The sequence below is a fragment of the Brienomyrus brachyistius genome, chromosome 17 (genome assembly GCF_023856365.1).
Source record: "Brienomyrus brachyistius isolate T26 chromosome 17, BBRACH_0.4, whole genome shotgun sequence".
Lineage (NCBI taxonomy): Eukaryota > Metazoa > Chordata > Actinopteri > Osteoglossiformes > Mormyridae > Brienomyrus > Brienomyrus brachyistius.
This window is the reverse complement of record NC_064549.1, coordinates 8,202,846-8,274,010: the sequence shown is the minus strand read 5'-3', so window position 1 is coordinate 8,274,010 and position 71,165 is coordinate 8,202,846. Positions and strand designations below refer to the sequence as shown.

Below are 71,165 nucleotides of genomic sequence, written 5' to 3'. Positions count from 1 at the left end.
GCCAATAATTAAGAAATAAGCTTGAAGACATTAACCCCAATTCCGTGTTTGACATTACATGCATTTCAGTTTTGGAACATCTAACAGAATGCTAGGATAGTCTATCATGGTCAGGACCCGACTTGAAGCAGAATACATTCACTTTCATACAAGAGATGAAAACTGCAACAGTACTTCTATGACCGCAAATGGACTCAAATTACAGTGATAATTGTGACAAATGGAGTCCCATCTGCAATAGTCATAGACGCAAAAAGGATATCAGCATTAATTATTAAATCACATTCTCCATGTTGCAGCAGAACCCAATCGATCATTACATCAGCACCATAATTTGTCAGAGCAGCTGAAATTTCCTCTTGAAAGCTTTCCCACATTAAGCCCTTGGATAATTCAAGAGCCTTTCTTCCAACATGCACACAAAATACACAAGCCTAATTTACAGCAGTAAATATTTGTTAAATGAGACTCATACTTACTGCCCAGGCCACCTGCAATATGTGGCAGCCATCCACACATGGGAAACAGATAAAACCCACAGGACTGGTCAGTTCTATATACTGATCAAGTTGATAATTGCCAAGACTGAATGAAACGGTTGAGCATAATTTTGCTTATAAATTTTATTTGAAATGGACCCATGTGTAAACATGCTTGACTGGACAAAACTGAACTACCTAGATTTTTAGCAAGCATTCCTTCTTATACCATTGCTCTTCTTCAATAACCGTGGTTCTCAAACTCGGTCATCAGCCCCCACTGCCCTGCTCGTTTTCCAGTTATCCCTGCCCTACACACTGCTGATTGATTACCTAGATCAGGTGTGTTCAGTCAGCAGTGTGTAGGGCAGGGATAGCTGGAAAACGAGCAGGGCAGTGGGGGCTGAGGACCAACTTTGAGAACCACTGCTCTATAGGTAAAAAAAAAAAAAAAAAAAAACCAGAGCAGGTGAGATTATTGCGAACAATTGAACAAAAGACAAACAAAGTGATTTTTACGCAGATAGCACCAGATCCTATTCCATTGTAGTCATCATAATATTGCTGACACAAAACTATAGATACTGAATACGCAGTGGTCAAATTCCACCATTTATTATTGCTTGTTAGTTAATATCATACAGCAACAGCTTAAGAGTACAAGACAGTATTACTAATGGTATACAAGAGCCTTGAATTCCGCTTGGTCACAAACTAATTTTATAAAAAACTACCCCAAATTTCACTTCATTCCATACAAGTCAAAAAAAGACAATTTTTAAAAAGCTAGCAATGTTAAATTCTAACTTAAGGTAATTATCCCTGCCTCTTCTTACAAGCAGCAAATTGGCATTGTTGCACCATATTTGCAACATGGTTTACTATGTTGATACCTATTTAGAAAACATTTTATCATTTTGGCTAAATAATACTATTTAGCAAAAGCAGCAGTGCAAGTCTATAAAATCCTATAAAATAGGAATTTATTCTTCTCCAGGTAACAGTTATGTTTTGTCTCCTTGATTTTAATTTCACAATCCTGGTTTGTAACCCACTGTACATTTGGTTGTTCTTGCTTAAAAGTCAATATAGCAATCTCCAAGGCAAGTGAATTGATGATCTATGCTAATAGAATATGATCCTAAACACTGCTTAACAGGTAAGGAGAAGATACTTGAACTAAGCATATTTCATAACTTTTACGCGATTGTAAAATGAAGGCGTGTCTGCAAAGCATTCAGTTCAGCTTGATTTAAGAATATAAAACGACGGAACAGCCCAATGAATGAAGACTAATAGAGTCTTGCTATCCCGGAAACTACCACACACACAACAGTTAGGGATAAACTGTGCGGAGGAAGAACCAGCATGATTTTCCACATTTATCTGTTTGATATTCAGTAAAGCAATTCAGGAAAATCATTTACTCAGGGGTATAGCTGTTTGCGTGATTAATCAAAATGCCACCATCATAAATATGCTGCTACCAAACAAAGAATTCCTAAATTCCTGATGCCTTTATGGCAAACAGCTAAACGGGGAAATAAAATCTGATTTTTGTAAAAGAAAAAAAAATACAAGTAATCCCATTTTTAAAAATTACTCACCATAGAAACTCTCTAAATAGCACCAATCAGTGGTCTAAACTGCACGGTATTCCTTCAAAGGTGATACAACCATAGCAAAAGCAATTTCACAAGCTGCTCATTTAAGGGTGTGACCTAATTGAGTTATGGTGTGACTGAGAAATCCGGTAGCACCAGTGTGACCACTGGAAAAGTTAGTCTGGAGAACTGATAAAAACAAAAAAAGTAGATGAAGTTACTGGACAAACAACCTATCTACCTACAGTGCTGGACACAAAGCAATGTCGACAAATGCAACCCGATAATTGCACATGTGTACAACCCTGACATGATATATTGTGTAGCCCTAAGTTTAACTGATTAATATATGCTTGAGTGAAAAAAAAGACGACTAGTAAACATTACTGAATTTGAATGTTTCTGGAAAAATATCATTTAAAACCTGGAAAAAAGAGCATTTTTAAAATCCAGTCAAGAAAGGCGTACATCAACGCACCATTAATTTAAGCAAGGCTGTTTTTGTTAACCATTGGTGAAGCATGATTAGTTCACAGCCATGACAGTACTTGGTGCAGACACAGATGCGATTTCCTGTTGCTCTGACAAATCCTTTTGATACCTACATCCCAATCATGCTGTCATATACAAAAATAAAGATACAGGGTTGGGAATGGGGGGGGGGGACGAAAGACATGCACCAAAACCCATCAAAAATATAAAGGAATAAATAAAACATTAAAAAACAAAAAACAAAAAAATTCAGGAGATGAAAAAAAGGTCCCAAAGAACTTGGATGAAAAGGAGGGGAAAATGCAGGCAAAGTTTGGTCATTTTCAGTCCGGGGTGGGGAAGGCGGAGACGTTCAGTCATGAAAAGCGCAAATGAAGGTCCCATTGGTTAGGAAAGCAGCGCGAGAGCAAGGCTTCAGAGGAGTCTGCGGAGTGCACGTTAACACAGCGTGAGGCAAATGAAAAACGGGGCATCCAGCAGACAGCGTGAGCCGGCGCAGAGCACCCTGCTAGCAGTTAGAGCTCAGCCAAAGTTATGGATATTTTACGGAAAGCCACCCTTTCAAAGCCAGAGATGAGGATCGCACCTGAAGATGGTTCGGAGGGTTCGCTCACAGTTACCGGGTCAGGGTCTGAATCATGGGCCTCAGCTAGAGAGGAAGAAAAAAAAAAACTAAGTGTAAGGTACCAGGAAAAACTGATCAAATACATCCAAAAACATTGTTTCATAGTCATCCAGGATTAAAACCTTACCCAATCCAGCTCATATACACAGCCTGGACTAGCAAAGCAGGAACCACCAAGTTTATTACTCTAACAAATGTGTTCTGCTGATCAGTTTTTAAATTTTTTTTACAAAACATCCACCCCACAATTAACAGCTTGGCAATATTGCTTTTCTGGAGATCTATAAAAACCTTTTGAGCTCTGAAGGGATTCTGCGAGTGGAGGGGCGGCGGCTCTCTCCTCTTCCTCTGAGGGGCAGCTGGGCAAAGTGTCAGGATCTCCATCAGGAGCAGCTTCTTGGGTCTGAGAGTCCAAATCAGCTCCCTCCTCCTCAAGCTTGGTTTCTGTGGCCACTGGGCAAGGAGAGGGAGTCACTGCGAAACACATAACATAATAGCGAATTATTCCAAGTTGCCTTTCCCAACCCAGTCCTCAGGGACCTGCAGACAGTCCATGTTCTTCTCTCCCAGAAGCAAAAATGCGGACTGTCCGGCAGGAAGCTGGGAGGGAGCAAAAACATCAGCTCAGCGGCCTATATGGCCAATTATGAAACAATCAAATTAGTTACTGCGACCCTAAAAACCTGCATCCATACTGGCTCTTCGTGGATAAGACTGTCCACCCCTGGTCTAGACCCAAGGATTCATTCTGCAGCAAAGCAGAGGTTAAAGTAAGGGCTAGATTAAATGGTCCGGAAAACCTAAACCCTGATATTCACCATCAAAACCTCTGTGCAACAGAAATCACGCAACCCTACGATGTCTGAAGTCCTCTTGGTCTAAAGCAGGGGTCTCCAACTCCGGTCCAGGTGAGCTACCGTCCAGTTGGTTTTCTATCCTACCTGGCTTCTGATGAGTCACACCTGCTCTCAGGTAAATACCAGGAACAGGTGTGGCTCATCAGAAGCCAAGAGGGACAGAAAACCTACTGGACAGTAGCTCTCCATGGCCGGAGCTGGAGACCCCTGCTCTAAAGGGATGCGGACAGACACGATGGTTCCGGGTACCTGTATCAGCTTCCTCTGCTTCGTCCTCCTTCTCTGGTGAGCTGGGGGTCTGACTCTCTTCAGGTACAGCAGTGCCATTTGCGGTCTGTTGTTCTGGGCTACTCTCTATCCCAGTGCTATCGGGCTTAAGAGGGCTCTCCCCTAGACTGCTACGGGGCGACTGCATCTCCATCGCCTCACCCCAGTCAGTCACTGGCTGGTACCCCTCCAGAGGTGAGAAGGGGCTCAGGGGCTTCGTGGGATCGGGGGTGTCCTGTTGGGTCGGAAGCTGCACTTTGGGGCGGGGTGTACGTTGCTCTTTGGGGCTGACTGGGGAGGCAGCAGGGGGTGGAGAAGACGGCTTCTCCTTCGCCTCCTCTGGAGACGCGGCCACCTTCTCGACACCTTCTTCTGCGTCTTCCTCCGCCGTCTCTTCCTCTCCATCACTGGCGTCTTCCCACTCGTCCTCGTCATCACCGGTTGCTGTGTCGGTGCTGCTGTTCATGACTACATCCACCTGAAGAAACACCGTAGGTTCATTATCAGTGAAATGCTGCAAAAATGCAGACGCCGCAACACTAGCAAACCAAAACATGAATGAGGATAAATACCTTTTCCTTGGCAGGGAGCTTCTTATCCTCTTCATCTGTGGGCACCTTCTCGGTTTCTCCCTCCCAGCGATTATCATGCATACTGCCTCAGGGCAACCCATACAAGGCATGACAAAAATAAGCAGAAATAATTCAGATCAGATGAATATCCAGCCAAACTAATAAATGATGATCATGGTCAAAGAAGCTGATTGCGGAACCCCCACAGCACAGAACCGCATGAGGACCTTCAGTGCGTACCTGTAATTTTTGCTTTTTGCATGACCTCTCCCTCTTCCTCTGCTCCCAAGAACCCCCTCTTTTGGTTTACCGTGCCCCAAGAAATCACCAAATGTGGGTGCCTTGGGCGGCCTCTTATTCTCCTCTGTAGAGCACCACCACCCCGCCCAAAAAAAAATACAATAAATCAGGAGGCAGCCCTTAGACCCGGAATGACGATCATGCAGCTGTAGTGATGAATGGAGTCTAAGGGAAGCGGTGGGTCAATGTGACAAATTGATCTTCAGACGGAATCGTCTGAAGCGAACAGCAAGACGAATGACAGAATCTCAAACGAAACAAAAGGTCATGTACCACAGAGGGGGGGGGGGGGGGGTTTCATAAAAACTATGCAAAAAAAAAAGCAGGACAAGGCTCAGCTCATGCTGGTTAGTAAATACACAAGTGCATTCACCAGAGCAGACCAACAACATCCTCAGCGTCGTTAAACAGACAAGTCTCCTTTGCTGCTAGAAAAACTTTACCCTTAAGTTTTTAGCCTTAAAATTACCTTTACATATGCATTCCAAACAATTTTAGGCAAATGAATCAAACTCCTTGTGCGACTGTTATTTACAAGCAATGTAAAATTACTTTGCCATTTAAAAAGGCAAAAAGATATCCTTTTTAATCTGTTGGCCAGCACTGGTCCGGCACTGGGTCCGGGACTCGTTCTAAACATTCACACCAAAATTCCGAGCTGACCTGAGGCCTTCTGCGGTTTGGCATTACGCCCTGTAGCTGTAAAGGACACAGAAACCGTCACGGAGGCAGAGCAAGAAACAGACGGCTGGGAATTCCCCAGACATCCATACTATCAGGCGTCTGAATGCTGTAATATTTTTACTCTAAATTTCAGACAGGCCTTGGTGTGGACTGACGTCAAAGGGAATTGTATATGTAACTAGTGGCTTCATTGCTGATAAACTTGCAGCTGTGTGATATCATTTAGGTGGAAAAACCCCTTTCGATTAAGTGGCCATGCCAGAGAGCAGAAAGAACCTGTAATGCTACTTACCCCTCTTAATACCTTGATCCTGAACGTCCTCTGCAACAGGTTCCTCCTTGAACCTGTAATCACACCGTAGGTTAAATCTCTGACCCAAGACATCCTGTCTGATTGGATCAGGCAAGCCACTGTGGATGCTATGGGGCTGTGAAGTGAATTTCAGCTCGGAGAACAGGACAGTTTGACCTTCACCGAAGTTCTTCACGGTATTTATGGATGCGATGACAGGTTCCCAGAAAGATTTTGTTATAACCATGTCACAGATCTCATACTGGCATTATTAAAAGTCAACTTGGACTGAGTAAATACCGTTACATGAGGCCTGATTAACAATAACCTCCCGTTCAACAAAAAGTAGATTCCAACTAAGTATTCAGTCCCCGTATCAGTTTGTGTGCGAAAGCATTATTCGGAATTCCATATTTTTTCCTCTGCTAATACAGGAACAGATATCAACACTGGCTCTCGATTAAGGCAATTTGCAATTAAATAATTTCTGAAGTACATTACCGAGTAAACTAACCATTTAGTTAAGTGCAATGTTTCCCAATCTGGTCATTGGGTACCTACAAATAGTCCATGTTTTTGCTCCCAGTAAGGGAGTAAAAATGTGGACTGTCTAGCAGGGAGCTGGGAAGGAGCAGAGAGATGGGCCGACTGTGGATCCGCAAGGACTGGATTGGGAAACACTGATCTGGTGCATGAGGTCAGAGCTCACATGGAATCGGTTTTCTGAGCATCCCACTCGCGTCGCCACTGGCCAGTGGCATTGCGGTGCCGAGCCAGGCGCTCCTCGTCGATCTGCTCGCGCTCCTTCTTCCAGCGAAGATATTCCGCCCGCTCGCGGCCCGTCATGGACATAGTCATGTCCATGGAGCCCTTTGTGCCTGGCCTCCGACTCTACCGGGACAAACACACGCGTTCAGAAATGCAGAGAGATGAAATGTCAAGCCAGCAGATAGTGGAAAGAAAAAAAGCCCAAATTTTCTTCAACAAAACACGGGCACACGCTCCTCGGGAATATCCCCACAGAAGGATAGATCAGCAGACTTTTGGCGCTTCTCAATGTGTACTTCACTGTGCATGTGTTCTCACATACCCATTTTACATCATCTTCCATTGCCGAAGGCCAGTTCCAATAGTCAAAAACAGAAGTACTCAAGGACAGTAAAGATCCCCGGACGTCGTTCTTGCTCTGCCCCAAATATCAAGGATACATCGGTCGTATCCTCGCCAAACGAGACCAATCCCATGATTCACTGTGCCCCAAGTTCATTCTTGGTAAGTTAGTAAGACTGATCCTGCCAAGACCGCATGCATGATATTTGCGTCCTTGGTAGCGAGAAACGCCCCGTGTCTCCATGACGAGGCGCGCAGTGTCCTGTTCGTCACCCTCACCCTCCACTCCTGTTCCAGCTCGGGTCCGGTCTTCACGTTGTCGAAGTCCAGGCCGCCCCAGTTGCGGACATGCCTGCGACTGCCCTCCTTGCGGTCGCCCTCAGGAACGGGGCCACACCGCCTGGGGTCGTCCAGGAAGTTGCGGACCGGGTTCTTCTCGCCTTCTCCCTGTGAGAACAGCCTCATGCTGAGCTTCATGTACTGAACCCCAGATTCTTGCCCTTCCAATACAGAAACCCGACTTACTCTCTGACCCCTTTCATACTCCGCGATCTTCTCCATCTCCTCGTTCACCTTCTCAATGTTCTGCCGCCTCTTCTCCTCCCATTCCTAAACAAAGTTGAAGCAGTTCCTATTTAAAAGCCCTGAAAGATGAAAAGGTACTGACTGTAGCCCCAATCACAACAGAACTGTAACACTCTAACCTTCGACTTCCGGTCCGATCCGGCTCCTCCCGGAGGCCCTCCTCCCGGAGGCCCTCCTCCCGGAGGCCCTCCTCCCCTCCCTCTTCTTCCTCCCCGGGGAGTGCGTTCCGGCCAGCCCTGGCCATCCCTGGGCTCGCCCTCCCGCGGTGAGCGATCAGGCCGTGACTCTGCTTTATCCTGCTTGACTTCCTGTTTGTTCTGCCGGGCCTCCTTCCGGTCTTGCCACACTCCTCCCCGTGGCCCTCCCCGGCTCAGCCTCCCCGAGCCTGGCTTCTTGGGAGAGCTCTCACCCTGGATTGCTGCTGGGTCGGCCTCCTCAGGGGTCACCCCACCACGAGGAGCTCCTGGTTTCCTCTCATTGATGATGCGCTTCTCCTATCCAAAAAGAAACACACACACGATCAAGATCTTCCCTTTTCAATTACTTAGCATCACTGTGTTCTAGAAAGTGTGGCATGATTCTACCTATGGACCTTAAACTAGATTCAAATGAAGACTGACACAAATTAAATACAGGCCCTGTAATAAACTGCAATAAAAACAGACTCTGGAAGTTAGCAAAGCGACTGCTCCTGCAGGGTTTCCTTAAAGTTCCGGGGGCGTATGACCTCTGGAGACCCCCCCGAGGGACCTCCTCTCGCAGCAGGATATACCATCTGGCCCAGAAGAATCACAACGGGCTTTGATTAAATGGCTACAGGCTGCCCTGCCAGGCCACGGGAGAGTGATTAAAAACCTGCTGCCTACAAGAGATCCTGCAGGTATTTCCGGGAACTAGGCAATGCTCTGCGTAGGTTCTGTCCAGGGTGAGACTTTGCACACCATAAGATGATCCCCAGAACATAAAATCCAAGTCTTTTTGAAAGCTTAAAAGCTCAGTGCCTTGGCTGGACAATAAATATGAGCTAAACTTATTTCGTTCTCCATGCGACGTCTTAATTGTGCAAAACTGATATTAAAAGGAAATATGAAAGGTCATGCTGAAAGGAAATTGCAAGTAAATGGCCAGCTTCTGATAGTACGGCTTTCGGCAAGAGTCCATAGGGGTCATTAGCGAGGACTGTACGCTGCAGAGATGATCAAATTAGGCCCCAGCCAGGCCTATCGTTTGTCGCCATTGCTGGCGGGGGGGAGGGAATTAATCACCGGCTGAGGCTTCGACACATTGACCTGGACTCACCCCGGCAGGTTTAGAGACGTCCACGGTGATGGTGAGATTCTCTTTTTCAGTCCTCCTGCGGTCAGACTCTGCTTCGTGGGATCGCGGTTTGCGGGGCGTGGTCACGGCAATTCCCTCTTGCTCCGCCTTCTTTTTGTCTTCTTCGATTTCCTACCGCGAAGAGGCGCAAATCAGCAGGACACCAACCCATCGCGCAGTAGATGATCGACTTTTTTTGTTTTTATTGCTTTTCGTATGACGTGGTCAAAATAATTACACATTATTAGATTTGAGCAGGGTGTTGTTGAGAAACGCAAGGGAATGTGCCTGCATTGTAACAAACCAGGACACATACAGCTGCAAGGTAACAGAGAGCATTATGCGCCAAGACACTGATCCCTGACCCATAGTACTTACAAATCCAGAAAGACTGGGACAAATAGTAAAATGCAAACAGCAGTGATTTGGAACTCCTCTTTGACATATATAAAATTGAAAAGTAATACACTACTTTATCAACTTTTTTTTTTTGTAAATATGCACTCATTCTGAATTTGGTGCCTACAATACATTTCAGAAAAGGTTGGACAGAAGGGGTAAAGATCACATTCGCATTTGATTTTTGACCTTGTCCTTGTTCTTAATTTGCTGGACTACTTAATCACAATTTGGTCAGAGTTTTGTCAAACCTTGACCCATGCCTGCTTGTAACTGACAGCAATTTTATACCTAAGCATGACAGTATCACCTACACAACATTTTCTGCTCTTAGCCTTATGTTGCCCAGTGCCAACTTTTTTTTTTAAACATGTTGCAGGCAACAAATTTGGAATAAATGCATATTTATAAAATAAGTGCCCCCTCCCCCAAAAAAAGTGAAGTGATAAGGTGAACTCTCAAACATTACAGTTTTTACTCTGCAGATTTTAATGCAGCTCGATGACAACTTAATAATCATGAATCACAATATTTCTCTCTACATTTCGCAATCTATCCAAACTTTTTTGATCTGGGGTTCGTAAATGACAGACGGTTGTGTAAAGATAGGATCTATTCATATTGATTTATTACTGCTTACCTGATATCGACGAACAAGTGCCTCATTCTTCTTTCGAAGAGCCTCAATCCGTCGGTCAAGCTCTGCATCTTTCTCTTCTTTCGTCTTCAGATCAACTGCTGTCGACTAGACGGCAAAGAAAATCATGAACAGAACATGAGCAACACAAGAACTCAAAGCATTAAAAAGCACTCTTTTAGCCCGCCATATCTATGCATGTTATGATACAGTACAACACTGCAGTTAGTAACAATTTAACTGAGTAACACCAATCAGCTGCAGAGGCTACAGTCCAATCATGTGATCATACACAAGATCTAAGTCACCAATTCAGAAACACGGATCCAATCGTAACACTTAAACAACAACCTACATGAACAAAACGTTGTGGACTCACCATGGCTGCATGCACCGCGTTGTTTTACAGGTGGCAGACAGGAATACTGCCACTTGAATTTGCGGTTACCACCCCTACGCAAGAAAAACAAACACATTTGAAGATACCCAACACCACGTTTTGTTTTACAGCTGACTATTATCCAGTCACTGGTGACGAACAGATTATTTTAATATGGCGCATTTACTCTATCAGACGGTTTATGTGGTAGCCATAACATACACACACATGAACAGAATTTCAGAACAAATCAGCATGTAAAGGAGATAATTACTGAATAGACCCTATACAGAGGCAAATAAAGAGAATTTCATATGCAACGACTAGTTTTTTTCCCCCCAAAATCGCTTGTTTCCTGCATAACTAGGAGTGTTCAGACACATAAATCGATAATGTATAATAGCGTATGCCATAGCACCCCCCCCCTCACCTCTCTAAAGTCCTTCCTAATTCAAATAACCAGGTCAGCTTAATTTTATCACTACAATACTTGACACTAAGCAACAACAACCTAGAACTTATTCTCAGCCAAATATAAATGCTGTGCTAGATAGCTATAGTACATCAACCTGTTTCGTACCGCTTGACACAAACGACTGCACCCTTAAAAACGGTGTCGAGTAAGATATACCTCAGCTTGTGGCCGAAGACAACAAGAGTTCAATATTGGAATTTCAGGTTTATTTAATATTCTTACCTACCTTTATTTTATGCGGATTATTTTATTTACAGGCCCCCGGTATGTGCAGTTTCTGTCCTGGCAAAATCATGTCCTCGCATCTATTTCCGGTACAATGAACTACAACTTCCGGCCAAATAATGAGCCGGGACGCGTGGATCGAAGGCAGCATGGGACGATATGCGCGCGCCGACAAAAAAATGCGGTAGTGACGCTTCATTTATACCTGTCAGCTCAACCTCAGTCGTACCAATTGGCAACTTTAGAGCGACTATAATAGGGACTGTGTGCAAACGGGTGGGGTGTGTTGTAAATCAGCCATTAACTGATGGGGTGGAGGGAGGGAAACCAAATAGGAATTTAAAATTATACTCAAATATTCACTTTGCCCCTAAGAGCTTTTCCAACAGCCAAACTATTTTATCGGTTTAAAGCATACAGCGTGCATCTATCTAATGCAGTTTAGACTACAAATGAAGTGTATATGTCAAGCTTTGGAATTTCCATTTTTCCGGAAGGTATAACTGTTTGTCAACCCAGATTGTATGCGAAACTTTTCGGTCACGTAATTGGTCCGAGATGGGTTTTACTGTTACGAGACTCTAAAAACTGAACAAAATTGTTTTGTTGCTTCAAGGACAATAATAGTAATAATAAAAAAAACGACACTGGTATACATACTTGTTCGTATTCACTAAGTTCGTATTTCAACAATCAAAAACTAATTTTTAACATATTTTGTTTACTTTCACAAATTTTCACTTCACATAGACTTTGTTTATATTTATCTTTTAAATATATATATTTCCCTATCCAATTAAAATGGGATAGGAAAGTTTAGCGAATCATGCTGCAAGAAATGTGACGAGGTTTTTACTGTAAACGCTTGTTATTTACTTTAAAGATATACTATTAAATACATTGGTCTGTATTCTATTAATATATTACTACGTAATTAAAGAATTGCAAAAAATGTTAGGGGAAATGTATGACGATTCTTTTATTGCCCACAAGAGGGCGCTTTAATACAGTGAATTAAGTTAATAATTTGAGTGTACTTCTCAAAATTTGGAATTCTGTTTATAATGTACCAACACCGTTTAAACGTATGATTATGTATTTAAGCACTCACCCTTACTATCATACTATAGGCCACTACATACAGTTCCGTAAAATGTAAGTCTGCCGCTTCCGTAAGAGCGGCAAACTTACATATATATAAATTTCTATCATGGGTAATTTATCCACGTTTTAATTTTAAACTACGAAAGTTCGTGGAATGAATGTAAAAGAAGTGTTAGACTGGAGAATGGTGCTCTCACGAAACGTCGTTCACGAATTTGATAACCTCAGTGTTCAAAGAGGAACTGACCGAGCTCCCTTTTATATGACGATGCGGTCTAAAAATAGAAACGGTGTTGTAATCACGAGCGATATATTTTTAGAGAAATGACGTGTTCGATAAAACAAAAAACTTTCCGAAAGTACGTGAGCGGTCGCGCTCTTATTGGGTTCATGCAAATATTTAGAGGACACCGCAATGCCAACGCATAATCGCCCATAAAGACGGATTAAATTTCATAAGAGCGGTGCAATGTGCACATATATAGCGGAAGTTTTTCCTCTAACCTGCGACATCACACACTACACACACGTGATAAGATTGTGTCAATCCCGTGTTAACCTAATTAGTACGTACGTCAAAGCACTAATCCTTAAAGTCAGCTACTTTGGTAAATTGTTAGTGGCTTGTGTAAACTGGCAGGGTTGTTAATATACACCAGTGGCCAAAATTGTGGAAACACTTGTAATTTTTATAGATTGCAGAACTTCATTCCAGTTACTTATTTAATCGTCTAATGTATGATATTTGTAAACATTATTTGATTGTTTATAGACATTACCATTTGTAAAGCGTAATGACAAAAATGTTAGGTGTTTCTACAATTCTGTCCACTAATGCCGAAACCATAAAATAATAAGTGGTCAGATATCATTGCTATACTGGAAAAATGGGCCATCAAACAAACTCATTCAGTGAAAATAAAGTCAAGTAAAAGAAATCATAATAATTATAATGGATTTACTATTTGGTACTTTAATGTTCGTCGTAATGCAAAAACATAATCGACACATTCATCAACATAAATTAATACATAAGCGGGAGCGAATCGAATCAAGGGCTTGACATTGCTGGTGGCCGACATTTAAATGAGAGAAGGACCCTCCTGTGCTGACGAGCGGCCTCTCGGAGATTCTACTTGCTTTGCAGTGTCATCATAGGGAGCGCGAAGGAGCGCGCCGCCGTGTCAGAGCAGCCAATGGCGGCGCCCCTGCCGCGCCGGCTCGAGCGCTGTTTCCGGGCAGAAGAAACTGGCGAAAGAAAAACAATCTACTCCGTCTGCGACTCTATATCTACGTCCGCGCTCCCTTTTCCTGCGCGTCGGGTTCGCGCTTTAGTGACAGTACTGCACCTATCAGTCAAATATAGAACTAGTGCTTGTTTTAAAGTAGCCTATGACATTTTGAGGCCCTAAATGCCAATGAAAAACCATTCTCCTAAAAAGAAACTACGTTGAATTAAGTAAAAAAAAAAAGTCAGTGTTTTTGTAAACGTTAAATTACTCAAGTTCTGTATGTGTGTGAGCATAGAAATACATGGAGCATGAAAAAAAGTCTTGTGGTATTATGTTCTTATGAGGGTGCTCTGGTAGCCAGTTAACACCACCTGTAGCTAAGTGAAACACTGGTAGCCTGATAGATCTGTTCCCCGTCTCATAAGAGGCCATGCAACCCAACGCCAGGCAAAACCTAGTTCATGGAATCAATTACAGACCTTTTGATACGAGGTGATTACATTTTGCTGAATACCATTACAGGATGACATATGTCTATCACCTCACCGTTCGATAATCATCTATGATCTAGTCTGACACTAAACTGGGCAGTGTAAGGTTTCACTTTTGTCACAGTTACCTCTCTAGTTGTGTAAACACAGGCTTGGTGATGACCTAATTGTTGTGATAGCCCAAGCAACCAAGTCAGGCTCACTTACATGGCAGTGGGTGCTCTGCTCCGATCCAGATGACCCTCACTGACCCTAACTGATCCTGTCTTACTTCCTCCCTTGGTTCCTTCATTCTTTCCTTTATTTCTTCCTAACTGCCAGACCGCGTTGTTTTAACTGAACTAAAAAAACTTCCTTGAAGCTAACGCCGTCTTTTGCTCTTTACATCTAACACAATCTAACATTTTAACGAGCACGTCGCTTTTCTAGTTATGTTTGTAAAGTAAGATGCTATGTTGACTTAGGGGCCCTGTTTTCCAGCACCAGGATATTGAAATAAGATGTAGCTGAGGAGCCAGTCCGTAGAGGGAAACCAGGAAGAGAGGAATTTGAACAGTGGGAGGAGACAAGCGATATGTCACCTTATGGATGATCTGAAGTGGCTTAATAGCAAAGAAAGGAAATTATAATATGGGATAGTTGTTGGGTAGGATTGGGTGTCGTTAGGTCCGATTATTTGGGGCTGTACCATACCTCTGAGTATTCGAAGATTAGCCTCGAGTATTTTAGCCCCGATGCCAATCTTCCTTCGTAAACAAAGTGAAACCCCAAATAAACTTGACTTATCCTCTGATTTTTTTCAGTAGCTAGAGACTCCCCTGATGGAGAGTGTTGTTGTGCAGTGAAATCCGCAGGATTGATTCACAGACATTGTGGCTTTGCACTTATGTCAGATAAAAACTATGTACAGTTACAAACTATGGCACTGTCAGGAACGAGGAGGTAGAGAATGCGTGTTGTTCACCAAAGCAGGTTATTTTGAAAGGAAACTTAAAATGTTTCCTTCTAGTAAGTCATGCAACGATCCGCACAAACAAAAGAACATCTACCAGTTTATAAACTTTATCTGTGTTCAAATCACAAGTCATTAAAGTGACTTTTAATAATCGAGTCGCTACAAATCAAACAAAAATCTCGTGATGGCATCTACACCTGCAGTTTAATGTTACCTAGATGTGTTTATAATGAGGGGAAGTAATCTGTGAATGACTTCACTTTTTAAGAAGTGAGTTGTATGTGAGACTTGTGATTTTAAGGGTTGTGTTAGCTGTGGAGGAAGCAGAAGTGAGTGGAACAGTGGCTTATACATCCTAAGTGTCAATCTTACCTCTAAACGTTTCTCTCTGTGTACACAAGTTACCTCCCGGTGTCCACACACATGTTGCTAGTCTAACTGCCACCTCTGTATGGTTTATATATGTTAAATCATAGTGGTACACTTTTCCAGTCCCCATAAGGGAAATTTTAATAAACTAAATTTTATAAAAATCATTGCTGCAATCAAAAATCTAAAATAGCCAAAAGTCTTTTATTTTGTTTGGTTACTTGTGGTTTTGGTTAGGGCTGGGTAGAGGTTAAGGTTTTCATAGCTGGAATTAGAGTTTTGACCATGGAAATGAATGGATGGGGTTCACAAAGATATGAATGCAGACATGCGTGCATCTGTGTTTGTGTATGTGTGTGTTTGTGTATGTGTGTGTTTGTGTGAGTTTGTGTATTACGGCTGGGTGATAGAGCAAAATATTTTTATTGTGATATATTTTTCATTTCAATCCATATCGATAATTATTATATGCTCTGCTAGTTAGGACTCCAAAATTTGCTTAAAATTAGTCATTTACTCAGATTTACTTAAAATGCCATGGCTGGCAGAGGGATCATACTGTAGGGCCCTTGAGCAAAGCCCTTAGCCACAGTTGCTCTAGGGAATCTCGGTGTAATGTAATGATTTTTTTTCCTTCTTCACGGATTACAGAACACTAAAATCTTAGCTGAAGTGAAGGAAACACTGAATATTTCAATGATTTTCCAGAACCAGCACCAGGACTCTTCAAATCTGGGCCTCGATTCCAAATCCAGGCCTTGTTTTCAGTTCAACCAGGTAGTTAGTTTAATAATTGGCCACAGACGCTTCACACCTGACTGGGATGTAAAGGAAAGCTGGAAAATCAGAAAGGCTCAGCATTTTGAGGGTCGTGATTTGAATATGCCTTTAACCCATACAGTCAGGCTGGCAAAAAAACATCAACTTCCTGGGTGGCATGTGTTTTGTAGTTGAGTAAAGTGTGTCGCTCATTAGCTTGAATCTATTACACAGTCTGGGTCTATTCAGAGATGAATCATGGCTTGATGGAAACTGTTTTTGTAGTGTTACTTCCAGACCTTAAGTGAATTTTTTTGTGATGATGTGGCTTGTTTTTTCCACATTCTCTAACAGTGAATCAATCAAAGCACAGTTATGATGAAGATTAAATTATTTGGTTGTTATTTCTAGTAGGGATAATTTGTAGAAGACAAAGCAGATTTTATTACTACAGGGATTGATTTTGATATTAATAGATGCAGTCAGTGCACAAAGAATAAAAGTATCTTTAATTAGGCAACTCGGGCTGTCTGTTTTGATAAAGATAAAGAATAATAATTCTGACCTAAATCAAAACATTCAAATAAAGAAACTATCTGAGTCTAAGGGTGTTTCTCAGTATACATACTTACTTATTTTATACATACTTGACTGTATTTGTGTTCTTCTGTTCCCGTTTTACATCGTCTTCCATTGTCCTTATAGTAAGATGCAAAGCTGCGATATAAAGATCACACATTCAGGAAAAATATTCCTGTCACGGTTGTTGCAATATGTCGGTCAAATGTAAAATGCATGTTGAGATTATTTTATCTGAAACCTCATCATTAAAGAAGAATCTCAAATGACAATGTTCAGGTGAAACTGACGTATGCGTATTTAAATATTTATTAAATTACTGAGTACTGCTGCTGACTGGCGGACCATGGCAGCTCCGGAGTTTCTTTTTTGTGGTGTCATTGTATCGTTCTGATTGTGCTTCTAATCTGGTTACTGCAGAATTATTAGGCCCAATCCCAGTAATATCCTCGCGCACTTAAATTTCATTTCAGTAGAAATACCCATCTGTATATAGGTGTAAAACTGTCATGTAAAAATACCAACATTTAAAAATACCTACAACTGCGTTTGCTTCCCTCAACCTGAAACGGGAAAACATATTACGCTACTTTGGTAGAAATACTAGCTTCTTTAAAAATATTGTTTTATACACAAGATTAATCAAGTTACTGTCAAATTCTGGATATCTATTCAGTCGGCCGGCCTTCTTTAAACTACTTGTAAAATAGATTTTGGGGATTTCCTGTTAGCTCTCGTTAAAATACAAAGACTCACATTTTAGGTTGCATAGCTTGAGGGGTGATGTCAGAGGACATTTTTGCTTTTACATATTACGAAATTTTGATATGGTACAGTGCACAGACAATGCAATATAATACAAAAACAATACAATATACAGACAATACAGCTCAATAACCAGAAAAGTAGATCATCTATTCACATTTTCTAGATCAAATATATTGTCTATCGTGAAATAGAAAATATAGAATTTTAAATTCTAATTGGGCAGTGGTGGCTTAATGGTTAGGGAAGTGCACTTGTAATTGAAAGATTGTTCAAATCCCTGACCAGCAAGACACCACTGAGGTACCCTGAGCAAGGTACCACCCCCCAGTACTGCTCCCCAGGTGCTGAATTAGCTGCCCCCTGCTATGTCATGATGTCACATGTGGGTTAAATGCAGAGGATGCATTTTGTTGCTGTGTGATGTCACAATTAATCACTAAATTCTAAATGTAAATTAATTCCATATCAATAATTAAAATGCATTTACAGAAGGAAGATTATTATAACAATTTCATTGGACCAAGATATGCTGATTAAGCAAACGACTTGGTAATGAATAAAAATGTTTGGTGAATAATTATAAATGTGTTACGATACACCAGTGACATTAATGAAGGGTGATGCCTGGGTTATTTTTAACGTGAGCCTCAGCGATTAAGACACGTCAGCTTACAGATGTGGTGAATCATTATACAGTTAATGAATCATTTCACCTTGTTCTCAAAAGACTATGGAACCTATCCAAACAATTATGCCTCCAGTGTGGTAGTGAATTGATTTGATGGCCATGACACTGATGTTATTTACACCATGACATTCTCAGCTGGTATATTTGAACCCTACAGAAATATTATGGGATGTTACAAGTGTGTTGTTCAGTGCCACCAGTCAGGCGTGAGCTGGTTTTAGTTTCTCATGGGAGAGTACCGCATACCTTGTGCAGAATTTGACAGTTATAGCAACATAAAACACAAAATGCATTTTTCTAAATTTTGATTATAAGACAAGAATTCTCCATGTTAGTGAAAGGTCACAGTGCTTATCCAGTAGAGGTTTCGAATAAGTGGCCGCAAGGCATGCATGTCCTCGGTAGATTTCCTGGGCAAGGCAGCCTGGTGTTCTGGCTGTTAGCAATGTTGCCTCGCACCTCTGGGATCACACTGTGTGTGGCGTTTGCATGTTCTTCCTATGTTGTCGTGGGGTTTCCTCTGGGTACTCTGGTTCCCCCCACAGGTGTGAGTGACTGGTCTGTGAGCATATCCTGCAATGGGCTGATGTACTATCCTGGGTCATACCTTCCCTTGTGTCCATAGCTTCTGGGACAGGCTCCAGATCCACATGTCCCTGAATAGAACAAGTGGGTATAGAAAATGGATGGATGGGTGGTATAGAAATGGATGGATGGGTGGTATAGAAATGGATGGATGGGTGGTATAGAAATGGGTGGATGGGTGGAATAGAAATGGATGGATGGGTGGTACAGAAATGGACGGATGGGTGGTATAGAAATGGATGGATGGGTGGTATAGAAATGGATGGATGGGTGGTATAGAAATGGATACATGGGTTTTCAGGACATACATAGAAAGCCCTGGGCCAACATGGCGCAGCGCTGTACACTCAAACCGACTGAATATACAGTATTTAGTTTGTATTAAATCATAATGACAATGATCCCCAAAGATTTAAAAAAATGCTTAGGATACTACAACTTGTAGGCAGGGGAAGAGCAGAAAAAAATAACTCTCATTTTGCTTGGAGAATGCATCATTTTGTTGTTTAACTTAAATGACGTTAAAGAGGTATTTTTAAATAATCATTTAAATGCTTTGCCTTTTCCTGCTGTGCTGCACTTTAGGGCAAAAAGCCAGTGGAGATGCATTTTTTTGTGAAGTGGACAACATCCCGATGAAAACACGGCATTGTTAGTTGGTTAGTTGAGAAGAATCACGTGTGAGTACCATGGGAACAGCCAGCCCCATCGCCATGGCTCATTCCCCAACACCCGTCTTTTGGCTGGCGGCCACGCGGCCAGGCCTACCGAGCACAGTAATGAGGTAATTGACTGCTCATACACGTCCCTCTTCAGCAGCTACTTAGTAAATAAACCTGCAAGTAGTGCCTGTCACATTCTATAAGATCATCCTCTCACTTTCTCATCAAGTGACCTCATGTTATCCTTACGCATTTTATCTTCCAGGCTTTATCTTACAACAAAAATAAACCGCAATCTTCCTCTATCAAAACTGGGGAGGGAAAAAAAAGAAGGAACCGGAAAAGGAAGTTTGCGGTTAATGAGTGGCGGCAGAAATGTCGGTTTCAAATTTGATGCTGTTCTTAAAGACTAGCTAATGTTTTCAATAAAGGAAGTTTTATATATATATATATATATATATATATATATATATATATATATATCTGCGATGGGCTGGCCCCCCATCCTGGGCTGTTCCCTGCCTCGTGCCCATTGCTTCCAGGATAGGCTCCGGACCCCCTGCGACCCAGTAGGATAAGCGGTTTGGAAAATGGATGGATGGATAATTGTTTTGAAGTTCATGTTAAGGAAAGAAGAATATGGCAAGATATTAATAAATCTTATACAATACATATTTATCTCACTGAATAAACAGATTCCAGTTTAATGTTCCTTCTCTTAGTGTAAAACTACCGGTACGCATCGGTTGTAATCATGTGATTTGATGTCAATAAAACATGAGTTTTTTTTTTGTTTTTTTTTAATGAAAGTGGCCCAGTGGGAAAGCCCTGTATCTTTCTGTCAAAGTCACAATCATTAGCAGGCTTTCAATACTGCGCTGTAAGACGGCATGTGCTTGTTTTTTCTGTGGTGCTATTCAGCCAAAAACGAGGGTTCGACCAGCAGCGCGCCTTTCTGCGGAGCGTCACCCTGCTGGCTGTTTGCTGTGGCCTGCCTTTCACCACTCTCCCATTATTTAACCAGAAAAGGCAGCTGTGCACTCTACACAACGTCCTTTATGATAGTGGCTGTTGAGCAGAAAATTAGTTAGTAGCAAAGAAACCCCATTTTGGAGCAGTAGGAGAAAATAACATAGGCAGTGGTTTCTTTCAGGAGTGGAAGACTGTAGGTGGAGGGCTGGCCATGGATGATGTCATTGCGACAATTTAAGTGGGGGTCAAAGCTAAGCATTTGTAGGAGCCCTGCTGTCTGCACATTGGCTACACATATCCAGTCTACAAACCTGGTCTTCTGCTGCTATCGCTCACTCGTGGCTCCTCACCTGACCTCAAGATTAACTGTTCTACAATTTCCCAGAAGACTGGTACCCAACCCTGGTCTGTTGTGTATCTTGGCATTTGTATACAGCAATTATTTAATGGTTTAGGGCTCACTTAACCCTTTTGATTTATGTGGGTACCAACAACAATTGATGGATAATTCTAGCCAAGAAAAAAAAAATAAACAAACAACGATGGAAAGTCTTGCCAAAAAAAAAACAACAGGAAGAAGGTCTTCTTGGATCAGTCAGATTTCATGGGTAATTTACAAATGCTAATTAGCTTAACTGCATGCCTTTGTAATGGACAAGAGGAGTGAAGTCTTCAGAGGAAATCCGCGCAACATGTGGAGGAGATGCAAAGCAGAGATGCAAGTCGAACCACCAACCTTGCAGCTATGGTGCAACAGTGCTGCCCACTGAGCCATGGCACCACCCATATAGGAAAATACATGTGATATAAAAATATATTTTCCATTTACGAGGAAACCCATAGCACTGTGTGAAATATGCTTTTTGACATAATGGATATATGCCAATTGATGATGCACATTCTGTATAATATTAAAATGCACTGTCTTTCTAACCAGAAACTGTTTTTGCTGTAAACTTAATGCATATATGTTTGGGAACTTTCATGGTATAGTGCTGTAGTGGATAGAATGGTTATCTACCACCTCTGGAAATCAGGGTTCAAGTGTATGCAAAGTGCATGTTTTTCCCCAGCCTGTCGTGGGGTTCCCTCTAAGGTCTTCCAGTTTCCCCTCAGTCCGAAGCCCAGTGGAGATGAATCGGAGATGCAGTTTTGTGACGGGTGTACGTGTGCCCTGCCAAGAGGCGGTGCCCCCCAGTCCACCTACATTGCATATCTTTGGACTGTAATCATGAATGAGAAAACCTAGAGCAGTATTTCCCAGTCTGGTTCTCAGATACCCCAGAGAGTCCAACTGCTGGGAGCTGGGAGGGAGCAAAAATGTGGGCAGGCTGGGGGTCTGGTAGGACCGGGTTGGGAAACACCGATCCTAGAGGAATCCTGTACAGATAGGACACTACATACACAAAGTGCTAGACATGGGATTTCAGTACAAAACATTGGAAGGACCCTTTATGGCCAAAAGAATGTGGACTCCAGCTTATCCAACATCTCATTCCAATACCAAGGGTATTAATATGAAGTTGGTCGACCAATTGCTGCTTTAATAGTCTCTGCTCTTCTGGGATGGTTCTCCTTTAGACGTTAAAACATTACTGGTGGGATTTGCTGCCATTCAGGTTGAGTATTGATGTTGGGTCATCAGCCGGCCTGCCACCACACAACTGAACCTGCTCCCAGACGTTTTGAGCTTTACAATCGCTTCACTCGCAGATGACAGCCCTAGCAGAGCAGAAACGGAGCAAACTGAGTGCAAGGTCCATAACCTCTTCTGTATAACTTCCCAATCCGTTGCTGAAGTTTACTGCAAGAGATTGTGTGACTGTATGATTAATAATACACCGGTGGTAGGAATGGGTGTGAGTTCATTAGGAAATTCCTCTAAGTGGTGTCCACATACGTTTAGCCATATAGGTATGAAACCAAAGCACAACCCAACTGCACCACCAAATAATGCATACATACTGGTTTGGTATAATAAGGTAAATACCATCATTATATGCAGAAATACACAAAACATACTTTTCAACTGTACAGACACTTCCAAACAATCCAGAAATGCCATGATGTATCACATAAGGACTGCTCAGATGCAACTGATTAGGCCTTCAGGCCAAAATAAAAATACCTTCTGCTAGAAGACCCTCGGCCTAGAGATGGGTACCACTGAAAGTGTTAGAAGATTAGGAGAGGGAAAGGATAATAGGTGTAGATGGCCTGTTTGTATCACTGAGCAGTGCCTTGTTAAGAAAGCGGGCGTTATGTTATATGGCCCTTTGTGTTTTCACTTGTTGAGTGCGCAAACAATGCAGGGCACGCTTCATGTCACGTGACCAACGGGTGACATCACCACTGGCTGGTCCCACGGAGCTGGATTTGGTGACTGCGCTGACTGAAAGCGGTACCACCCGCACATCACTGAGCAGTTCTCAGGTGTGCTCAGGTGAAATTACAGTGCTGAATCCGGGAGTTTTCTATTATTTTATTTTATTTTATTTTATTTTTTTAATAATCGAGCTCAAACATTTAAAAAACACATTTACCATTTTTAACTAAACAAGTATAATTAATGCGTCAAACATATACATAATTAAAAAGGGAAATCTCTTTAATTTAATTTATTGGTTTGCGTTGTCATATATTACAGAATAACTACACCATGGGATACTACTTAGAGTGTGTATGCTATTTTATACGTAGGCCAACACGATCAGATACTCGCCCAGACATGTACACGAGCGGGGATTTCCCACTTAAATGGAAGACATCGCCAATTGTCCAGGGTTTCCTCGATAAGCTGTCACTTCCATCTGATTAGGCAGGGAAACAAAAGCCGCAAAACGAGAGACATCTGTGACCACAACAGAGAGAGCCACATGCTGCAATGCAAAGGTCAATCAGACACCAAACAGTTCGCAGTGGCAAAATTAATAACTAGCACTTGCAACTGAATTGCATTATACTAAACCTAGATGCATTATAATTCCATGTATGAGTACAGAAAGTTTACTATGATAACCGATCACGTATGTTCTTGCAGACTTGGTAACTCCTAAATCTTGTCAGATGTAATAAGTGTTCTGTCACGAGATAAATGTCAAATAAAAGATTCATCATAGTGTGTGTGTGTGTGTGTGCGTGTCGATATTCAAAATATGCAAAAGTATATCCGTTTAAGTAATAAAAATGATCATTAATTATATAAAGTCACATACACAAGGAAATTAAACACATAGGCTAACTTACAACTGGCGTATATAAAGCATGCCTTTCTTATGGGTTTTTGTGGGTGGAATCTGGTGATAGATTTACGAAAAATAGAAAATCAATGACTTTTTAAACAATCTACACGTCTTTACCGTCTTAAACGGTACAAACACCAAAACGTATAACACGAGTAACTTTTTACAAGCACAACACCGAAGGGCAGCAGGCAATTTGATTCACGCGCTGCACTGACGAATAATCATGCAACATCTTATTATTGTCAGTGCAAACGTGCCTTTTCACGCTTAGTTACCAATGCATTAACCGCTAATCCTAATACGTATTTCACGCATTGTCGTTTAAGTGTAGGGTAATGCGGAGCGATCGCTGACATGTTAGGATCAGTATTAGACAAAACACTGGCAGTAGCGTAAGAGCTGATGTTTACGCGCTAGGCTGCGCTACAGGACGAGTTCCAGGAATACATAATATTGGAAAAGGAGGAAGGGCGCAGAGTGGGACTGCAGCCTTCCCGTCTGGCGGACAGTTGCAGCATAGGGTTGCCCCATCGTCACTCGCTGAAGTGCATGTCAGGACTTGTTGTCAGACAAGAGGAGGGCGTGGCGTGCGGCTCCCAGCCGCGGGAGTGAAAGCCGAGGAGAACGCAAGTCTGCTGCATTCTTCTTTGTAATCTGCTGCAGGATCGCACACTTCTGTGACTCTGGAGAAAAACTAGCGTTTTTTTTCCCTCCCTCCCCCAGCCGCGCCGTGTTCAGCGTTTTATGACATCATTCGGTTTGGCCGCTGCCATATTTTTACAGTAACAATAACTTGGCGGGATGACACTCGGGCAGGCTGTCAGCGAGCGAGGGCACTAAGCGTGCGAAACGGCGTCTTCTGATGACAAATAGGAATCGACATCGCTTGAGCATTTACTGCCAGCCGGTGATTACGAAGCGACAAGAAAGTCAAGTAAGTGCAAGCTTGAAATTGTCAGGGCCATCATTGCATTATAACGCATCTGGAAGCAATCGATCGTCTACAATGTCAATTTCACTTCTGGCACTTATCAAATAAGTCAACTAACTGTAGTAGCGCTGCATTAATGTTGTACTGTTCGATGCCTTGTCCGATCTTATTCGGAGTTTGCTTGATCTGAAATAATGAATCACTTGCTGGTGCTGTCCGGCGTCGACTGTACTTTCTTTATTGATTTGGCTCATACTAACTGCAAATTGTGTTCGATGAGACTCGGAGACGCTGTTTGTCTCTTCTCATAACTACGTGAAAATGCATCTTTATTGTCGGAAGCCGTATCATTCATTTGAATTGCGGAGCTCAGTATGCTTCGACAGTCAGCCTTGATGAATGACCACAGAGGTGTCACGGCGTAAATACGTGTTTCATGCCTTTCAATAAGACACCTTGACGGTTTGATTCGTTTTTGGGGCATAAACCTTATCATGTGTTTATAGTTTTATATTTATGAAATCGATTTAGTTTATTGCCTGTTACTCGATCGTCTCATGCTGTGTATGATGAGTCTTGATTACGTAGGCGATACTATTGATCGTTCGATTCTAAGGCCGTTTAGTGCATTTCAGTTTTGATAGTAATACGTTTCTTTGTAGCAGAGTATACTTTATAACTTGGGGTATTTTTTTCTGACATTTTCCAACATGGAAACCATTGCAGTAGCAGCATGGTACATTTAACCCCATTAAGAGTCGAAACCACACGTTAGAAGGTCATTATCATCCGCAAACTTGACAAAAGCGTTAGCCATTGTCGTGGGCAAGACAACAGACCATTTTTTGTGGTTTGCACAAGTTCCGACGTATGAAAAAAACATCACACTTATTTTCTTTCAGAATTCCAGGGTACCGCAATCTTTTGCACCTCCAAAGAACAGAATTTTACTAGATTTCCAGCTTCAAATGTTTTCCATAACGCTTTAAAAATTACGGCAACTTAATTTTACAGTATTGTGTAGTATTTTTCCTTGTTTTTAAAACATATTTATGCAAAAGGAATAAATCGCTGCAGTTTACCGGTTTTATCAGGGTTAAATATGAGAAGTAGGCATTCCGTCTGTGAAGCTTGTTATTGTGTTTCCTGGTATTGCGCCTGGTTCACCGTCTGCGTGCGAGGCGCTTCACTTCTGCTACCGATTTGTTTACAAACAGTTCGCAGCACACGAGGGCGCCCTTTGCCGCCATCTAGCGGTCAGTGAGAATATAACACGCAGTATCAAACTTATACCCACCTACCCACCCCCCTCATCATAGTCAGGGTCACGGGGGGAGCAGGCTGGGGTAGAGAGCCGGGAGTCCATCCCAGGCAGCATAGGGCACAAGGCTGGGGTTCACGCTGGATGGGACGCTAGTTCATCGTAAAACACCCTGGAATTATGAGGCAACAATGCTATTCACTGAGCTGTCGTGCCGCCCTATAAATGAAATGCTATTTAAAATTTTGAAAATTTTCATTAATATTCAATAATATGCCGCCTTGATAACTAATAAAATAATGAATAACAAAATAAATCGTTCCTTCATGTTTTAAAACGCAGAGGAAAGCAATTAGCTGAATTCGGATATTCTCTGGGAGATTGTTTATATATGCTGAGCAGTAGTTACAAGGTAAAATTCGCCTTCGCTTAGGTGCAGACAAAAAACTCCTTCCTTCGCCGTACACCAGGAGGAGACACCTCACAGCTTTACCCCTGCGTCACATTTAAGTCTCGCATTATAAAATGTGCACCTGGTCAGATTCACGGAGGAAGCTTCTGTATGCATGGTTGAGTGTGCATTGGTATTTACAGCGTATATCTGCGTTCTCTGCAGTCTAAACCTGGTATGGCTCGGGCCCAGACCAACGGAGGCAGAGACGACAATCAGCAGGGAGGCCGGCAGAGCTGCCGCATGGAGGCTATGCAGCCGGAGGTCTGGCTCACGTGCAGCGGCCGCCGGCCGTGCTGCCAATGGCGCGTCAGGTCCACCCCGTCCACCCCCGCATGGGTTTGTCCACGCCAGGAACCTATGGCCAGTACGTCCCCCTCGGACATCACAGACAGCGTAATCCCTCAAAGGACAGGTAAGGGCGCCTGTAAATGGAGCATTAAATCAGTATATTGAGGAGGATAATTGGGTGTGAGAAAATGCATGATTGGGTGTTGAGAGTAGAGAGTTGGACTAATGTGTCAAGTTCAGAACCAATGGGATTTCCTTTTGCAGTCCTTGGAAACTCATGCAGCGGTAGGCAGTGCAGTGTATATCGGACAGGATTACGAAATGAAATTCTGCTTAAAAAATGTCACAGAATAGGGAAAAAGAAATGCAGATTTGAATCTGCTGTGAGATTGAAGTCGCTGTGCTGTTTTATTCCTGCACTTCACTACCAGAAATTTGATATATAAGCTAGATGTGTTGGGGGTTTTGAAGCAAACCCGCGATAGGCCCTTATATACATGTCAAGCATAAATTTAGCATAAAAGCTCATTTGACTGCATTTGTGATCAACAAGCGTGCAGAATTGCTTTGTATAGGGCTACTTAAGATATGCAGCTATTATGTGATATTGACTGTTAAGATAAGATAAGATAAGATAAGATAAGATAAGATAAGATAAGATAAGGTTTCATTGATCCCACACCAAGGAACTTAACTTGTTACAGCAGCCTAAAGTAGAATGGCAGTTCAAAAAGATAAACCAAAAGACACTATAACAAAATGGATATATATATATATATATATATATATATATATATGTGTGTGTGTGTGTGTACAGATATTGCACCAAATGCCAGTTTTGAACAATACTGTAGTGTCATGCTGTTATTTCCATGAGTTCAGCTGTTGGCAGCTTACATGCTTGTATATGAGCATTATGGAACCTCCTTGATGAAGACAGCCGGACTGCCAACGTGTTGGCAAATAGATGTAAGAATAACATAGTATGTGGAGTGTGTAGGTGTGCCTGTGTGGGCCTACTGATTGGCCATGGGAGGCAAAGGCCATTTGAACTGGGACTCTGATGCGCATGTCAGGGGCAGGGGTGTGTTTGCTGTTTTGGCTGGGAGACCCCTCCCCAAAGCCGACCGTAGACAGCTGGTTGAGGAATGGTGCGAGTGTTTACTGCGACTCTGCAGTGCCCGGAGCTCGGCTTTTGCCTCCTTCTGTGGGAGCCATTGAAGAGCTATGATCTGGGCATGTCAAGACTTGTCTCTGTCTACAACATCCCATAGAGAACGCATGGTTTTCTTATATGGCTGCTTTGAGATGCTCATTCTGCTCCGATTTCTTCCTTTCTCCTCTTTCATCGCTCCTCATTTACCGTTTCCTCTTTGCCACCTACCATGTTTTTACGATTCTTCCTGCTTTCTGTCTTCCTTCTACCCCTTGGTTCCCTGCCTTTGATAGCTCTTCCAAACTGATTGATCCCTCCCCCACATCGCCTAGACTAACCTATCCCAGCTGGTCACTGTTTTACTCAGCCAATGGCTGATTTCGGTTTCAGGCGGCGCTGGGCTACAGTTACCCTGGCAACAAGCCAGTACTCCTCTGTTTTCCCTCCTGTTCTAGCTTCTAAATCGCCAGAAGCTCTGGGATAAGCGTGTCTCAAAGCCATTGTGGTTATATAAACTTTCTTAATAAACTGGTTTTGAAGAGTCAGACTGTAAAATGTTCTGGTAGTAAATAAATTGGATTTCCTTAATATATCACGGCTCCTTTGGTTGTATTTTCCTCGTCAAATTAGCGAGATGCCAGTAGTCACTGCATCCTAATAAGACTGTTTATTGCAGCTATTTTATTTTGATCTTGATTATCAGATTTCTTTTCAGAAAATAACCTAAAAAGTGTTCAGAACGATTTGGGTTGTTATTTTTTTTTTTCTTCACCCCCAGAAGTGCGCAGAAACTCCGCTAGTCTTCTAGGCTTATTAAGCAGATTAAAAGATTACCATCTAACTTTAAAGGGGAAAAGGTTTATGACAATAACGACAGTAATCAGAGAAGTAAGCTTCTGGTGGCCCGAGATTTGAAACTCAGTTTTAAGACTCCGTCTGTTCTGCCATGAGGGGTTTTTTTTTTTTCGGAAGTGGGGCGAGTCGGATAAACGACGGTTCAGGATTGTTAAGTAGCCAATCCGGCTCAATAAGTAGTGCACTGTTAAATAGGTTAGCGACAGTGCAGGCAGCCGTGGTATTTTCTTTAGTCGCTTAAGAGTCAGCAGGAGTCACCTGCGATGGGGGGATGTAGCCTTTGGTGTTTTGGTGTGCAGACTTGTGCTTTAGGCCTGTCGATGGTGATCTGTTTCAACTAAGCACCAAATGTAATCAAACTAAATGCACTGCGACCCTTTCCGAGTCGCTGTTGATAATGGGGAACTTGCGATTCGTCAGCAATGGCATTTCTCTTTGTTTTGCCAAGACTCGCACCAAGCGGGAGGGAATGGACCCATCATAATGAGAGCCGGTGACAGACAGGAAGCCCCGCATGGCCGAAGTCAGCGCCCTCTAGGGGACGCCCAGGAGAACAGCCCCCCCGGTGGAGCACCGCAATTGGAAGACGAGGTTTCAGAGAGGGTGGCTCACCGGCTGAGGATCATAGGGGACGACATAAATGCCACGTTCCTGCAAAGAGGGGTAAGCATTGGAGTTCACACCGTGTCATCCGCCTTGCTGGTGTCTCACTACGCGATGCGGTACATGGTTTCTAAGAATGTGCCTGCAACGATCTTTCGAATTTTGGGTGAACACAAAGCGCCCCCCCCCCCCCTCATTCTACCCTGTTCTCTCCTCCTTTTTCCTGTCTCTTTCTCTTTTTTATTCCCTTTTCTGCTGCACCGTGTGAGGACCGGTGCTGGCAGCCGACGCGGTAAACACAGGCTAATCTCCCCCTCCCCCCACCCCGCCAGACAAACACGACTGACATCACCGTTTCATTCTCACACTCGCTCCTGCCACCGTGTCGACTGACGGCGCACTGCAGCGCGCGCACACGCGCAGCACCATGGAGACGGGGCAGCGATGCATTTACGGCACGCGAAACTCATTCAGAAAAAACGAGATCTCAAGGCGTCTTAAGACGAAAAGTTACTAAATACCCATCTTCGCTCCCTGCTTTATCTGCTTCCTTCAAGACTTCGACCACAGCGAATCTTAAGTTTCCTGGACCTGCTGATGACACACGACCCAGTGATCTCTTGAATAAAGAAGGAGAGACGATCGTTGATCTTTTTTATTATGGAGGTGTCAGCCGTATCTCTTTGGTTGTGGCTGCGACAGAAATGCCGCGGGGGCTGGAAACACAAAACACAGACCTCCTTCTCTTCATTTCACCACATTCTGTCCGGCCACGACTGTATCAGTTTGCTCTCCCTTTTTCTGGTCTATTCTTTCCCATTTGGGCTGCCAGCTTGTGTCTTGATCCTGTCTGTTCCCTTAACACACCCCCCCTCCCCCCTTCTCCACTTTCTGTCTAATGGTGAGGCTCTGTGTTATTTTTAGAGCTTGACTCATAGAAGCAGTTGATGTACGGTCGCCCTCCTATTCCAACGCCCAAGCTTCTCTGACATTGAGCACAGCACAGGCACACCTGCCCGCACTGAGAAGCTCTCTGCTCAGGCTGGCTGGTCTCTCTATACGTCCTGAGCTGCGGGGCCTTAACGTTACACGCATATTATGTTTATTGGATAGTCTTTGTTCTGTCCTACACTTAGCTATGAAATCATTTTCAAGTGCCGTCGCTTGTCAGTCCATTGTTAAAACAGTGGTATTTAAATTCATGCTGGTACGTCGATAACCTGCAGAATACAATCACGGCATTTTCTGAATCTTTGGTCAGTTCTTTTGGATGGAACATTGATCGAAGAACCTGCTTAATGTTTGTTGTTTAGTTATTGTTTTTTTCTGCCAAAACTATTTTACCTTAGGTTTTTTTGTCCTAACTATCATAGTATCTGCTGGTGCTCTGTGTGTGTAAAATATGGATTCTGATTTTGAAATGCAAGACTGACAACAGAGTGACCTACAGTAGTGAGTGTTATATTCATGGAGCATTACAGCTGTACCACTTTGTTTTCTCCTGGTTATTGCTGGACAGAGGTTACTTTGATTTATCAAGGTTGTGTTCGACAATAGGCCATATCCATCCATCCATCCATCCATCCATCTTCTGTAACTGCGTGTCCTATTCAGGGTGGTGGGGGGTGCAGGGAACAACCCAGGATGGGGAGAGGGGCAGCCCATCATAGAGCACACACACAGTTTGATAACTCCAGTTAGCCTCAGCATGTTTTTGGACTGTGGGGGGGAAACCAGAGTACCCGGAGGAAACCCCACGACGACATGGGGAGAACATGCAGACTCCACACACACAGAGCCATGGCAGAAACTCGAACCCTGGTCCCAGGGGTGTGAGGCGAGAGTGCTAACCAGTGTGCCACCATAGGCCATATCATAAACATACATTTGAATAACCCACTATGTAGTGGTACTAAGCCTCTTCTCTTTGTCATACACCCCCCAGGCCTGGCCGGCTGATGTTACGTCGTTCCCTTCGAGATACCTATAGGCTCCTGACTGCATGATGGCCACGATCACAGTTTTTGGGGCTCTCTAGCCATGATAAATGAACCGCATTGCAGGAGGGTCTAATCAGGTCATCGACTGTGGAAGCCCCAGTCAATGTCCTGTCCAGGGTGATCCCCTGTTGTATAATACCTGCTTCCTGGGATAGGTTAGGCTCACTGCAAATCTACCTTCAATAAGCAGCTATGGAGTTTTGATGGATGGATGGATGGATGGATGGACGGATGATGACTTCTTATTGTTATATAACCTCCAACCTAATATCCCCACGCCTCTCTTTTCAGAATGCTGTCCTGCCTTGGCAGAACTGGAGGGGTGTCTGCAGGGGACTCTTTCTCTTCATCACGAATACGCTCTGCACCGTCTACCAGCGAAGACGCACGTAAAATCTTAGGACGGAGGGCACGGGCAAGATGTACTGCCCTCTCCCGTCCCTCCCCAGAGAGCACAGGCAGCGCCAGCTAACCTGCGGGTTCAGGTTACGTCGTTTCTGTTATTGCCGTCCCTTCGTTCCGCCTTTGTATATTCTGTACATCGCTTTCCATCTGGCCGCGCCACGGCCGTAGGGGGTGGAGCCTGGAGGGCTGGTTGGCTGTGACCGCACCCTTTTCTGGAATCTTAGGAGGAGCGAAGTGAACCGTAGGGTGAGGACCTTGACCGTGCAGAGTCGGTGAAATGGGAACGGGCCCCGTTTTCCGGTGCTGAGCCGCGTGGCTCTGCTCGGCCTCCCACGATGCCTTTGCCTTCTTTCACTCTGGAGCTTGACAGCCCCTCTCCCTACAAGATGTGCTCCTTTATAACAGGGAAGGCTGTGAACTTTGTAGATCCAGCCTGGGAAGTCATGCAAAATTATGCCCGTTGTGTTTTTTCGTTTCGTTTCGTTTTGTGTGAGTAGCCCGTAACAGGCTACAGCACCACAGCGAGTTGGTCCCATGGAGCCATGATGGTCCCCAACACCGGGGTGCTAGGGCAGGGATACAGCTGAAGACCGATTTGCCTCTAAATGTATGTCCGTGTGTAAGAATATCATTTGCAATTAGTGTGTCACCCCTACCCTGCATTTGCCTGAAAATTATTCAGATGATATAGTTTTCTACAGACTCCCTTTAACTTGGGCCACGTTTTTAGTGCCCTCATCTCCCCCCCCCCCCCCCCCCCCCCCCCAAAAGACACGACATCTTGACCCGCGGTGGACAATCCGCTCGGAGTTTGTGGGATCCACATGGCCCCATGGTGTATGACCGGTGTGCTCGTGGCACGTACCGAACTCAAATTCACAGCCAGTGTGTCGTCGTTCCGGCATTAAGCTCTGTTTGGTGTCCAGCAATTTGCCAAAACAAAAAAAAAATGTAATTGTGATCGGTGGCCTAGTTGCAGTGTTAATAGTTGGAATATGTTTGTGTAAAACTGGGAGGAAAACAGGTGTCGTATGGATAAAGTGGTTTGGCAAAAAACCTGGTCCACCAATTAGTTTGTTTTTCTGGCTAACCTGTTGTTGAACAGTTACATTTTATTTAAGTTCTTACATCTGGGAGTTTATTTATGACTTGGAAGAAATCTGCACTATGAACTTTTTTTTTAACCACCTGTTGAACTGTTGTGTAACACAGTGGCCAACTTGAATTGGAATTGAAATTATGTTGAAGTTAATGTATTTATATACAGTAGATCTTTAAATAGTATTTCAGGAATATTTGGGTTAGTTGAACCTGATTATTATTTTGTCTTTTTCCATTTGTTATTTTTTAAAATATATTTTTCATGTTTTGTCCCTGTGTAGGTTCAACTGTTGTTGAAAAGTGGGCCTGTATATTTTTTATGACAGCCAGAAATCTCTTATTTCTTCAATAAAGTAAAACCTCAAAGAATCCAAAAGTCATTTTTATTTTAAAATGAAACAAATATGAATCAGTCACTTTACAGAATAAATTATTTAAAGCGTAATTACAAATTTTATGCTGTGCATTCATGACATATATTTCCATTTTCGGGGAGAGTGGGGGTGGCGGGGGGTTGTTAAAGTGAACATTGTTTTGCCTATAGGTTACATTCCTGTTTCACTGCTCCAAAAACCACTAAAGACTTACTTCTGGCAAGGAAGATTATGTAAACACAGCACTTGATAAACTATTTCCGTAGTCAGAAAGTGGATTCACATTCTACTTTTGTTTTTGGTTGACAAAGTTATCATCACCTCAACGTTGTCGCTATAATTGGACCAAAGCTAAACCATCTGGTCAGGGACATATTCCCCTAAATATTGGGTGATATTGTGACAACACACTGTTCCAGCACTACAGAAAATATTGGATGACGGTGTAAATGACATCCTATCTGCTTCTGGTGAGTGAGTTTGCATCCAGAACGCCATTTAGATGTAGCATTGGGTCATTTAACACTGTAAGGATAGAATTTGTTATAAAGTTTATTATTATTTTTTTTTTAAATGATGATTCAGGAAATTAAAGTCTAGCTTTTAAACTCCAGCCGAAACAGAAAGAGGTACTGAGGTATAACAGCGCGTGTATAACCCTGACAATTGAACTTATTTGCAGTTGGGTACATTTAGGCCAGTTTAAGGTTTATTTTCAGAATTGTCACCCAAAGAACGCATATCCCATGGTTCATAGCAGTTCTGTTAAAGCTGAGTTCTTGATTTTTCTAGTTCCTGCCTTTAATAACGCGTACAAACTTGATATATACCAAGGTGCTAGAGTCGATATGTGATTTGCTCCTTTTACAGGAGTTCCTGTTGCTTTGTTGCCATACTTTTGACATGGCCTTGCAGAGAATCATTAATCTAAAAACCTTTAAACAAAATCTGGATGTTTTTATTACTTTGAGGTATAAGACCTAGACTGAACCCCACAAGCACGCACTTACCCTTGAGTGTCTCCACGACACTGAGTGTGGGTGTCCACTTCCTGTGGCAGCCTTTTGACTTCTCATAGTGAGCGTTGGTGGTTCACTTCCTGTGGCGACCTCGTGACTTCCTGTGATGTTTTGATCTGCAATCTCCAGTACAGTCCTTTTCTAAGGGAACCGCCTTACTGTATTTGTTAAGTACCACTGTGTCTGTTACAATATGATGCTGAGACTGTGTATATTTGCTATTTGATATTTTCTATGTGAATTTCCATGTGAATTTTTTATTTTCATTTTACAATAAAGGGTAAAAATGTTATACATTGCGTTTTTGTCTATTTTGTAACTTAATTAGTGTGAGCTAAAGTTTTAATTTATTTGGACCCTGTAATTTACTAATATAAATATCAAGAGGCACTCAATTATTGTAATGTAACATGAACCACAAGAGTATTGTCGCTTCATATATAAGGACCAATCATAGTTTCTAAAATCATCCAACATTTTAATAAAGGCAATTTCATAACCTTTGCATCTAATACTGGCACAGAGTCAACAGGTTAGATTTAATACCTGCAGCAAGAATATGCAGAATGTTGTAGACAAAATAAATTATGTCAGTATAACATTAATCCGGAATACTTAGAGACATACTGGTTTTAAAAAAAATATCCATAATAATAATTCTTATTTGTGATGCACTTCACATCTGAAGCAAATCTCAAAGTGCTATAAAATAAAAACGTCATACAAAAAACATTAAACCCCTTTAAAAAAAAAGAGGGAGAAATGCTTTAAGTCTCAATGGTCTGTGGTGCCTTAAAAGGTCCGGGGGGGTGTTCCATAGTCGGGGGGGGGGGGGGGGCAGAACAGAAGCCTGATCACCCATGGTGCTGAGTTTAGTGCTGCGGAGGAGGCGGCAATTTGAGTTTCTATGCAATATGTAATGAACAAAATACAAAACGATACATTTACAGTGTGACTATAGACCACCTGTATGTAACAGTACACAAATTACATGATTTAGTATGAACTGTGCTTTTGGGTTCATGGTTTAGTGCTATTTCGGTACAGCAGGGAATTCGTTTTGAAATGTATTAATAAATATGAAAAATATAAACACAATTAAGGAGAGTTGTAAACGAAAGGCAATGCTTCTGTCGACCTGAAGTCCCTGCTCTGCAAGAAATCCAATCTTGCATAAAGCTGGGGTTGAACAGGCCACTGTCCATGCAGAATGGAACCGTCTATTTCACTATTTTTGACCCTGGTCTGTGGGGACCCACAGACAGTACACATTTTTGCTCCCTCCCAGCTCCCTACTGGGAGCAAAAATGTGGACTGTCTGGCACAGAGCTGGGAGGGAGCAAACATATGGACTGTCTGTGGGTCCCTGAAGACTGGATTGGGAAACACTCTTCTGTTCTATGTTCATTGGTCACACATTAGATTTATTGAACCTGATTGTTCGTGCCATTGTTAAATTTGAATAAGACCTTTAGCATGTGCGGAGATAATTGGTTTTCTGTCTGCCAACAGAGAACATTTTGAAGAGCTGTCAAAAGACAGACAGAGACTGCATAGAAGAGGAGCAAGTCATTATCTCACCCAAACTTCTGAGATTAATCACCAGACACTCCAGGAATCGATCATTTGACCGATAGTCTAGTCCTCAAGGCCACTGGGTTTTCAAGGGGAATGATGACATTGGTGTGTGACATTACCTCATTTTCGTCAGAAGAGTGAAGAGGGGAGACGTGCTTTAATTACACTGGTGTCCTTAGTCCCATCTGTATTAATCCCCCCAAACTAATCTAACAAAAAGAGAAGTGACTCTTTTACATGAATCGTGACATCAAGCCTGTAGTCGTCGTCTTTGTTAGTTATTCCTTTAATTCAAGGAAAGATGCAATTGGCGATGCACACGCTCATTAAACACGAAGAACAGCAAAGTCCCTAAAAAGTTAAATCAACCGTAGAATCTTAGAAGACAACAAAGGAAAAGTAATGAGTTCTTTGCACTAATAGAATACTGATAATCTCATAATATACATGAAAGCTGTAGGGTCCCTCAGCAGTCTAACTAGTTAATTTAATTTAGAAACGTTATTGAAAACAAATGTCTTTTGACTTCACAGGGAGCAAAATCCCTAGTCTTTTCCTGGTTGAAATGTGTCACTAATTGGAGAGTAAATCAGTCAGCAAATAGTGGAAATCAAGCAATTTTATTTTATGTTCAAGGACTGAATAGTAAGATTTAACAGAAACATGTAGTCAAAGTCATCAGGCATTTTCCTAATAAGACTCATTTTTGCTGGTCATCCATTCATCTTGCAGCCACTTTTCTTGAACAGGATTTCAGGTCATGCATTTTCAATATTTTCTTCTTTAAAATTTGTTTTACTTTCACGTATAATTACAAGAACAGGCCTATCTTAAAATCAGCTCACACTCTCTTATATTAACCCAGACTTCTGCAAATTCCATGTCTTTACGTACGGTTAGAGCAGGGCTGAAATAAACCACATATACTCTTAACCAATAGGTGGTGATTTCACGTCCAGAGTACAAATCCAGACCAAGATTTTGTTTCAATCAACCAATTGAGTATAAAGATTCAGTCACAGAGTGACTCAGCTGGTTGGTTATAACAAAATCTTGCTCCGGATTCGTACTCTCCGGACCTGAAAACCCCACCTATGGGTTAAGAGTATATGTGGTTTATTTCTAGAATGTTCTTTCATAGTTAGAGCAATGGGCTGCAATTTTACTGCCATGCCAGACCAAGCCAAGCTCACTTCACAGCCCACATGGCCTTAAGCCAGAAGCCATAGTGGCCAAAATAAAAGCAGGTTTGCTATTCTGTTTACAAGAGTCATACACATGGAATGGCCCACTATCTCTGACATTAAAGTCACAGAAGCACTTAAATCCTATTCAAAAGCCTAACACACATTATGCTTAGTTCTGAATATTCAGCAATGGTTAGGCTACAGCTAACTAGCTAACACGCTGAGCCATATTTCTCACATATTTGTATGCTATATTATAGTGTGGATTAGCATAGTCAGCTACTGTCCGTTTTACTCTATGCAAAGTAATTTATATTTTACCATGTTTCTTTGGGACATTCGGATCATAAATTTCATGTTTCGTTCTATATAGGATTTCCCCAACTGGGCCTGTCTATATCACTCATTTACATAGCGCCAAAAAAAATAATCATTTACCAAAAATATAAATTTGCTGGAATCTGAGGAAGTCAAAGAAACATTCCTCAGAGCCTTAATGCAGTGTGAAAATGGTGATAATTCTCCCACATCTATAAATCTATTCATCGTTCAGCTTCTTGTCCTGGGAAGGTTGATGGGAGGTCTTGAAGCCGAGGCAGTACTGGGTATAAGGCTGGGGTACACCCTGCTGAGTCACTCTGTGACTCTTTATACTCAACTGGTTGGTTGAAACAAAATCTTAGCCTGGATTTGCAATTTCTAAATGTGTACCTTTTACCCCTGGATCCCAGTCTACTTACATGCTTATACATATACCACTACTGCCAGCTAGCCTAACTAGATGTCTTCGGACCGCAGAGGGAAACCCTCACTAGTCAGGGGAAGAGACATAGCAGAGGTGGGATTCAAACCCAAAGGCTGCAGGTTTGAGACACCATGCCTCTCAGGGAAGGGGCGAGCCCACAGAGGATGCCAGTCCATTACAGGATAACACAATAAGAGAAATATAAAGATATTTGACCATAGGTTTTGGGACTGGGGGAGACTGAGGAACCCACATGAACACAAGGCAAGCATAAGAAAGTCCAAGAGCCGGAATCAATCTCACTAGTCTTGAGATGTGAGCCCGATGTAATTGAGATGTAATTAGCATAGACACTCACGGTTCATGGCAGTCAACTCAAACATGTAAATACCTGTTAGACGGCTCACTCTGGAAGCTGGACTGAAGGCAGCTACAATTCCACACCCACACACTCACAAAAAGGTGGCGATCAGATACCACCTACTGCAGCAAAATTAAATATGCATAATAATATATATATATATTTTTTTTAATTAGAAACGAAGAAATCTATAGTCACATGTTAAGTTTCTGTTAACTTTATATGAAGTCAGTTTATAAATCATCCATCCATCTTCCAAACCGCTTATCCTCCTGGGTTGCGGGGGGTCCGGAGCCTATCCCGGAAACAATGGGCATGAGGCAGGGAACAACCCAGGATGGGGGGCCAGCCCATCGCAGGGCACACTCACACACCATTCACTCTCACATGCATTCCTATGGGCAATTTAGCAAGTCCAATTAGCCTCAGCATGTTTTTGGACTGTGGGGGGAAACCAGAGTACCTGGACGAAACCCCATGACGACATGGGGAGAACATGCAAACTCCACACACGTGACCCAGGTGGAGACTCGAACCCGGGTCCTAGAGGCGTGAGGCTACAGTGCTAACCACTGCACCACCATGCCGTCCCAGTTTATAAATCAGATAATCATATTTTTACTTTACATATAGATTCATAAAAAGAGTTCATAAATTCATTGGGATAAACGCATCACCATTGCTATGGTCATAAATAACTCAGGATTTTATCATCAAAGAATATTTGTCTTTTCACGTGTGACACTTAAAGCTTATTTGACTAACCGGCAGTAAATTTTTGAGATAAACAAGACTGTTTATAAACAAATTAGCTCGGACTACAATCCCCAACTTTGTATCTTTATCTTCTGAATACTGCCATCAGGTTGTTTCGACAATGATGACCTGAGCGTTCATGCAAATATCCATACATTTAAAGAAACAGGTAAATGCTTTATGCTTTCAAAAGCTGTTTTGATCAAAGAAAGGACACGAGAATGGGAATTAAAACTGAAGGGCAAATGGTTTTATTCTTACAGGTATTACAAAATGTAAAAATATCGCGCTTCAGAATGTCGACACAAATGGAGGTGATGTAGAAAGGACAGGAACCACCCACAACGGAAGAGCTGAACTTGGCCCCAAACACGAGGACTCACAATTCACACAATCCACAATCCATCACACGACTGACAACGGGAAAGGAGATTGGCTTAGATCCAGGGAAATAAACAGCAAAATATTCAGATGTACCTGTGTGTCTAGGGGTATGTTAGTGACTGTTTGAGAGTGTACATAATTAACTAGCCAAATATGTAATCATGGCAAGAGTTGGGCATCAATTTAACAGACAAAAATGAGTCCAACCTATTATCTGGTAAAAAGCGACATACCAAAAACGACATCTCAAAAATTCCAGGTCAGAGCTGGTGAGGTAAAGACACATGTTGCACATTCCAGCTTGCCTCTGGATAAGCTGACGGTTCTTCATTTGGCACCAAAGTAGTCCACTACGCCACTGCCCTTCGAACCATCAAAGAAGAAGAAGTTCCTGTGCGGGGCGTCCCTCTGAGAAAGAGCCTGGAACCGCGGGAAAGGGTAATTGGTTTAGCTACGGCGATAAAAAAGAAAAACGCCCATTAACGAAAAATCGCCCGTGTAGGCAGAGTGCGTGAAGTGGACTCGAGAGTAAAAATTACGGATGCAATGGGGAGTCACTTCAGCCGCATGCAATCACACATTCACACGAGACCCGGGCCAACAAACGCTCTCGGCTGTGACCGTGTCTCACAGCTTTCCGCTTCCAAAGCTTAATGCTGAGTGTAGGAGCACTGCCACGTTGGCGGAAGAGAATGTAATTAACCGAAACTATTTGTCCGGTGCTAGAGGCAATCAGGAACGCACTCAGGAGTTTGACGGTCAATAAATTCCGATGATGGATCTCAATCTGACTGCTGTTCCGAGCGGGATTTAGAATTTTTTTTTTTTTTGCTGCATTAAACATCTCATAGGAAAAAAAAAATCTGGTGAGTGATCAAGTCTGACCAGAAAAACACTGAAGCAGATAAGGGGTTAACACAGATGGTAGCATCTTCTTGTTAGATTTTCTGAAGCGTGTGGGGTGAAGCTGCTCTCTGACTGTGAGGGGTCTGTGCTCAGGTGGCGCTGCGCCGCGAGCCGTCTGCACGTTGCAGCCGGTTTCATCATGCAGGAGCAGCCGGGGACAGGGAGAGTTTGGCTGCGCCCCACCACGGAGGAGGCCTGCGCAGCTGAGACAGCCGGCGCAGCTGGCGCAGCCGACTTAGCCAGGTGCTGCCAACTCCAGCCCAAGCTGGGAAGGAGCAAAAATGTCCTTCCACTGGCGGGCGAAACATCCGGAGAGAGGCACGCGGTTGGCCGCCAGTTCACAGTGCGCGCTGCAGTGCATGGTGGGAAGGAAGAGGCTTATGGCTACATTTCAAAAGCTTTTTTACTCTGTGACTTAGGCTTCCAGCCAAGTGCCCACCGGCTAGAGAGAAAGGCCAAAGTCCACAAGGGAACGCTGTGCACAAAATAGAACCTCTATGTGATGTGACATACTTGGAGTGAGGACCCCCCCCCCCCCCCAAAAAAAAAAAGGCGTCCAATCCACATGCCTGGCTAGAATATCATAGCAAGCAAAGGGGGGCATTGGACTCAGGTCAACTCCAGCACTAATACGCACCTGACACAAAGGCAGCGGCAAAGCACTATGGAAAGGCATACTAATTTTTTAGCATAAACGCTAGTTTACAATCCCCCTAGAGGCCTTTATAGAAGCCTTGAGGCGGAATTATTCCTGGGATACTTTGATTTATTTGAGGAAATTGAGAGCACTCAGTGTTGATACAGGCTGAGCCTTGTAGTCGTCAGCGGCACGAGTTCATCGCAAAAATTCATCACATTTTGATCTTCATATCTGTGCCACCGAAATTAAAGATTGCCCCCAACGGAGTCACAGCAGAGCTGTGATACGTCTCCTCCATTCTTTCATGGGAGGAGGGATTCTGCCCCCCCCCCCAGCATAGATAAGTCACCGAGACCATTGTGACGGCGGGCCCCTATCCTGGGACGACACGGCCTACTTTGTGTTACCTTCACGATCTCCTGCGCCAGCACACCTCCAACCACGGCGCACACTGGGGCCATCTCCGAGAAGCAGTGACTGCAGGAAGGTCACGGGAGAAGATAGATTGTCAACAGCTCAAGGCCTGGCTCAGCAAAAGCGGTCATCCTCTGCTGGCTGGCATTCAATAAAACTAAGATTATTTTATAAGTCACTGATGGTTACAGCAGATGTTGGAATATTCTTTGATGAGTAAGGCATTCTACCGAACACATCGTCACAGGCAACACAATGTATAATTTATTTCAGCTTTCCAAACAGCTTGCTCAGCACTTTTATTTGTACTTAATGCCACTAACCCTCTGCAGCCTCTTCATTAGGTACGTTTGTTCGTAAATGAAACTGCTAAGGATCACGTCCTAATGGCTTTTTTCCACTGTCACCAAGAACCGAGTGGTACCCGAGCTGTACTGCGACCTGCCGGTTTCCCACCGTAAAGCACGCAAGAAGTACCCAAGCCGTGCCCACGCTGACGTGGCCCTGCGAGCTAGCAGGCTAAAAGCGCGACTAAAGAGAGCTGGTTGTGTCACCATCTGATTGGTCGAAATGCACGAAGATACCGGTGATTTGCGCCAATATGCATGGAATGTCTGGAAAAAAGGTATATTACATATAATATTCATTATAAGTAGTGTCGCACATCTCGATGTACCACTGCATTCCCGATGAACTCGAGACTCGAGAAAATTTCCAACTTCTTTAAAAAGTACTAGAGAACAGCTGTACGGAATCGCAATGCAAACTTACGAAAGTGAATGCTAATTCCACTAGCGTTTGACGCTAACAAGACGGCGATTCGTACCGATGTGCTAGAAACACTGGGAAATTAGCAAACCGTAAATCATGACGTACACGGTGTGAACAGTAAATAAGCGTCTCTTCGGTTTTACGCCAACTCCGGCCACGCTTTCATCGAGCCGATCCTTCTGCAGTGGAAACCGAAGTGAGCTGGAACCGCCCTTTCTTTGCAGTACGGCTCGGGTACGCCATAAGTGATTTTAAAGATGATGTCATTGTTTTGGCCAGATATGGTGGTACCCTTTACATCTAAGAGACGGCCACCCCCATGGGGTTCTCATGCATTAGTGTCCAGAGTTTGCAGTAAATGGTCAGAGACAAATGACAACTCAGGACAACAGCGGTGTGCAGAAAGGCATCCATAGCTTAACAATTCCTGGTGGCTCTGAAGGTAAAAGGGGGTCCTGTGTGGGGGTCCCTAATAAAGGGGCCACTGAGTATACACTTTACTGTCAAAATCTGAATTTTTCATTGGACCGCCTTTAGCTTTGATTATGGTGCACATTTGTCATGGCATTGTTCCTACGTGCTTATGCAAAACCTCAACATTTATTTTCATCCAGATTTGCATTCATCTCTCACAGAGATTTTGTACTGATGACAAGTGAGTTGACCCATTCAAAGTCTTCTTCAGATGTCAAAGGCTTTCAATGGGGTTAAGGTCAAGACCCTCTAGTGGCCAATTCATGCGTGAAAATGATCCCTCACGTTCCCAGAACCACTCAATGACAATTCAAGCCGGATTAATCTTGGCTTTCACGTCCTAGAATAAACCCTTAGGAAAGAAAAAAAATCCATTGATGATGGATGGAGGTGTAACCTGGTCATTCAGTAGATTCAGGTACTCGGCTGACTTCACTTTATCCCTGCATAACGTTGCTGAGCTGTAATAATGATTCAATGATTGGCATTAAGTACTTGCTGATTTAAATTCAAAGGGTGACGTGTCTTTTTGACTGGCCAGCGTATGACCCTTTTGCAGCACACTAAACAAAAGGTTAATGCTAACCTGACAAAATTATCGGGAAGCAGTTCACTACCCAGGCCCTGGGCTTCTAGGACATCATCGCGGATCTGCTGCAAAAGAAAGGAATCCTCTGCAAAAGTGCCAGGATGTGGATCACGACCCTTATCGGTTCGGAACTTAAGCAGCACTGGAGGAGGAGGAGAGAGAAAAGGTGGGAGGGACAATGACGACAATGTCAACAACGACAACAAAAAAATTCTAATAATAATGCAAACATAATTACTTCGCAGACACTTTTCTTCAAAGGTACTTAGGTTAGTTGAAACAAGTGCTTTAGAAATAGCCTCATTAAATGCCGTGCTGCATAATTATGCAAGATATAAAAATACAAACCTCTAATGAGTTCCGCTTTCAATATAAAACTGCACCAATTTAAAATGAAGCTCATACCGTACAACATGATATATAAAAATTACATCATATAAAAGCGGACACCAACAGCCAAAGACATAAATCCATTTAGGTCACAAAGATTCATTACCTTATATACAATCAAGATGCAGTTACTAGAATTATAAGACATGAGTTTCCAAAAAAGGTTGAGGAGGAGGAAGGATTTTGCAGTCCTGAGGTTCAGGAAAAGCTCTGCTTCATTACAGAGAGATCAAGACCGACAACAAATGGGGTTTTAATTTATGACCTTTAGACCTGGAACAGTTCGATGGCTGAGTGTAGAGGAATGTGGCGATCTTGCAATGCAGTAGACTTTAATTAAAGCGTTCTTTGGGAAGCCATGTATTAAGTTACTGGTATAATCTAGGGCTGCTGCGATTAGTCGACGTGGTTGATGACGCTGAAAACGTGTCGACGTCAATATTTTAAATCGACGCATCGATTTTTTATAATTATTTTAACTAAATTACCTTTATAATTTCTAAAATCCTTCAGTTCATGATAAATGGTAATCATATGGTAATCATAGGAATCGTTCAAATTATAACTAGACAGAAAGTTTCGATGGCATACCACAGCAACACTAGTATTACGCACGAGTGCCTGAAGAGAATGGAAGGACTATTGTGGATGGATGGACCACCAGAATAGGCAAAACCACTGTAATCGCTGTCTGTTCACGTTTATTACATTTCCATTAGTACAGAGAGCATTTTAATATATTTTGTCCTTGTATATATAAAAACATCTAATAATTACCTATTAATCTGCAAAAAGCACCGCCACACTACCAACATCTTTCTACCTACCTTAACCACACCATCTACTCTTTTAATAGAAGTTGTGGCTACAGAGTGACTTCAATGCTTATCGCTTCCATGATTTATCATAGCAGTTGCATGTGGCATGCTCCGCTAACCAAATTTAAAAAGCATAAGGATACGCCGAATTTACACAGGTTACTTCTGGGCGTCACAATATGCATCTCATTAATATTTTAGGAATATTACTACTCTACTTATTGAACTGTGGGCGAAAGTAATGGCCGTATGGTGCTGAAAAGTCGGTGTGCATTATCTAAAGTGCTGCAATGATATACAGTTCATTGTTGTCAAAATAAAAACAGATTAAACTGTGACTTTGATTCGCTGGATGAAAATCAATTGTTTAGATTTAGATCCATGGAAAAATAGTCGTTAGTGGCAGCCTTGGTATAATCACCAGCAAGTAGGCAAAAATGAAACCACGAAAATAAAAAAAAAAGATGAGAGTTAAACGATTTGTGCACCAGTGTTGTGGAAGAGCTGGCAAAGCTGTGGGAAGGAACCTGGAAGCTTAGCAAGACCTCAGACTTGTAGAAGTTACACTATAACCAATTTACTCATGTTTCCAACTTAAGACATACAAATGACCAGATCCATGATCATGGATAATTCAATCAAATGCAATCTGTAGCCAACTGTACAACACAAGCAAAGCCTGCAGTAACATGTTTTCTGAGCACTTTGACATTTGATTGTGCTACTTTCCATAGGAGGCATAAACAAATAAAATTCCACTATTTCCAGACATGTAGCTCTGCTTTGTATGTATATCCACCTACCGACCATTACTCTATAACATTGTTTCCACACCCGTTCCCCTGGGACCCACAGATGCTCCACATTTTTGCTTCCCCCCTCCAACTCCTTGTAAAAGCAAAAACGTGGACTAACTGCGGCACCCAAGGTAGCGTGCTGGGAAACTCTGCTCTACAGACAGTAACACCTACCCAGCCAGGGTTCCTGTCTGTAACGTGAGAGCAGCCACTGTTCCTAGTTCGTCGATATGAGATCAAAACCCTCGACCAGCCTAATGGGCGCTATCAAGCGCATAAACCTTGCAAGCCCAAAAAACAGAATGTAACGGATAAATTATTCAGTTCGCCGCACTGCACATTTATCAGAAAAATATTTTATTCATAGAATATAATTTATTATTGGTAATGAAGCAATGAAACTACTTATATATTCAGAACATTTAAAACATGTAGTTATTTAGCAGATGTCTGCCAGAAGCAATGTGCAAGTGAAGAAAGAAGGTTCATGCAATGCCCAGCCCTGCTCACAGGCCCAGTGGTGAAACGCTTCATCTGCTGAACACGGGATTCAAACCCCTGACCTTATGGAAACAAATCCTGAATCTGCTAAGCTTCACAGCACAGGAGGAGGACACTTCTAATGCAGTCTTTCCAAACTCGGTCCTCGGGAACCCACGGTCGGTCCATGTTTTCGCTGCCTCACATCTCCCCGTCTTCCCAGTTCTCGGAGGGAGCAAAAACGTGGACTGTCCGCAAGTCCCCGAGGACCAGATTGGAAAGCACTGCTCTAATGTTGTTCGCTCCTCTCATTCAAAGACGTGGACGGAGACACTGCATGTGTTCTCATAACAGTAACAATTGGGTAGCAAGTCTCCATACATACCATCAGTCAGGAATTATTAATATACTTAATATCTAAATACAGCTAAAAACTACTAATGTACTTATGGTATGCAGCATGAAGGCTGTAGATGTTATGCATGCATTAATTGTTTATCTGTCTCAGGTTTTAATTAGAATAGTGATATTTTATTCATCCCCAGTGGGAAATTCAAGTACAAGGCCAAGCAACATAAATTAGGTCACTTTACATAAATTACAAGTCACTGTGGTGAGAAATCAGCAGAACCTTGACATTTCACATCATTATTAATATACCCCATACCGATTAAAAACCTAAATTATGATTTTTTCTAGGGCTGCCACTAACTACTATTTTTCTATGGATTAATCTATCTACTATTTTGCCGATTGGTCGATTAACCTAAACGATTAATTTTCCTTCAGAAAATTGAATTAATTTAGTTTGTTGTCAAAATAAAATTATGTTATTGCAGAGCTTTAGATAATGGCCGCCGGCTTTTAGGCACTATATGGACATTACTTTCGCCCACAGTTCGATAAGAAAAATTAGTATCATGCCTAAAATATTCATTAGATGCGCATTGTGACGGCCAAGAATTAGTAAAATGTAGAAATTCGGCGTATCCTTATTAAATTCGGTTACCGGAGCACGCCGCATGCGACTGTTTTGGTAAATCATGGAAGCGATGAGCACTGAAGTCAGGAAATATACAACTCAGCAACCATGTCATCTTTTAAAAGAGGAGATATTGTTTTCTTTTATTTAGCGTCCGTTTTCGTTTTAGTTTACGATAATAAAATTGGTCCCACAAGCCCAATGCGAAAGAACGCACACTGGCATCGTCAATTCACGCAGAATAAACCCAGATTTTAGCCTAAACATTTTATGTAAATACTTATTCAAGGGGGATTCTAAGGTAGCAGGCAGACAACTTTATGGCTTTAATGAGTGTATTTAGCAGCTACAAGGACAAAAGATATGAAAAAGCTCCCCGTACTAATGGTAATTTAATAAACACGAACAGTGGTTTTGCTCACCTTGGCGGTCCAGATTAGCACCTGCGTGTTTTCTCTTATCTTATGCCATCAAATTTTGCAGTGTAAAACCACATTTTTGTTTTGTTATAATTTGAACTACTCTAATAATTACTTAATGATATTAAAGGAAAACATTTTTATAATGCATTTAAGTGTTTTAGAAATCATAATGGTAATTTGATTTTTTTTTTTTTAAATGCGTCGATTTCAAATATTGATATCGAAGCATTTTCATCGACAACGTCGACTAATCGCTGCAGCCCTAAATCTGTCACTTAAAAATTAGGTAATCAAGCAATCAACTGACTGGTAAATGTATAAAATTACTATGACAAAAATAAAAATAATACAAAGTAATTCATGATCAAGAAAAAAGCCCTGATAATAAACAACAACATGTTAAAATAAGTACCATGCAGCTGTAGTTGATAAGCCTTAAAGGGATGTCGTTAAATTAATCTAACCATTCAAATAACTTTAAACTGAGCAGTTCGGGTTGCTAAAAACCGTGCTTGTTGTTTCTGACAAACATTTCAATATCATTAAATCGACAGCAGTATCAATATATATTTTAGTAAATTATCAAAAAGACCGTAGTCTTTTAACAGCACTTTTAAAAGCCCTTTTGATTTAGCAAAAAAAAAATATTATGCAAACCGATTAACAGATTTGCTTCTCCATTATATACAGGAAAACAAAAAAATACAAATGAAAAGATGGATTTCAGTGTAATGTCATTCAAATTCATTCATACAGGCCAATCAAAGCCTATTAAAGGCTCAGATGAACAGGAGCCAGTAGAGACACTGGATCGTAGAGATAATCATCTTATTCCTTTTTATCCTGTGTTCAAACACAACAAATTACTATCCATGACTAATACCACAGCCTTTGGTTTGGGCCTCACACGGAAGAGCAAACCTTTTAATGTCACTGTATTTTGTAAGTGTTCGCTTATCTAAGACTATTGCAAAACTGTTTTATTTTCCAAAATGGAAACTACTTCTGAAACTGTAATACTGTCCATATGCTGCATGGTGCACTGCATAATATCCTAGCATCATTTTTAAAACATACAGCATTACTGCAAACATGGTAGTGACTAAATATTACAATACATGTGCACTAAGTATCCAGCTAAACAAATGACTCATGTGGTCACCTAACTAGTTTTACTGCCGAGTAGAATGAAGAACAACATTGTTTAAAACGTGGTATTTTATTTTCGTCCTTTTATCCCCCAATTACGAGTCGTATTGATCACAAGTTTAGAATTTTGATACGACTTTATCAACATCCCGTAATTTTGGTCAAATGCGTCTTTGTTTGTTTAAGGAAGTGCACCGACAAAAATCTATTTTAAAATCTTGTATCAGTTTTAGAAACTTACGATGGGACGACCATAACCCCGAGTTATCGAACTGCAGATACTGTGGCGCACATGAATACGAGTAGATTGCCTGACAAAATAAAGGTCAGTAAATTACTTGAATTGCTTTTTTTTTTTAGACAGACACACTGCATCATCAACAACTCCTAGTCTAAGTTTATTTAACACAAAGCTTAACAGCTGTGTGGCAATTTTGCCTCCACCTCCTCCTCCCCAGGACCATCTCTGCCACCTTGACACGAAGATTTCAAAGGAAATCAATGAAGCAGCTGTTAAGCAACGAGAGCCGTGGAATGTTTCTGCTCACTGACCTGTGCAGCTCTCATGGACCGGCGAGGATTTCCCCCCCACCCACTCTAATGCGGCTCTCTGCCCTTACACAGTCACAAACGCTTCCTGTCTTTAGCTGGATTGCAAATTTCACCATGATACCCACCTACTACTCTTTCCACTGCCAAGACATCATACACACACCCAGTAACACTAAACCTCAGTCAAACCAGTACGGCCCATTAAAACACCAAATCGAGTACATACAACAAACACAGTTGGGGAAGAAGTATTAGAAATGAAATCTGGAAATTGATTAATCTGAAATTGATTAATCCAATTAAGACCTCATTAACCTACACACTGAAATTAATTGTACCACGGCAGTCATAAATAATGTCTGCAACAAGACATGAGCAATGGAAGCATTTCCTAACATATGCATTAACAAATTTAAATTAAAGGAGAACAGGCTCATTCACAGCCTCTATTAAAATCAAAACTTTTAAAGCAATGCAATTTCTACCCTTATATTTCAAACCAACCACAGATGTTGCCATTGATTAACCTCAGAGTCTGCCATCTGTGATAGAGAGAAGCTCATAAGGGAAATGGGTCTTCCTTTACAACCAAATTGAGAGTCATATTTATAGACATGTAACATATTCTTAGCCTTTAACAGAAACCAAAACAAGTGTAATAAACATTGTTTTGCTCAGCGGAAGAAATACAAACCATGGGGTTTGGACAACTTCAACTCAACCATTCAGCGTAATGTTAAGAAGACCATGTTTTTGTTTAAAGGTCAGTGCACATGGTTAGTCATGCACAGCCTGTGATGGAAAAAAGAGAAGTTTCTGTGCAGCGGTGAAGCACAAAAAACCTCATAACATGTCAAGGAAAACTGACAAATTAGCTAAGGGATGGAGCAACTGATTTTGTCTGTTTCCTGATGTTCTGCTAAATTAGGAGTGAAGAATTTAAAATTTCTGGAAGCAGGCTTGAGTTTAAATTACATTTTGTAGCCAAAAACTGAGAGAACCAGGAATGGAATTAGCATGATAATTATTATTATTATTTTTTTTTTTTTTTGTCCCAGCGGTTGGCGAGTTACCTTGCAACAGGAAGTAATCGGTAGGGGTGCGCTTCAAACTGGCCTTGGCCTTTTCATTTGTCCAATCAATTTCTAAGGCTTCCTTCAAGGAACAGAAGCTGGCCGTCTATTAACAGAGAGGGTAAGGGAGAGCCAAAACGTCAAGATGACAATCGAAAACACATGACTTGATTAAATATAAAAGCAAAATGAAAGATCCATACTTTTTTCACCATGGTGGTTTCAGTGGGGTCGACCCTTGGTTTCTTAGCCTCAGGCCTGTCGTTGGCATCCTCAGAAGGTTTCATCACCTTGACTTTCTCCCTAAAGCACACAGGCATGAAAACACTCCATGTGCTTTTTGATAACGGGGGGGGTCTATGTGTTACACAACAGCTCTGGATACTCACTCCACAAAGTGGTGCTCTGGACCCAAGTTTGAGAACATGTAGCCATGGTAGCCGAAGACATCTCCGCAGAAGACCTTGATGTTCTTCTGGGCACAGACCTGATCTACGCGGACCATCAGGTCCCGGGGGCAGCCGGTCAGACACACCTGAGACGAGAGGAGAGGAGAGGAACGAGCTTCATGACAAGGTCAACTTAATATACTAGCTGCAAGATAACTCCTGGGATCCCTCAATTGTGCATCATTTCATTTCTCAACAAGCCTTAATTATTAAAAACCTGAAAACCTAGCATTCAGTCTGACAGAAATGCAGGATGAGGAAAAACTGCCATGCAAATGTTGTTATTCTAAACAAAAAAAAAATGCTTTTGCCATTGAAAGATATTGTTTATCAACAGAACTGACCAACGGGCAGAGGCCTGCTTATCCAAGGGAAATAACTTCGCCCTTCCCCATACCAAAGATAAGTGGGTATTTGGCACATTTAGTTATTGACTGGCACTTATCCTGTGTTGAATGCCATGTGGGGGCGTGGGTACTAAATGTGTCACAAGAGGACAGGGTGGGGTGCCTGGGTTGTAATCAGCATTACAAAATCTAATACAGTCTTTCCAAATTGCACACTTGCAGAGTGGCATAGAAAGGAAGGCCTGTATACCACGAATCGCCTGTATACCACAAAAAAGGTCACTCCTGTCCATTCCCACTATAAAGGCTGAATTCACATCTATTGGCACTAGTGACTAAGCAGGTGTACAGAGAATAAGATCACTGCAATTTCCATGAACATCAATAACAGAATTCGCCATGAAAGTTTCCTGCAGTGTGCGTGTTGCTTGTTGTGTGGCCAAGGGATAGCGACACGACATGGCTGCAGGACTGCCGCAGGAGCCGCGGACGTGCAGCGCCATTAAACAGCAGGCTTCCTCCCATTTCAGGAACAGGCACACGGCCACATCAGCTCCGTTTTGGTGGCGGCCCACTAATCCTGGCCCCGGGCGACTCATTTATGCAAGCGGACACTTGCTGCATTGTTTGGAACGGAGAGAGGGGGCTTTCCAAGCCCTACAGAACAAAAGAGCCCAGCTTTGGCGTGACGAGCTGTGCAGAGGCAACGACTGAGAGGTGGGACAGAAGACGACCGGGACGGACAAAGAGTTTCTCATGGAGGAAGTTGCGTTCGCTCGATGTAAAACGTCAACACGCTAAGCAGCACATCACAGAAAAACTACTTAATCAACCTCTTAAAGCAGACTGATTGAAGCGATACAGGACCAAACTCCATACCTAAAAGGAGAACAGAAACGTCGACAGAAACGTGCTGAGATTAATCAACGTTTAAACAGAGAAGTGGTGTAGTTAGTGCTTTTTGGAAGCAATGATTGTATAGAGCTTTAAAGGACGTCTTAGGGACGGCTGAGCAGTTTGCAACCAAGTAGAATTAGAATGCGAGATGCATACATAGAGATAACTTAACGGTAAGAAGGATGGGGTAAGATACACCGAAAGCTGCCAGCTCCCCAACCCCCCCACTCCCCCCAAGCCCCCTTCCCCCCCCCCAACCTGAACTTCCAGTGTAGCTCCCTACGGGACACTCCCCACAGTTTCTGCGGCAGTGGCTGAGCGGGAAAGCATCTGAAGCGTCTGTTCTGTGCTTTGTAACCCTGGCTTGCGTTATCAATCTTTCACAGTCGAGAGCCAAAGCGCGTCTCAATTACATTCCTAGCGTGAAATAAATAATAAACCAAAAGAACCGCCAAAAAAAAAAGAAAAAAAAAACCTGATCACACATCAAAGACGTGCATCTCTATCTGGTACCAAAATATGTGGGGAAGAAGTGACAGCTGAACTTTTCATACCACATTTGGGTTTTTAAGCAGTCCCAAATACTGCTGCTTTCCAGGACTCGTCTGCCTTGTGTTTTGCTTGACCGTACCCAAGAGGTATTCCAGACCTCAAAGCACAGTGACAGCATCCAGCATGTCAAAGAACCGATGTTTTAATGAGGAGAAAAAAATATGTGCCAAAAGCCCATCTCTGCTTATGTTCCATTTCTGTGTGAATATCGTCCCATAGACATTGCCGACGTGTCAGATCTTGTTTGCCTTTCAGCAAACTGACCCTATACAATGCTGAATTCATTTAAATAATGTGGGACTACGCATGAAAAAGTTTCAACTAAAAGACACACAACAGTCCTGTTGGTAAGCTACTGACTAGAAAAGTTATGGTAGAAAAGCACCATCTACAGGAAATTATAGGAAGGCAATACAAAATATACTATGAAGATTTCTCCTACACAAGACAATTAGTCCTTTCAGTAACCAACACAGGCTTAAATTTGTCCTAATTTATACCATATTTCTATATACATACATAATAAGCTTATGAAGTAACAACATCCTCACACCATCTCAATATTTTCATCAATGACATTCAAGAGTTATTAAGTCAACGTTTTACCACACATGGACTCACGTTACTCCAGATACTAAGATTATATGGCACAGCTATATAATGCAGACCCACTTAAGCAGCCCAGGAGACTCACAGCATCAAACTGCAGGAAGAATTCATCTGGCTTGGACTCCACTCTTTCTGTGTCAGCCTTCACCTCCACCATAGGGTTAAGGTATTGGGCCCGCTCCAAAGAGGCCTCGGAACGGTTCTGCCCCTCGGAACCCACAGGGATGAGGAACTGGGCCCGGCTAGACTCCTCCGTCACCTGAAGAAAAAGAAAGAAAAAAAAAAAACATTGAAAAGAGTCGTCCATTTACAATAACCACTTATTGAACTAGAGTTGCGGTGATCTGGAATCCATCCAAGGGAGCATACGGGATAAGGGCATACCCAGGAGAGGATGCCAGTCCATCACAGGGCACTCACACACATGCTAAGGGCAATTTAAAGACAGCGAGTCACCAAAACAGCATGTCGCTGGATCGTGGGAGAAAATACTCAGGCCAAATTCAAAACCCGTAAGCCCAAATGTCTGAGGCAATAACTTTCATGCCTTTGTGAATGCTGGTCATATCTCAGCGTCGGCACTGTCCCACTTTACATTTCTTTCCCCTCCCTGCCATGGATGAGCATCTGTGAGCCTGGGGCAAATATTGACCGAGAGCAAGCCGCGAGGCCTGGAATCATCCAGAACCCACAGCACAGACGCAGCGCCACCACAGGCTGATGCGCTGAGCATCACCAGCTGTCCAAACATAAGGGTCAAACAGAAGTTGGCCAATCAACTCTGAACAACACTTCTGGCTTGTAATAATGTTTATTAGTAGGCCACTGACACCCATAGCCATTTCAGGAGTTTATTTTGCTGTTCTTGTTCCGAACTCTTTGAGGTATGTTGGAGCAGCCATTTTGAAATGGTGCTACATATAAACAGATCTGATTTTAACAATACTTCCCACAGAATTAGGCATTGAAATGTACATTCATTCATCTTTTGCTTTTACCCAAAGTGACTTGCAATACCAAGGAGGGTTACAATTTTGTGTATAAATCTTGAGATTTGAATCCATGGCCTTTGGTGTGTTACTGCAATGCTGTACATGTTCAGCTATAAGAGCCAAAATAAGATATTTTCAAACTAGCCATTTCTACGCAGACTGCAAACTATATGTCAGTGTTGTCAAAAATCTATTTCAGATTTTTTGCTTGTAATGATTGACATCGACAGCCTCTGGAAATAACCGAGACGGTCTCATCATCACCGGTGTGTCTTGATAATACTGAAATTTAAATGTTAAAAACTGTGCAGTTATGAACAAACATTGTTCTGAATCAACACATTTATGGAATCGACATCTGAAACTGAATAATTCAGGTAATACTGCAGCTCGTACTACAGGCACAGCTCTCCTTTTGGCAGCAGATAGGCTGGTGAAAAACCCATAATGTCAGTCAATGAATAGCACATAGATTTCATATAAATTCTTCAAAACCACATTATGAGGGTTATCTGCGCCTCACTCAAGGACCCAGCAGCAGCAGGAGTCTGCGGGGCTCGGGATTCGAACCAGTAACCTTTGAATTATGGACACAGCGTCCTAACCGGCTAAAGCACAGGGCACAAATAAGGTGACATCTTTACCCACACAATGGGCGATTTAGTGATGCCAATTTATGAAACCACATGACTCGGACTGCAGAAACCATAGAAACGCAGGGAGGACATGCAAACTTCACACAGAGAGCTGGACACAGGCATCAAAATTTACAACACGTCTGGCACAAGACTATTATATTTGAATAAAAGTACCAACCAGAAGCGGCCCATTACCTGCTCGTGGTCTAAAAGGGTTAACCCTTTCACTCCTGCCAAGATTAGATTTTTAGCAACCTCTGCCCCCAGTCCTCGAAGACCGACAAGCAGAACACGCGATCCTCGCAGCCTACATGGGAAAACAGACAAACAGCCACACATTTCATTCATTTCAAAACTTAATACTGCAATAGTCGCTGGCAACTTCTTACAATATTTTTACATTTCATTATGTAGTAAGAGCATTAGTACAATCACTGTACTTATATTAAAAGCAGGCTGCACAGCTGAAGAAAATTAAATGCAATGTCGACTTGTACTTCAGACTAGTGAAAATGGATCTTCTGAGAGTTAGCAGAGTAAAATCAGCATGTAGCATATTCAGATACAAGACTACTGGGGGTTACATAAATAACAGTTGTAGCAATGATCAGATGTTCCAGTAGCTATGTGGTTAAGGGCTGCAATCCCACCTTTCGCCGCTGGAATTACAGATAAATGTTTGAGGGGTAAAATAAAAGACATTTAATAAATTCAACGGAAATACAGTTGCATTTTTTGCAGGATGAGAATATGAAATGGGAATCGGACCGCGACCTGGTTAGAAACTATATAGCTGGAATTGTTAATACATAACTAGATAGACAGCCACGTAAATGATAATAGTGAGATGTGTATTACTACATTTATCGAGCCACATATAAAGAGAAATAATGTCTTGCTATAATCGATATTTAAGCGGTTTCTTTTCATAGTATTATCTAACATTTACATATTACGTAGTTAGTTAACCTAGCTACAAACCTCTTTTGTGCATCCAGACCCCAAAGACGAATCTGTCTATCATATTGGGCAGCCTCCTCCTCGCTAATAATTGTATCTTCCTTTTCAATCATATCTATCATTTTATCCAGTTTAAATTGTATTGTCCTTTAAATTATATATGAAATAACCAGTTATTCTTTTTGTGTATGTCTATCTTTCCTTTTGTAGTTCAACAAAATCCCGCTATGTGCAGTTTGAATGGACGCTCAGTGATGACGATTAACTGCGGTCGCCAAATTAAGTCGCAATACATGGTTCCTGTCATGTGATTTTTAAAAAGTACAGATTAAAATTGCCTATTTGTCCATTTAACTACTAATCCATAATAGATTATCCTATACTATTTCAAACCATCATGTAATTTGAGTTATCGCATTAAGATATAATTTGAAACATCACTTTTTTACTGCAACATTTGACAGAAGATTGCTATTTGAGATGTAGATATGCTCTGGTATCAGTATGATTCGTTTTCCAATAGAAACACCTGTGTATGCGTTAAACTTTATTCAAATGGCATACTAGATTTGTGGTTTATTAATTTTGCTTTTAACGCAAAGACTCCGGAAATCTTGATACAAGGCACAATTAGACGTTTTTAAATAAGTTGTTATAAGTGTCTGATCAAAATTAAGCAGGCATTGTTGTTACAGATCGTCGAAATCCGGGAGAGTTTTGTGAGCTTTTGAGAAGTATTTCTCATTATTTCCGTGAGTGACGTTGAGTGATGTCGTCACTGCTGGGACAGACCTCCCCCTTCTCCGTGGAGAAGAGTCGCCGCCATTTTATGTGGATGAGTTTCATTTTACAGCGCAGCTGTAGGACGGAGAACCTCAGGAAACAATTCAACCTATCTCTCTTTAAACTGTTAATGGGGAATTGACTACTATGAACTGAAACTCTTCCTAAAATCAATTAACAAGTAGATCCAAGTTAAGTGACGCATAAGCCAGTAGATTCCAGTGTCGATTTGTAATTTTTTTTGCACTTAAATGTAGCTAGAGGAAATGGCCGTGGAAAGCATGACTGTCCATCCAAACTCCCCAACAACAACCAACCACGAACACATCAACAGCCTTCTCACTGACGAAAGGTCGAGTAATTCTACAATCATATTTCTATAACAACAATTTATTTATCCTGTGCTTTTTTAGACATAAAAAAGCTCGGGCTTTCTTTTTTCTTTTCAAAGGGATTAAAGTCGCCTTTTTCTGGGGAACAAGCACAGAGGTAACGAACGCCATCTTGAAACGTTGCAGAGCGCAATCTGGAAGGTCAAACACGAACCAGGGATATTTTTCAGAATTTCGATCTAGCCGCCTTCTTTTAAAAATATTTCAGCTAATTTTGGAGAATAAAATGACCACAAGGTCAAAATAGCTATTATTAACGCGTTTAAAGCAAAAGCCAACTAAATTTGAAGGTACAAATATTTTGATAGGGGGAGGGGAAGAAAAGAAATACATTTCTAATTAATTTGGAAGACCAATTTAACACTAATCAGCATTATTTATCCCAGGTTTGAAGATGGGCAACTGGATGATTGCTAGCAGTTAACTGACTTTTTCTTGGTCGACGGATGCAACGATAGTAGTACAATATCTTAACTACGTCTCCTGAACAAAGAGTTCGATATGGCGAACATTTACTTAAATATATTTTGTTTATCGCACGAATCGTCCCTCATCACTTGCGTTTATCATTTGGATGTATTTCCATAGGTGATGAATTGCGGATGGTTTTGGCTAATTAACGTGGCGCGTGATTTATATAACAGCTAGGCTAATGAACTAGCTACGCACTTAAAACATGCTTGTTAATTCCGCTTAGCTAACTACGCCAAATATCTTCGTATCCAAAATATATCCCTGACGTTTTAAATACCGTAAGTTTAATTAGAGTAAACGTATGTCCAATCGATTTCGGACGCTACTTAAAATAACTATGAAAAACAAGCGTGCTCTATTGTAGCTAGCGACGTAGCTAGCTAGCTAACATTTTAGTCATAGTGGTTGATTTTGGATATGCTACCATTAATGTAGTCGATTCTCTGCTCCAGATATATTAGTGATATAAAATACTTGTTATTCGGCTATTTAAATTTTATTGAAAATAAATGCATGCGATACTTGACATTGCTTAAAATATTTAGTTGTGAATGTGTATCATATATAATGTACACAAAAGATGTATACGGCTACTTGATACGTGATTAATAAGTTCAAACTTTTTTTCCCTCATACACTACTCAGAATCAAATGTTTGTCAAATCCCAGATTGCAGTTTTGCCAACTCGAAACAATGCACGAATTACGTGTGAATCTGACATTTGTAGTTCTTTTACAGGAAGAAATACTTTTTAGGTTGTTACGATGCCCATTTTCCAAGATCCTGTACAGTTTCAAAAGCATTTCAAAAGTTTAAAAATGTGATGTAAAACATAACACAAACTCCCTGGTTTCCTGTAGTTCAATAGTATTGTCATGCCCCATCCAGTATTTCTCCCTTCCTTGAAACCCCATTGTCAATAAAATAGGTTGACACCAATATTTTAAAACAATGGATAAGAATTTCAGTACCTGTGCTTTGAATGGAAATATGAAGCCTGTCACAGTAAGTACTTCCCTGCACTATTCGCGAAGAGGCCTTAACTGGATTTCTGTAGAAGTGTGGTGAAAATAGTAGTTTTCTCACTACTTATATATGTATTTTAACTGTGGCAACTTAAGTTTGCATGAGATTAACTGCAATGTAAGGCATGTCAGTAACACTTAGAACCCCAGATGTGCATATTACTCAGTACGCTACGTTTTCAGTTTAATATTGTAAGTCTTATTGAACGTAACTGTTCACACAAAACTGCATAGAATTTACTGATGCCCAATCACAGAAATGCCTTTCAAATTATATTTTATTTGAGATGTACTGTTAAAAGTTGGGAGGTTCCTGATTAGGCTCTTACATGCTTTATAGTTTTCCAGTTTTGTTATCTGTCTTCATATTATGCCAAACATACAAACCCGATTCTTAAATACATCTCTAATCTGAAATGCATCCCAATTTGTCAGTCAGATCCTATCGTTTAAGCAGTCTAAAGCAAACTTGTGCTTTTTTAGTAGTATATATATTTTTTTCAGCGTAGATTTAACATAGTGTATAACAATATTCTTTTAAGAAAATTAATATGGATAATATTTGTATGCAATGTAGCTTAGGTACAAATGAAATTCATAGAATTTTTCTTAATATTCCTTAATTATAGATATGCTGATGTCTAATTAGCATTATGTTTTGGATTATATTTTTAGGATATATGTATGTGTGTATTTGTGTAGCTGTAAACAGCTTAACAGTAGATTTGAGAAGGAGTTTGTGCAGTTAAACCCACATAAAGAAAACTGAATGCAGGCCAACTCCTTGGAGTATGGGCTAACTTCCAGTAGGCATCTATTTTATGTACAAAGAATAGGCAAGAAACTGGGACCAGTGGTGAGCAGGATAAGTGATGTAATTTTATTCCCAAAAGCTTGGAGTACTTCTAGAGAACTGCTGATAGTGCAAAAAAAAAAAGTATTTTTTTATGGTTGGTAAAAGGCTTCTTGTGTCTAATTGGGGCTACACCCTCAGCAACAGGGTCAGAGTAATGTTCTGGAAAATATGTAAACTGGTGGTTGGTGTGTTTTTTTTAAAAAAAGCATGTGAGAAACATTAGCCAGTTTTAACTTAGAGCAGTTAGTAAAAGTACGGAGTAGGAATACCATAAGTGGATGGAAGCTGAGAGGAAGTTGATAAATGTGATTCCTCTGGGCATTTGAGTGCTAGATAATAACCTTGACAAGATCAGCTCTCCCCGTGTTTGAGTATACCTCACAGGCAGAGCATTGTTATATAGCCCCTGGAGAAATGGAGGAAATAATATTTTTACACTGTTTGGGGTTGGTGAAGTAGCCTTTCATTTGACAGTCTAATAACTAGTGGCATATATTAGTCCTTTAGAAGCTGATATGTATCTATTGGTGTTTGTAAAAGTGCATACGAAGTGTCTTGTTATCTTGAAATTCTTATAGTTGACCCATGGTGTAAGCTTTTCAACAGATTTTTCTGTCCAGCCTTGTGGTTGTTTGCATAATGATACATTCTATCTGCAGTAGTCTTGACAGTATACTGTTAATAGGCTAAAAAAACCAAGTGCCTATTAGTGTTCTAGGCCTTTGAAAAGCAAGCTGATTGTATTTATAAATAATTCTCTATGTAACAATTTATGAATTTCAGCAATGAGCTATTTGGAGAGTATGCTTTTCGGGCTGCCTAAAGCACTTTCTGTTTAATCTGCAAACAAACACTCTCATATTCAAATCCATCGTGATGCTTTGACTAGTGTTAGCCACCCCTAAGTTCACTAACTGACAAACTGATGATCGTTGAGCAGTCGAAAGGGTACGCAAAATCACAGGAAGGGAGTTTGGTATCATGTTGAACTTTGAAAAGGGCCAGATGTTAATGTGTACAATGTGGAATCTTCTTGTGTAGAAGAAGTGCATTAATTTCTTTGCAGGCTGTAATGTATAGCCAGCACGGCCAGCACTATAGCTTAATATAGCTTCCCTGGTGGCTAGTCCAAAAGGACTTTCATTTACTACTATGAAACACCAAGGCAGTACAAGTGGTTTTCCTTTTTGAATAGCACTAGTAGGTTTCCAGTAAGATGAGGCCGGAAACATGTAGGGCTGGCAAAGAGAGATTCATTGCATTGTCATAGTTTTATTAATGACGCTTTGTCTAAATCTTACTGGTCGTAGTTTGCTAAGTTTTCTCAGGTTATAGTTTGACACACATCCTCACATATGTAATATGCGTACTTATTGAACTGTGTTATGTACATTTCAGCAGGGGCAAGTTAAGTGATGGTTGAAGCACAGCCCTTATTGACTGTTTTAAGTCCCTCTACCGTCTCCATCTTCCCCCTTCACTACCACCCAGCACCCACCACAGTCAAAAGCAAAACACAATCTTTCATTGTAAATGTTCTATTACCCCATTATTGGTTGACCTGTGTCATTGTTTCCCATTTTCTCAACACGTCCAGGGTCTCATGAACCCTAATACCACAGTCCTTGATATTGCCCTCCCCTAATGTGGATAAATACTGGGAATGTATGCCAAATGTGAATGTAATGCATACCCCAGCTGTTAAATCCTGAACATGAGTGCTGCAAACATGTTGCAATATTCACCAAAAGGAAAAATGTTCACCATTCACAAATATGGTTGTAATCTGCTTTTATATTATAGGGTGCTTTCAGCTCATTTTGCATAAAAAATAAACCCGTCTGCATATGAATAATAAGTTACCCAGAATTACTAAACAAAAAACAAAGATTGTACCCCTGAATAAATCGTAAAACATTTAATAACTTTTTCTTTATAGTGATGTATGAAGTTTGTCCCCAATATATACATTTTGACCTGTGAAATTAGGCCACCCTGTTATTTTCATGAAAGACAATGAGTTCAGTTGCTGTACATCCTGCAGCATAATGATACTAATTAACATTATATCTGATTTTGACCAGAATTTGTTGCTCAGACTTGATATTAAAAGCAAATTGTTTCATAGGAACATGCCTCATTCAAGTGAGTATGTTGAAAAGTTGTCAGAGGGGCGTCTGGGCATTTAGATTTTAAGTGGCTATTTATATTTAAACATCACAGACTCATATGTCAGGCTGTCTGAAGTAACTGTGAGAAAGTAAAGGTGTGAAAACTAAAATGATTTTGTAACCAACTGATAGAACAGAAGTACTTTTTCCACTGTTTGTTATTTGCTATTGTTTTGCTCAAGACACATGTGCAAGGCCTACAAAACTACCCAAAAAAGTAACAGTTTACCAGTCTTTTTCAGGTATTTATAAATGGTACTTTTTCCACAGCTACATCTTGCTTCCTGTGGTGAAATATGTTAAATGGGACATGCAAAAATACATACATTTTTGCTATGTATAATCAGGTGGTTTTGCACTAGGTCATCAAAGTTCATTAAATATAATTTGCTGCATTATGGCTTTGCTCTATAAATGGTATGTAGTGACAAAAGTATAAGACCATATTGGGAAATTACTGCCTCATCAATTCAAGGTTTGGAAGCAACAATGCTGACGCTATCAGTGGTCTTTCTAGATGGTAATTTAGGTCAAGCTTCTGACCTTCTGACCACTATATGTACGTTGTAGTGAAGTTAAAGGACCTCGGTCCCGGTGAGCTGGGGGCAGCTCGGTGGTACGATACGGGATGGTAATGCTGTATTTGTGTCATCGTAGGCAAGAGGATGAAGAGCTGGAGGAAGGTGAGCTGGAGGACGACGGGGGTGAGGCAGAGCCGCCCAGCCGGGGAGGGGAAGCCCAGGAGAAGCCACACCGCAGTAAGGAGCGCCATGCCAGCGGATCCGATGACGACAAAGCCCATCGCCGGAAGAGGAAGAGGAGGAAAGAGAGAGAGAGGGAGAAAGAGAAGAGAAGGGCCAAAAAGAGACGCAAATCTAGGCACAAGGTGTGACTCTCATTCAGCCGCTGATCCAGACTAATGGCCACAGAAACCCAGAATGCCTCGCAGTCATTGGTGGACACCCGAGTCATTCTTAACATAATCAAAAACGTCTTACCGTTAGCCAGTTCAGCAGCTATCCATCTGTATACTAATCACTTTTACTGCTCTGGCTCACGATGAGGCCAGAAACCAGTCCTAGGCAGCATAGGTACACCCTGGGTGGGATGTGTTTCTTTTACAGGTTGCATGCCCTTCCCTGCACTCTCACATGCTAGAAACGATTCAGAAACATCAGTTAGCCTAGTCGCATGTGTCTGGTACTCGGAGGAAACCTGCAAACAAATCATTTCTTTGAGGATTTGAATCAACTCACTGAGCTACTGTCATCTCGTATCGGCAACACGGGAATTGTAATGGGGGGAATTTGAGATGTTCTGAATGACTTTTTTCTTAATTTGCAGTTTAGACAGCTAATTTTGAAACTTTAGAAATAGGTTGTGTGCCATAAATCGAGCTCCGTTGACCATGTCGTTTGTTCTAACAGCTGTCTCAGTCCCCTTTTAAAAATAAGCAGTGAATTTTCCTGCTTTAATGAGGATCATGCCCATTATCTGTGTTTCACTATCATTAGGTCCATCTTTCACCCTAACCTTATGTGTGTGGTTTCCATAGCGACACGCCTCCTCCAGTGATGACCACTCCGACTTCAGCGATGATTCGGACTATAGCCCAAGCGAAAAGAGGAAGTACCGGGAGTACAGCCCCCAATACCCTCCTCAGGTATTTTATTGTCACATATGAATGATATAATAATGACTAAAAAAATTTAAAAAATCTAATAAAAAGGTAAACTTGATATTTTCTGTGCAGCTTCAAGACCATTTTATTTTCTGCCCCCTAGTCTCATTCAGGTTACCCCCCACCACCGACTGCAAGTCATGGTGGACCTATGCCCAAAAAAGTGGGATACATGAAGATGGACAAACAAGGCTATGGAGGTTACGACGAGTATGAGGATGAAACCTATGAGGGAGAGGAGGATGAGGAGATGGTCGAGGAAGACTATGACGACTTTGCCAAGGAGCTGAACCAGTATCGCAAGGCCAAAGAGGGTGGTGGGAGTGGCAACAGAGGGGGTCGAGGTAACAGCCACGGGGGCAGAGGTGAGGAGTGGACCCCTTTATCGTGAAAAAAGACTCTAGAAGTTAAACTTAATTCTTTTAATGTTTTGAGACTTCATCCAACCCATTTAACTGTTTCAGTAAGGTTTATGAATAATGCAGTACCTTTAAATACAACAGCAACATGACTGGTTGCGTAATGTGGAGGAGCGGTCTGTTTATGCGTGTGATGTGTCCTTCTAGGTGGTAAAGGCCGGCTGAAAAACCAGCGTGGGCGTGGCCGGGGAGGAATGAGAGGGCGTGGCGGAAGAGGTGGTGGTGGGAGGGGCCGTGGACGGGGCAAAATGGTCGGAGACAATGACGATGGAGATGGGATGATGTATGGAGACGAGATGGAGGTATGATATGATGTTTGTGTTCTGCTAAGGTTGATTTAAACGAATGCGTCAATTGCACACCATAAGTATGACATAGCCGTGGACCCTATGCAGTAGCCTACGCCGTAGCCTGAAATGGCGATGACATAGACCGCAAGATCCTCTGTTTGGTTTGCTTCGTAGCATTTGTTTTTTTATGGGAGTGAAGAAAACGTGCATCCCAGATGTACTTATATCACTGATTGTCACTGAAGCGCTATTTATATATAGCATTAAATAATCCACCTTAGGCATCGCAGCAACAGATCTACAAAACAGCATGACAGCACCAGTCTCATTTACCTCCATTGTTTATTCATACTTTACAAGACTAAAAAAGTTTTTTTTTAAAAAAGTGGCACAGACACCAACTTCGGAACGTCTCAACGTTTTCAAAAATTTACCTGCAGGAAGTTTGGAGCACTACAAATATAACCAGGACTCGATAAATGGATACTTTCTTACATAACTCTTCAAATAACGTTTGTGTTTTTCTGTTTTAACTTCCTGATTCAACAATTGAATTTATCTCAGGGTGGGGAGACAAAAAATGCAACATCCAAAAATAGGTAGTACATAGCGTTTTGGCGGTATAATTGCTGAGCGGCACACACCATCACACAAGTATAAATGCTCATGACGGCGTAGGTCTCAATGTAACCTCGACACAGAAGTATATATCAGCCTTTGGTATGTGTCCTTGGTTTGATTTTGTAACAGGAAGGTTAATGTTAATGTGATATACAGTAAAAATTCCATGCAGCTGAGCCAGGAGTATCAGGTTTTTCCTGGGTAAAAACTCGTCACCCTGGTATGTGGTTGTATACTGTACATCACATTTACCGAGGGTAATATTTGATCTCTGTTTAATGTAGGTGTTTAAATATTAAATATTTAATCTTATTCATTCATACCATGAACTGCAAAAGCCATTAGAATATTAAAAATGAACTTTTCTATCATTTTCAGTATGGAGACGACGATTATGACAACATGGGAGAAGATGATTATGATGATTACTCTAAAGAGTTGAATCAGTACAGGAAGTCAAAGGATCGTGGCCGAGGTGAGTGACACTGACTGAACCGAATTTCTATTGCATTAGTGCAGTGAAAAGAATCTGCCATGTCCAACAGCCACCCGTCCTTTTTTATTTGTGATTGTGACAGACATTTCAAACACAGATTTGAGTATCACCTCATCTTTACTGTAAGTTGTCTGAATGATTTTTGGCTTTGGATTATGTTGTGCTGTTGACTTAGGTGGTAAAGGCGGGCGAGGGCGTGGCCGGGGCAAGGGAGGTCGCGGCATGAACCGTGGTCGAGGGAGGAATAGAGGCAGAGGACGAGGAGACCAGATCCATGATGAAGACAACAATGGAGATATGGATATGGGGGTGAGCCACCCAGCAGCTAAGAAATGTTTACACACATAATACACTGTCATGCGCTCAATTATTGCCACTTGCAAGTACAAAAAAGTGCATATGAGACCAAGAGACTTCTCTGTGCACGGCATGGCTCAAATGCAACCATTGGTTGTCTTCCCTGTCACTGAATGCAGTTGTGTTTAAGGTGATGTATTTTATGGGTGTTGCTAAATATGATATGCATTGGTCGGGGGGCTGTATATTTAGAACAGAATTCTGTTTTGGCATGTGCAGGACGGTGGAGGCGGCCAACGGAGGAATGACCAGGACAAGCACGGACAGGACAAGAAAGGCAAAGCTATTTGCAAGTATTACGTTGAAGGACGCTGCACTTGGGTAAGTAGTGCGGTGGTTTAAGTATCTGACACATTATTCTGCCACTGAACACTTTCTGCAGTTTTCACAGATGCTTTTCTTATTCAGGTGTCCAACATGGGATCAGTTAATTCACATTGTCACAGTTTACGTACAGCATCTGTTAGTTGTATTTACTTACACCAACTGCTGTGTTCTTACCACTAATTTGCCTGGATTATTGGACAGATTTCTGACCCTGCTGCCATTTAATATGTCATTTGATTGTATTTTGAGTGGCTGTTTAGTGCTCCATGTAAATTTGTGTCCTTATATTTTTAGGGAGAACACTGCAATTTCAGCCATGACATTGAACTGCCCAAGAAGAAGGAGCTCTGCAAGTTCTACATCACCGGCTTCTGCGCGCGGGCAGAGAACTGTCCATACATGCACGATATCCTTCATTACTGTCTGTTAGGAGGCTGTAGTTCTGCATCTTCCAGTTTAACCCTGTTTTTATAAACGCATAGTGTCTCCCAGTCCAGCTATCTCTTTTCCTATATATCCACATAGTTATTTTTTTCGCTGATCTTTCTCTGATCTTTATTGACTGAAAAGTTAATCATTTTAAACCCTGATCTGTCTGTTGTTTGCACTTGGAGCAACTGATGAACATTAAGGTCAATCGGTAAAGATTTTATTATTATGCAGACAATCCGTTAAATGAGATTGGTCAATTTTATTGATAGCCCCTTGACTGCAGAACACGAGATTTTCCCTGCAAGCTGTTTCACACCACCGGAAGCTGTGTTAATGGGGAAGAGTGTATGTTCTCCCACAAAGCATTGACAGAAGACACCCAGGATCTTCTGGACAAGGTGAGCTGCAGATATTACCATTTATGGGTGTTTTTTTTTTTGTTTGTTGACGAGTTCTTTTTTTCCCTCACATTTTACTTGTTTTCTCAGTTTGCTTTACTGTGTGTACTGACCATGTCCAGTAATTGATTTAGTTTACATATTGAGTCATTTAAACATTTATGTGATTTCTCAGTGTGTTATTGGTACCAGGACTCCTTTAGATTACTCATCTCGTCTGTTGCTTGCCCGCCGCTCAATCTCTGCTTGTAGATGCTCGCAGAGGATGCAGAAGCTGGGGCTGAAGATGAAAAGGAGGTTGAGGAGCTTAAAAAGCAGGGCATCAACCCCCTGCCCAAGCCCCCTCCTGGGGTAGGATTGCTGCCAACGCCCCCTCGCCCTGGTCCTGCAGACTCAAATGCCCCCGTAGATTTTGGACCTCCTGGTCCTCCACCAGGTCACATGGCACCACCAGGCCCACCGGGCCCAGGTGGTGGTCCAGGACCAGGTCCTTGCCCACCTCCTTGTCCAGATGGAGGCCCCTATCAGGGACCACCTAATGCGAACGGACCTCTGCCACCTCCTATGGGCCCTCCACCCTCCTGTCCTGGGAACTCTGGAAAGAAGATTCCATCTCTTTTTGAGATTGTGGTGCAGCCCACAGGACAGCTGGCTCAGAAGCTTGGCGTCAGGTTCGCACTATAAAATAAATTACGCTATTTTAAATAATACATTCATGTAAAAACTGTCTAGTTCCTCTAAGGTAAGCTAATGGGCAGTTTCCCGCACCTACAGAGGCCAAGTTCCTGGAGCTCCTCCGGGCCCTCCAGGCCCTCCTGGCCCCCCTGGACCTTCGGGACCTCCGGGACCTCCGATTGGCCCTCCCCCCCGCTTTCCTGGTCCTCCTCCTCCAGGACACATGGGACCTGCCCCGCCTGGAATGATGCCCCCCGGACCCCATGACATGCCTCCCATGGGTCCTCCCCCTTCGATGGGACCAGGGCCTCCGATGATGGGAAACTTTGGTCCAGGAGAAGGACCACCTCACCCCGGAATGATGCCTCCCGGACCTCCACCACCCGGGGGAAACTACTACGACAATTTCTACCACCAGAAACAGGGCATGGAGATGGAGGACAATGGCACAGAAGGTGAGATGCCCTCCTGATGGGAGACTTGTCTGTACTGCAAAGGTCTGTCAAGATTAGTCTATCATCCTACTCTTTATTTTTCAGTTAAGTCAGGTAGAATAGATAATCTACCCTTATTTGATTTAATCAAATCTCATAAAAAAACTTTGCATTTATCACACTTATAGATTACAAAGGGTGGCATAGATTTATGAGAAAAATGTAGCAACTGGAATGGTTGTACTCTGTGGTAATTTCAGGGTTTATTATCATGTTTACTGTCTGCACTGAATTTCTTAATATGCATCAGGTTATTTCCAGTAAATACAAGACAAAACGGCAATATGCAGTGCCAGAAAAGAGATGGTAAATCCTGTTTGTGTGCTTCGTAGGAGAGGAGTACCAGGAGTACGGCGGCATGTCAGAGGGTGAAGGGAGCAGCTTCGGCGATCAGGCCTCTGGGAAGCAAGGCGCGATGATGGCCGCTGAGGGCTCCTCCGGCAGCGCCTCCGGCAGCCAGCAGGCGGGTATGGCAGTGCCGGACTTCCTGCCGCCCGCCCAGCGCGTGCTCTTCATGAGGATACAGCAGAAGCAGCAGGAAGAGGAGGAACGCGCGCGGCGGCTGGCGGAGGGCGGGGCCGAAAGAGACACTGAAGGTAATGGCAAGGGAGAAGGTCCCTGTTTTAGTACGTCAGCTAAGTTGGGTAACTGCATGTCTCAGTAATAGGAAAGCTAGTCTGATTCGCTGCTTCTCAAATTATTAGTAGTCAAAATATATTAGTGGATTCGGCCTCGTAGTCCCACCTGCAGCCATGTTTGCCTTTTGTGAAATAGTTAATAGTAAAACTAGATTAATATTCCCACTAGGTGGGGCTGTTGTGCCACGTTTATTTTATAATTCAGGAGAAAGTATACTAGAATGTGTATATATACATTTTTGTTTTCTATACATTTTCATTTACATAACGTAAAAAAATATATTATTTTCGCTGCAGGTGATTCTGCCAACTGGTATTCCAGTGAGGATGAGGATGGAGGTGGCAGTGTCACGTCTATCCTGAAGACACTTCGGCAGCAGACTCAGGGGGGTGTGAAATCTGAGGGGGGTCCCAGTGACCCCCGACTGCAGAAGGCCTCCTCCCTGCAGCCTCCCAGCCGCCCTGCCGATCCCCGTCTGGCTCGTGACCCGCGCCTGTCCCGGGCCTCTGACCCCGGCTCATCTGCCGAATCCGGTGCGGCCGCCTCTCCCTCCTCTGCCTCGTCTAGCACTCCGGCGGACCCTCGTCTCGCCCGACACGCAGCCTCGCTTCACCACAAGCCCGACGTCCCCCATGCCCACAAGCCCTCTGCACCCACCCCAGGCGAAGAGGAGGAAGTGGAGCGGGTGCTGAGAGACAAGCCAGTGCCCATCCCCCTGGACCCCCTGATGGGGATGGCCCTGAGGGACCCACGTTCCCAGCTGCAGCAGTTTAGTCACATTAAAAAGGACATCATCCTCCACAAGCCTCACTTCTCCAAGGGTATCCTGTGGAACCCTGAGGACCTGATCCCTGTGCCCATCCCCAAGCAGGACTTCCTTCCACTTCCTCCGGGAATCCCGCCCGTCAGCTCTCTCGATCCTCGTCTTTCTCGGGCGCAGCAGCAGCTCCACACTGCCCCCGCCTTAGCTGCAGCGGCTCCGCCTCCTGCAGCCGCCGATCCCGCAGCGCCCGCCGCCCTCCCAGACTTTGAGCTGCTGTCCCGCATCCTCAAAACGGTCAATGCCACTGGCACCTCCCCCACCCCCCCTTCGTCATCGGGGCCCCCGCCCGCAGCTCCTGCTGCCACGGAAAAGCCCATCGATCCTCGAACGGCCCGCAAGGCACCCGCTGACCCCCGACTTCAGCCCCAGAAGTCGGCGCTCAAGCAACCTGCTGATTCCCCAGCCCCGCCGGCTTCGACACCCTCATCTGCCTCCTCCCCACCCGCGATTGCCCCCTATGACCCTCGGCTGCTCTCCGCAGGAGGCACTAGCCGGGGGGTGGGCAGTGGCGGGGGCAGCCAGAGCAGCGTCTTGAGCGGGATCAGCCTCTATGACCCACGGACTCAGAGCGCGGCCAAGTCCGAAGGGGCCGGCACCACCACGAACACTAGCAGCGCCACCAGCACCAGCGAGCCGGCCAAGGCGAAGGCCAAAGAGCCATTGTTTGTGCGCAGGTCAGCTCTGGACCAGCCCGAGGCGGAGAAGAGCGGCGCCGAGCCTGTGACGGACCGCTACAACAGCTACAACAGACCGCGCCCCAAGCCCGCTCCCTCACCATCAGGGAGTGCGAGTACAGGTGCGGTCGCTGGCACCTCCTCCGCCGGTCCTGCACCCACTGCAACCTCAGAGCAGCCACCGCCTGCCGTCCACAATCTGCCCGTTTCCACCCTCTTTAGTATGGTGAAGCAGGCGAGCAAACCCAGCGGGACCGGTAGTCCCTTTGGTGGCAGCAGCCCAGCTGAGACTGACAGCGCCGACCAGGATGCAGCCTCGCTCAAGGACGTCTTTAAGGGCTTCGACCCCACTGCCTCACCCTTCTGCCAGTGAACAGTGCTCTCACCCTCTCTGTTCTTTTTAAATGTCCAGCGCAACAATATGTACATGTGCTGGGGGCGGATGGAGATGTGCGTCTGCTTTTCCCTGTCCTTGATATATCACAGTGTTGGAAAATTCTATAAAACTTTGGGGGTTGGGGGGTATGGGTGATACTTATGACTAAAGGGGAAAACTTCTATTTTAAAGCAAACTTTAAAAAAAATGTATAAAATAAATGTATTCCCGTTTCATGAATCCCTCCATAATTTACAAGGAAATAAAGTGAAAAAGCCACATAGTTCTATGTACCTTGGCTTTATTTTGTGAAATACACTCCGGCAGCCTCCGTCATTTATGTAATACTGTTCTGAGGGTAGATGGCCTTTCCTTTGTTTTTTTCTCCCCCACTGGTCCTGTTAGAAGGTTTCCTGAATAATTGCTTCTTCTGCTCTGTCCACATGCGTGTGCAGTATTGCTGCACAAGTCCTGTCATTCCAGAACTGGAGGAAGTCGGATGATAGAAAGCATGCACTGCCACAGAGAAAACCAGGAGTTTTCTTTTACTAAGAGGACAGTTTATTTCGGCTATCAACCGTCAATAATCACAGTTGTATTTTAACAATTTTTAGCTATTCTCTGTTGCCGTATACTAGCTTTAACCCTGTGTGTTTGTTTTTATTTTTGTTTTGTTTTCAGGTGGGAAAAGGTTGCAATCACACGCTTTCAGACCCTGCTTGGCTTAAAAAAAAGGAAAAAAAAAAGAAAAAGCTATTGTACAATGGAAATCCGCTCCTGATTTTTTTGTGTAATATATCATCTTTATTTATTTTTTATACTTAACAAAGAAAATCTGTTTTGTTTTGTTGTTTGGCATTTGAATTTGATCTTTTTTTTTTAGTTTCCTCACTCTACTCAAAATAAGATGTAATTTAAAATGTGCAACCTGTACAGTGAAAGAAGAAAAAAAATCAGATCAGGAAGTTTTTAAAAAATTGAGAAAAAGAAAGCAAAAAAAAAAAACCCCCCCATGCACTTTCCACCTCAGTTCAAAATGGAAAAACGTCGGCTTTGTAAATCCCTATTTGAGAGAACGCAACATTTTGTAATCATTTACTGTAGTTGAGACTGAAGTATTTAATAAAGGCGATACAAGCTCAACTTCAGAATGAATCATTACAGGAATTTGTGTCTTTCTTTTGGGGCCCGAGGGTCGCTGTTTGTCATTTCCATAAGTTTAAGGAGCTCAAACGAGACCATCCACTTCCATTATGCCATTTCCATTGTTCATTCAATGAATGTACAACTAACAAAACTGACATTCACTAAAACGCACCTGCCTGCAGTGATCGTAAATTTTTTCTAGAAAGCATTGCATGAAATGTCTCGTCTCAGATTGTTTCATGCCAGCTAAAGTGAAGAATAAATTTTACTGTGGACTTAAAATTGTTTTTGAGTCTCTCCTTTCCCCCACTATCAATGGTTTATCTTTAGAATTTTTGTTCATTAGTCCACATAAGTGGTGCAACAATGATATTCTGTCATCATTCTTTTTAGCCAATATATATGGAATTTTAGGAATTAATTTTCAAGTAGATACTTACAAAACCTTTCCGCTGATGCTTTCATTTAATTATATATTTCCATTGTATTCGCGACAATGATCTTCCTGCAGAAAGTATCTGTCTGGTGGAGTTTTAATGTAAAACTGA

General features: G+C 42.4%; 4 protein-coding genes across 5 annotated transcripts in view; 2 read left to right on the top strand and 2 right to left on the bottom strand.

The window, feature by feature from the left end:
• ccdc9 (coiled-coil domain containing 9) overlaps positions 1 to 11,444 on the bottom strand; it is a 13,133-nt gene extending 1,689 nt beyond the window's left edge. The window contains exons 1-15 of one of the 2 annotated variants that reach the window (XM_048981254.1): positions 11,301 to 11,444; positions 10,600 to 10,673; positions 10,224 to 10,328; positions 9,167 to 9,316; positions 7,987 to 8,361; positions 7,808 to 7,891; positions 7,562 to 7,729; positions 6,882 to 7,063; positions 6,173 to 6,225; positions 5,860 to 5,895; positions 5,137 to 5,260; positions 4,897 to 4,978; positions 4,307 to 4,802; positions 3,492 to 3,674; positions 3,162 to 3,224 (exon numbers count right to left, since the gene is read on the bottom strand). In XM_048981254.1, coding sequence (XP_048837211.1) covers positions 3,162 to 3,224; positions 3,492 to 3,674; positions 4,307 to 4,802; positions 4,897 to 4,978; positions 5,137 to 5,260; positions 5,860 to 5,895; positions 6,173 to 6,225; positions 6,882 to 7,063; positions 7,562 to 7,729; positions 7,808 to 7,891; positions 7,987 to 8,361; positions 9,167 to 9,316; positions 10,224 to 10,328; positions 10,600 to 10,602 — 2,104 coding nt within the window. In that variant the 5' untranslated portion in view covers positions 10,603 to 10,673; positions 11,301 to 11,444. The remainder of the gene's footprint in view (positions 1 to 3,161; positions 3,225 to 3,491; positions 3,675 to 4,306; positions 4,803 to 4,896; positions 4,979 to 5,136; positions 5,261 to 5,859; positions 5,896 to 6,172; positions 6,226 to 6,881; positions 7,064 to 7,561; positions 7,730 to 7,807; positions 7,892 to 7,986; positions 8,362 to 9,166; positions 9,317 to 10,223; positions 10,329 to 10,599; positions 10,674 to 11,300) is intronic. The other variant, XM_048981256.1, reaches the window with a different exon arrangement.
• Positions 11,445 to 24,150: 12,706 nt separating this feature from the next.
• bbc3 (BCL2 binding component 3) lies at positions 24,151 to 34,447 on the top strand. The gene is made up of 4 exons (XM_048981266.1): positions 24,151 to 24,642; positions 26,517 to 26,766; positions 29,102 to 29,316; positions 31,548 to 34,447. Exons 1-4 carry the CDS (start codon positions 24,571 to 24,573, stop codon positions 31,647 to 31,649), a joined length of 639 nt encoding a protein of 212 aa, XP_048837223.1. The 5' UTR covers positions 24,151 to 24,570; the 3' UTR covers positions 31,650 to 34,447.
• Positions 34,448 to 39,010: 4,563 nt separating this feature from the next.
• Positions 39,011 to 55,762, bottom strand: sae1 (SUMO1 activating enzyme subunit 1). The gene is made up of 9 exons (XM_048981263.1): positions 55,089 to 55,762; positions 54,303 to 54,414; positions 52,563 to 52,736; positions 50,013 to 50,158; positions 49,827 to 49,926; positions 49,624 to 49,729; positions 42,958 to 43,102; positions 41,120 to 41,189; positions 39,011 to 39,586 (listed from the first exon to the last, which is right to left on the bottom strand). Exons 1-9 carry the CDS (start codon positions 55,187 to 55,189, stop codon positions 39,494 to 39,496), a joined length of 1,047 nt encoding a protein of 348 aa, XP_048837220.1. The 5' UTR covers positions 55,190 to 55,762; the 3' UTR covers positions 39,011 to 39,493.
• Positions 55,763 to 55,883: 121 nt separating this feature from the next.
• zc3h4 (zinc finger CCCH-type containing 4) lies at positions 55,884 to 70,626 on the top strand. The gene is made up of 14 exons (XM_048981248.1): positions 55,884 to 56,202; positions 61,427 to 61,655; positions 62,325 to 62,432; positions 62,554 to 62,815; positions 63,017 to 63,171; positions 64,159 to 64,255; positions 64,452 to 64,585; positions 64,853 to 64,954; positions 65,255 to 65,366; positions 65,681 to 65,790; positions 66,043 to 66,461; positions 66,565 to 66,920; positions 67,292 to 67,555; positions 67,895 to 70,626. Exons 1-14 carry the CDS (start codon positions 56,117 to 56,119, stop codon positions 69,466 to 69,468), a joined length of 4,008 nt encoding a protein of 1,335 aa, XP_048837205.1. The 5' UTR covers positions 55,884 to 56,116; the 3' UTR covers positions 69,469 to 70,626.
• The last annotated feature ends 539 nt before the right edge of the window (positions 70,627 to 71,165 follow it).

Bases quoted from the DNA above. Each gene is read 5' to 3' on its own strand.
- bbc3 (XM_048981266.1), top strand. From the start codon at position 24,571: ATGACAAATAGGAATCGACATCGCTTGAGCATTTACTGCCAGCCGGTG. The intron at 26,767-29,101 runs GTAAGGGCGCCT...TGTTTTGCCAAG, and splicing joins CGTAATCCCTCAAAGGACAG to ACTCGCACCAAGCGGGAGGG. The intron at 29,317-31,547 runs GTAAGCATTGGA...CTCTCTTTTCAG, and splicing joins CCACGTTCCTGCAAAGAGGG to AATGCTGTCCTGCCTTGGCA.
- sae1 (XM_048981263.1), bottom strand. From the start codon at position 55,189: ATGATAGATATGATTGAAAAGGAAGATACAATTATTAGCGAGGAGGAG. The intron at 49,927-50,012 runs GTGAGTATCCAG...TGTGTGCTTTAG, and splicing joins CCAGAGCACCACTTTGTGGA to GGAGAAAGTCAAGGTGATGA. The intron at 41,190-42,957 runs GTTAGCATTAAC...ACCTTCCTGCAG, and splicing joins CTTCCCGATAATTTTGTCAG to TCACTGCTTCTCGGAGATGG.
- zc3h4 (XM_048981248.1), top strand. From the start codon at position 56,117: ATGGCCGTGGAAAGCATGACTGTCCATCCAAACTCCCCAACAACAACC. The intron at 61,656-62,324 runs GTGTGACTCTCA...TGGTTTCCATAG, and splicing joins GACGCAAATCTAGGCACAAG to CGACACGCCTCCTCCAGTGA. The intron at 62,433-62,553 runs GTATTTTATTGT...TCTGCCCCCTAG, and splicing joins GCCCCCAATACCCTCCTCAG to TCTCATTCAGGTTACCCCCC.